Below are 71597 nucleotides of genomic sequence, written 5' to 3' on the forward strand. Positions count from 1 at the left end.
CGTAAAATTTAACAATTTGGTTTAATTTTACACTCTCAAGTATCTACAGTATATAAGGGGCCATTTGGTTATAGTACGAACTCTTCCATCATTTAGCTGGGGACCACCTGGAACCTTTATTTTTTTAAGCTGAGCATCCACAGACAAAAGAGGCAAAGCAGAGGAAGCTCAACTCACTCCATAGACAAATCACATTGTCAGAGTTAATGGAACCCTCAGGATTCCATAATGAATTGCATTTTTATAGCGCTTTTCCAAGTACTCAAAGCGCTGGTTCAATGGTTCATTCATTCATACATTGGGAGGTGAAGCGGCAAAGAGTCGACGCCAGCGTCCTCACCTTCCCACATTCACAGACCAATGGTGGCGAGCTCACACCGACCGACTCATTGGAGGCAATGTGGGGTTCAGTGTCTTGCCCAAGGACACTTCGACATGTGTCAAATATATAAATGCTACCAACTACCTGTTGACCTTCCTGACCAACCTGTACGACAGACAAGAAACAATACTACTATTGTAGAACAAGCTGTAAAAGGCTAGTCTGACTCCACACCGACCATTCATGGTGTGTTGGCAAATTGGCCAACCACTCATAAAATATGTAGTCACATCTGTAATTAATGGAACCCCCAGGATTACATATATAAACGCTACCAACTACCTGTTGACCTTCCTGACCAACCTGTACGACAGACAAGAAACAACACTATTGTAGAACAAACTGTAAAAGGCTAGTCTGACTCCACACCAACCATTCATGGTGTGTTGGCAAATTGGTCGAACCACATAAAATATGTATAGTCACATCTGTAATTAAAGTGTTCTACATGATGACAGCTTTGCAGGATAAGGAAAGCAACCATCAAACCGAATATAGACCATCTTCTTTCATTCCTCTTGCCTCACTATTCCTGAATTACTGCTGGCATTTCAGTATTTATCACACACACACACACACACACACACACACACACACACACACACACACACACACACACACACACACACACACACACACACACACACACACACACACACACACACACTTCAATTAAAATCTGATCAATTAGCTTCATCCACATAATAGACGCTTCCTCATTTTCTGTATGTACAGTATACAGGAAATGGAAATAAGGAGTGGTAGGACGCAGCAGGACTATGAGACATAAGAAGTGGGATGAGTATAGGAAATAGGAAGCATAGGAGGATAGAACATTTAGCAGCAGTCTTTAGCCCATTCTGGGCGGGAACCCCTTTTGGTGTTAGCATTATGTTATAATTTAGCTATTGAAAAATAGCAGATATGCACGCTACGAGCTTGTATAGGTCTGCTATTTTTGAAAAATCGAAGAACGACTGACATAGAAACATTTTCAGAAAACTGTCAGGATGTAGAAGACATTTTTAGAATCTGATCTCAGGTCAAAATGGGTTAACCCATTCTGACCGGGCACCCATTTTGGTGTTGGCATCATGTTATGCTTTAGCTATTGAAAAATAGCAGATCTACAAGCTCATATCGCGCCACCGAGTGGCGCGATACGAGCTTGTAGGTCTGCTATTTTTGAAAAATTCGAAGAACGACTGACATTTTTAGAATCTGATCTCAGGTCAGAATGGGTTAATCAGACCAGTGTGTGTCCCGTGGAAACCTCGTATGAATCTGATCTCAGGTCAGAATGGGTTAAGGAATATACTTTAGGAACTGGCAGGACTTTAGGAACTATAGGAAGTAGCAGGACTTTAGAAAAATAGGAAGTAGCCTACCTCGTCCCATTTGATGAAGTTGCTGCCGCTCTTCAGCGTGGAGGAGACATCAGGAGGCTGCAGCTTCAAGGCATGGACCCCTGGCTGCCCGCTGGCCATGGCTGCACACACACACACACACACACACACACACGCACACACACACACACACACACACACACACACACACACACAGGTGCTCAAACGCAAAGCGCAGCGGGCATGTGGATCATCGTCTCCGGTGAACACCACCAACTCCGCAGAAGTCCAGCAGGAACAGCAGAGACGTGGTTTTCAGGGTGGATCTGCAGCCTCTCACATCTTCCCACTTGTTGTCTGGAAATAGAAAAACTCATGTCTGCACTTTTTTTTTTTTAATTGTCTTCACTCTGTCCGTCGCCTCTGTCTTCTCTCTCTCTCTCCTTTTCTCTCTCTGTCTCTTGTCTCTCTCTTTTTCTTCTCTATCACCTTCTTATTCTTGTCTACTCTGCTCACCTCCGTTGGTGCTGCGTCTCGCAGGCAGGCTGAATAAGGATGGACATGCATGTGTGTGTGTGTGTGTGTGTGTGTGTGTGTGTGTGTGTGTGTGTGTGCGTGTGCGTGAGTGCATGTGTTTGCGTGCGCGTGTCTGTGTGAATGTGTGTGTGTGTGTGTGTGTGTGTGTGTGTGTGTGTGCGCACGCTCCTCCACAAATTGACTCATCGACGACATGCGCACAACGGGCACGGCAGCATCCCACAGATGGGGGGGATGGAAAGACGGAGAGGAGGAAGTACAGAGTAAAAAGAGAGAGATGGAGTGAGAGAGAGACAGAGAGACAGATCTGCCAATTAGAGCGTGGGAGGATGAATAATGTAAAGCCTGTCAGATTAAGGCTAAATGGATGCAGTTAAAGGTTTATGTCGGTGTCAAAACCTCAGAGCTGACATTTACCACGTTGTGTTTATTTTACCACTTAAAAAACGACCCGTGTGTCCGTGTTCTGACCCAGGAAAAACCTTGGCAGCTTAATTAACTGTATCATTTTTGACATAGCGTTGACACTGTGTCCTTTTTTACATCGCCAACATACAAGCCGGCAGCACGGCACAAATCAGTCTATGGCACAAATCAGTCCATGGCACAAATCAGTCTATGGCACAAATCAGTCTATGGCACAAATCAGTCCATGGCACAAATCAGTCCATGGCACAAATCAGTCTACGGCACAAATCAGTCCATGGCACAAATCAGTCCATGGCACAAATCAGTCTATGGCACAAATCAGTCTACGGCACAAATCAGTCCATGGCACAAATCAGTCCATGGCACAAATCAGTCTATGGCACAAATCAGTCCATGGCACAAATCAGTCTATGGCACAAATCAGTCCATGGCACAAATCAGTCTATGGCACGAATCAGTCCATGGCACAAATCAGTCTATGGCACAAATCAGTCTATGGCACAAATCAGTCCATGGCACAAATCAGTCTACGGCACAAAACACTTTCAGGTGGGGGTCTCTGTCGACATATATCTGGGCCCTTGGCACGAAGAAAGTTTGAGAACTACTGATTTAGAAGGCATTTGTACAATTGTACAATTGGTTGTATTTTGTCATCCTGCTATTCAATTAGGACATTTAGATTGTGTCAAAGCCAAGGTCATGCCTCACCTAGACAAAGGAGGATCTCACAAGGATTTTGACCTGATGATGATCACTTCATCCCCCGAGCAAGCAGGCAAGGCTCTATTCGCTCAATGGTGAAAAAAACCTTCCGTCCGTGCAAATTGATAAGAGGCTTTTAAAGCTAGCTCACCCCATTTAAATATTGTCTAATGTTGACCGTTAAGACCCTGATGAGAGCTCTTTGAGCAGAAAAGCGTTGGCGCCTGTGCTTATTATTTCTTCTATTTTTTTTTCCAGACACGCTCGCCTGCAAATCTCCACAGCGAATAAAGAGAGGAACTTTAAAATCTGTATGCCCTTTGATAACCCTCTCTGCAAAGAGCATCTGTTCTCGGCTGGCTATAATTATTGGACCCACGCAACCGCTCCTACAATACCTCTTTTATGTTATTTTCGACTAGCTTGAAAGTATATTTTCACAGGTTTTTCTCATATCTGGGTTGTCTGCAAATAATGCTGCAGCTTTGATTGCATGGCTTCATAATATTATATTTGTTTGACAGCGCTGTGTAAATTATTATCATAATCTTTTTAATGTCTCAAATTCTCTCTTTTAACAACACAAATTGTCGTTATACTAGTTTGTGAGTCCGTGGCAGCACCACATTAATTTGGGGGTCCTTGACAAGCTCCTAGGCGTGGTGTGAGTAGGTACTGTAGTTTATACTGCATAATGAATACCTTGCACACAGAGGAGAATAAAGAGCATGGCACGTTTGTATAAGATGTACTTAACGGTTCCCCCCTGCCCACACAACTGTCTTTATATAGCTACTTTATTATCGGAAACAAGAACACACTCTCACTGACTGAAACACATTTACACACACACACACACACACACACACACACACGTGCATACACGCTTAATTGGACATGAACAAACACATGCGCGCACAAAGACACACAAGTACACACAGGAAGATAGTTCATGCACACTTCCTCACTGTCCAGCCTAGCGATCCTCCTCCTGCACACACACACACACACACACACACACACACACACAATATTGTAATTGTAAATAAAAGCACATTCAATATTACAATATTGGTGATAATGGAAGTCTTAATGGTGTACTATGACAAATAATTAAAGGGTAATTTATTGTTGAGATAAATCTGTTGAGAATTAACCTAGAGACCTTTTTGGGTAATGAGCCAACATGAAGCATGAAACATGAAGCATATCTTATCTTTGCTGTCAGGCAGACACCTCGTATCTCCATAGTTAACCTGTCATATTCTGTACTTGGCTATACTCACAAATAGCAGATCTACAAGCTCAGAGCGAGTTATTTCGTGCCACTCTGGGCTGGTAGAATCGGCTAATGGGTTAAGCTTTTTATGTGTTTTTTTTCCTTCCTCCTGTAAATTAAGGCCCAATTTCAGTGTTGCACAAAGGTAGTTAAAATAGCAGATCTACAGAAGCGACGAATTGTGAGCTTGTGTAGATCAACTATTTCCACGTTTTTAAAAAGGGAACAGTTTAGCTGAGCACATACAAGGTTTCCACCCCGCAGTGATGACATGATGCTCATTACCCAGAAGGTCTCTAGGTTAATATTACTGCTAAGGAGTTCTCCTTTCATTTTTTTTAAGATCATTTTTTGGGGCCGTTCTATTTAGACTGTAGTGAGACGGAGGACGAGAGAGAGAGTGAAAGAGAGGGGAGATATGCAAGACATAATGGCAGTCAGATTGAAACTCACAAACAGCATGTACAATAATACACAATGTACGCGCACGGCACGCACGCACGCACAGACATAAGAAAGACTCTTACTGCCGGCACATGAGCATATGCTTACACACACGCACGCACACACACACACACACACACACACACACACCGTGCTGGGGAGCTTACATAAGGCAGAGTGGGAGGCTGCTACTATTTCAAGACTTTTTTTATGTAGGCCTCTATGGGATCCATAAGGACACTTACTCAGTGTGTTTCATAACCACACGGAGGTCTGAAGTCTCCAAGTTTTTACACTGCATGATGGGCCAGTCGTGCAGTAAAAGTATCAATATTGCAAAGTAGAAATAGCTGAATTGCTTAATGTACAGTATGCTTTGTAATAATAATCATCTACAAATCTACAAAGTATCTACAGTAGTAACTAAAGTGTTCAAATAAATGTAGTGGAGTAAAAGTACAATATTTGGATCCGAGATGTAGTGGAGCAGGAATTGTATTGGAATGGAAATTGTAAATACTCAAGTAATATACAAATACGGTACCTCCAAATTGTCCGTTGCGCTCCCCTTGTCCCCCATATAATATGGGGACTAGGTTGGTGGAGGGTGTGTAAGACTGTAGAGCCCAGGATCACATTAGATAATTGACACAGGGGTGAAAAATGGGTTACAAAATCGTGGGATAAAAAATATTAATCAGACCAGTGTGTGTCCAGTGGAAACCTCGTATGAATCTGATCTCAGGTCAGAATGGGTTAAAGTGAATGTACTTTCTACCACTGCATGGTGGTTGGGTTGGTTTGCCTCCAGCGTGACTCGGGGAATCGATCGAGAGTGGGAACAGATCTCTCTTTTTCTCGCATTTTAGTTTTTTGCATTACCAACTCCTACAGGTTTTGTTCAGGGGGTTGGATGAGTGTTCCTCCCCACGCGTTGCTTACTGTATGTCCTCCTGGTGCTGAGACCCGAGACCAGAAAACCTACGTTTCTATGTCAGTGCTTCTCAAACTACTTCATGTCACGGTCCCCCAAGATGATGTTATTGGCCGCCGACCACCATCTGAAAATGTTGTTCCAGGGACCCCCAGAAGCAAAATTTGAGTTAAAAACGTTTGCTGTGAAATAATATATATATACAAAGATTGGCAAACATTTTCACGAGAAAAAACAGCATGCTATTTTTCCAACAGATACGTTTAAAATAATAGTTAATCTTTCACTCAATGGGGCAAACTCCTGTCGCAAGTTAACTATGTCCTTTTAAATGCTTTACTGCGCTTTACTGTACAGTAAATGTGCATTACATTGGGATCCGCTCGTAATAATTAGTCCGACAACATGGCTTCCCATGCGGTTTGCTCCATAGTCTGGTGGAACGACTATTGATGCATATGTAACCATAGTTACGAACTAGTAATAGAGAACAGGTAGGGGTGATCAACAGAGTGTTTGTCTATACCTGGACTAGCATCAGAAGCACTCTAAGTTTTTAAGAGCCAGTGCAATGCACATCAATAATGACACAGACAAGTAATTGAATTTGTTATGTGGCCACTTGTTATTATTGCCAATTATGCACATAGGAAATATTACAACTGCATTATATGAAAAAGAATAAACAAAAATAAAAGCTGGCAAAATACCCTATATAGTTCCCAAAGTTTTTGCTTGGTTTGTTCGTTGGGGCCCTCTACTCTGTATTGATAGTGTTCTGATTGGTCCTACCACACGATCAGTGAGGGAGGGGAGAACACCACCAGCATCCAGACTCGGATCTGTAGCTCGCCACCCAGTATGCACTGGGAATCTGGGGAATGGTTGCTGTTGGAGACTATGGAGTCTCACATGCACCTGGGTCCATAAGTGAAGGGGAAGGGATGCATTGTCCTCTTCTCCACGTGACACTCCAGGGGATGAGGATGGGAATATGAATCACCCAATCTATAAAAACCTGACCTATAGTAGATCAGACAAGATCCGATGGCATGTGTTAGTGTTATTCACACACACTGTGTAAACCATGTTTTTATATTCCCATGAATTAGTATACATTAATCACTTTTTTAACTTGCATTAATTAACTTAATCATGTTCTCATCTCTTTCATTTTCATGCATGTCAAATACATTGAAAACATTCAAAATGTTCAAAGCGCTTATTTTCTTTTACAGTTTCAATTATTCAATGAACCGTTTTCTTTCTTTACAACAAATCTTCGGGTGTACTGATCCATAGTTTCCTTTCATGGCTGTTTACATTCGAGGGTCGCCGGTCCTCTCGAACGGAACAGTTTAACGTCATGCCCAGGACTAGAAGATTACAACAAATAAAAATACATGAAATGCTCCTTTAATCATCACAAATGAAATGAGGTTGTGCAATTTACCTCATGCACTCTCAGTAACCTACAGGGTGTTTTGTGCTGTAACTTGGGAGGTATGTATGGCTCAAACGTGCTTAATATCTCTCCCTGGCTATAGCAACAGGTGAGAAAAAATGTACCTTCAATTACTATAACACAAAATACTCATGTACACAAATTATATATCCTTCAGTAACAACAAAATAAATATCAGATTGTTTCAACATGTAACATGTACACACAATGACTAGTTGGCACCTTGTGGCTAAACTAACCATCCACTGTTATACATTCTCACTCACCGCTGATCAATGAATGATCTGGCTCAGACTGCAATCACCTGGCTGGTCGGTGATTGGCAACATTCGGTCAATACTGCTCTACAAAAGTTAAAATGACACAATATACAGATCAAGAGCTGTCCAACAACATTTAGAATGTTGGTTTGGAAGATTATTTTGTAATCTTACCAAGCGGATTGCAAATGATTCTCTCTCTGTGTTTGTGTACTACAGCATAGGAAGAACCACCATGTTTCATTGAACAGGAAAAGGAAGTTTTCCTGATTAAGTACAGGAAGTAGCATCACTGGTAGGCTGGACATAAACTCTTACATGCTCACTGATTGGCCAACTAGGGTGGCAGTCACAGAGAATTTTAACCTTTTGGTGAAATATGCTAGACACCCTGGTTTGTATGTTTTGTCCTTTCATGTATATACGTAGCTTGTTTTACATTTTAAACAGACTTGCAGAGCAACATTTTAGATGTAATTGTATAACTTAAATGTGTGTTATTTCAAAGCATTTTAGATTGTTTCTAACACTTTTAAATCAACTGAAAATGAACTTATTTATTCATCCATCCCATTCATTATTTTAAATACAGGCTGCTGATTTCAAGCCTGGGTTACACATAGGTGTTGCTTTCACACGACTGTAGTTCCTTTTGTCTTCCCTTTCTCTTTTTATGGAAACAACAAAAACGATGGGAGCTTGCACAAAAACACACCAGTGTTAATTAAGTCTTTTGAACAACACACCATTTCGTTTTAGTCCAAGTGCAGTCATCTGATATTGTTTAGACTTGAGTCCAAACCACACTACCATAATTTCCGGGCTATAAGGCGCTACTTTTTTCCAGTGCTTTGAATCATGCGGCCTATACAATGGTGCGGCTAATCTATGGATTGTTACAGCTAACGGCCACTAGGGGACCTTCTAAATCTATCTCTACGGCTGGTCCACACAACACCTGCAGTTTATAGTCCAGTGCGGCTTGTGTATATGTACACATTTGTTTTTTTCCCTAAATTTAGCGGGTGCAGCTTATATTCAGGTGTGCTTTATAGTCCGGAAATTACGGTAGTTGCCGTTTTAAGGTCAATCACACCAATGGAACTCCTTGAATTGCAAGGAGTTGCATTGGTGTGGTTGACCTTCAAGCCTCGTCTTAGTCGACTAAATATCCCAATCTTAGTCTTTAGTGACTTATTTGACAAGCAAATTCTGGTTTAGTCTCTTGTACACCTGTAAAAGCAGCTCACCTGTCAGATGGTGCAGTGCAGGGTCGTCCTCACCACCCTCTAGATCGCTGGACGGTCAAGATGGCCGCCACCACCACCCTCTGCATCATTGTACAGTCAAGATGGCCATCCTACCCACTCTCTGCACGGCTGTACGGCGAGGAGCGTGCACGTGCAGTGTGCAGTCCACACCACCCTGTTCAGCCTCACACTCAGCTGGTGACGCAGCTCATTGGGATGCAGTTGCAACCTATGAGGAATAGAGGATGCATGTTTCTTCAGCCACCTGACTCCACCCAACACTTTTAAGATGAACACTAGCTGTGTCAACAAAGCTCTCAATATCAGCAATGATCACAGGCCCCTCCCGCAAACTTTGTAAGCCAATAATAGACAGAATATTCGCACTGATACGTTTATCGCATTAATACAGAGATTATGTGTACTGAATGGATGTGGGTGAAATTTGGACAAAGTATGCAGGAGTTATAGCAAAAGGTATTTTTTTAATGGCATAATAATATGGAGAATTGCGTTTTTATGACGCAAGGAATCATGGGGAAATAATGTTTTGATTGTACAAAATGGTTCAAGTTATATGCCAAAATGCAGCCGTGTAACGGCGGTAGAGGACGACAATGAGGCCGATTTGAAAACACTGGTGTGGAGTGTCATATCCTTGGCCTATTGTCATAAGATGTACAGTTTCACATCGAATGGTCTAGCGGTGAATACACACACTCACACATGGGGACAAGGGAGAAATATAGCATTCGCCTCTCGACCCAGCAAAGACAATTACAATTTAACTCACCCAGAGCGATTCCCACGGGCCCCTGTTCCACCTGGATTGAACCTGTTCCACCTGGATTAAACCGCTTCCGTTAGTTTTTTGCTCCCCAGGCAGATTCTCTGACCATTCAGCTATGCTGTCCCTAATTACAATGGACCTGCTTAAACCCATTTTGACCTGAGATCATATTCTAAAAATGTCTTCTACATCCTGACAGTTTTCTGAAAAAGTGGTTCTTCGATTTTTCAAAAATAACAGACCTACAACTGTTAATGACATAGTAAAATGTTGAAAATGAGTGGTATTCCCCTTTAACGTTGTTTAATGCAATCAGATGGGACTTTAACCTGTTTGGATGTATGGGCTGAAAGTATTTTTTTGCCACTCAGTAGGCGTATAACTTGCGGGTATGATGATGTCACGCACAAAACCTCTAACTTTTAGTTGTTTGTTTTTCCGTAAAATTAACTCCCTACACCTACAGCTTCACACAAAAACATTAGATGTAGCAGATCTCTACAAGCTCTAAATGCTCTGATGCTTTTGAGCTTGTAGATCTGCTACTTTTGCTATTTTTTAATTTCCACCCGACAGAGAGGCTATGGTATTTTATTTCTGAACGTGCCCAACAGTAAGTGGATCTCAGCCCTGTGGTATTTTGCTCATCAACAGCAACCGGCTCATTTGCATGTAGCCAAAAATCACACCTGTGTGAAGTAAGTGGTGCAACTCTGGTGGTCCCCGGAACATCCAGACCTCCAGGAACGTGCCCAGGGGGCCGGGCTTGTTTCCGCCCGCGTCCGAAACGGTTGAGAAATGACAGAGTTACCGTGTGGGGGTCCCCAGGGGGTCCCTCTACTGTACTGATACACCTGAAATCATCATATATACAGTTAATAAGTGTATGTGTGTGTTAGGCTGCACAACATAAGACACTTGGTTTTGAAAACCAACCAAATGCTATTTCCGTGCTCAGACACGGCCAGCTAGCCAGTCAGCCAGCCAGGCACACACAAAGCTACTTAATGAAGTGGTTGCACCACTTTAAATAAAATGTGCATAATACTTAAAAGGTAGTCAGGGGCAGCCATGAGCACTCTGCCTCCATCCTTACTGGAAACCACAGACCTACAGATCTATTCAGAACCACAGATGTATTCTCTGAACCTCCGCCTCATCTCCTCCTCAACCCGTTTGAAGCGAGCTGTTCAAAAATAAATCTCCCTCGCTTAATACGTGGGCGGGGGCAGCCCACTCCTCTTTTGAACATGTTTTTTTTTTCTTCCTTTGTGACATACGGTATATAGGAAAGCAGAGAGGGAGACCGCGTGGGGGGGGGAGACAAGAGGAAAGGCGGTCTGGTGGGACTGGATTCTAGGCCAGTCATGTAGCGCGCAGTCCTGAACGGATGTGCAGGTGAGCAACAACACACTTTAATAGGCGTGAATAGGAAGCTTGGGTTCATGGAGCAAACTAAATCTTAAAGCAGCACTATGTAACTTTTTTTTTAAAGAATAACTAAATAATAAAATGGGTAAGTAAAGACAATATAATAACAACATATACAATTGGGGTGGTTATCTTTTGTCTCCTCTTCTATTAACATATTTGGATACTGTCAAAGGTCATGTCTCACCTAGACACAGGATCTGACACAAATTCAATCTATCCCTGCCTAAGCAAGCAGGCAGGCTCTATTAGCTCGATGGTGAAACATGTCAGCACATGCGCCCGAAACCAGGTTCAAATCCGGGGTGGAAGAGGAAAGTCACAGAGTGCAGCTTTAACCACTTAACCCGTATGCACTTTGTCGTAGGAAGAATAGTGCAGACAGCGTGTCACAGCCTATTTGCATATATTGCAATATATGCTTATTTGCGCGGCATCATCGTCTTCATTTATGCTGGGGGGAAAAGGGATTATGGAGACTGACTGACTGTTTGCTAGAGAAAAGAAAGAAAGAAAGAAAACTAACTTTGACAACGAGGCATTGCCGTAAAAACCTCTCTCTCTCCCCCCCATGTTAGATAATAAATGTTTGGAAACCTCTCAAAAGTTTGCTTGCCAGGGGTGTAATCTCTGGTGTTTAAATATCAGTTCTCAGGTCGAATATTGATATGCGATTAAAATGTGATTAATTTAGATTAATGAATTACAAAGCCTCTGATTAATTCGACATTTTTAACCAAGCCCTATTTTTCATCTGGGAGCATTTTGACTAAATCAGTGTATCAGAAGAAACATGAAGACAAACAATTTGTTTGGCTTAATTGTATTTCTATTACAATAGGAATAGAGTTATTAATTTCACAATTTGAGTGGTGCTTTTTTGTACCTTTTCTTCCCGGGACGGTATACATTCACTTTGGGACGGTTCAAATTGTGTTTTGGGACGGTTCTGGGACGTTGGTGAAAAAGGTTAGTCTGGAGCCCTGGTCACAGGTTCCAATCCCGATGACCTTTGCTGCGTGTCACTCCCCATCTCTCTCTCCCGACTTCCTGTCAGTCTACAGTCCTATCAAATAAAGGCATGAAAAGCCTCAAAATATAAAACAATATATAATTAAAAACTGAATAATAAAACAATCTGTGGCATGTTGTTGTTTTTCGTTTCGTATTCGTTTCATAACTACTAGGTCATAAAACAGCGTCACAGCGAAAGTATCAAAAGTTCCAGATACAGTATGCGACACGCTTTGAGCTTGTAGATCTGCAAATTCCTGAAAATTAACAGTTTGGGACATAATGAGGTTTCCACCAAACCTCATTGAGTGGATATATAGCATACGCACATTGGCCCTCATTTATCAATCGAGTGCAAAATCTGCCCCAAATTCGAGTGTAGGTTTTGTAGTACACTCACATCGCCACGGCATTTATAAAGTGATCGCAAACAGCTGATCCTACCTTCATTTCCTTCCTAGCGGTGATAAATGTGACGGCTGAAATCAATCTGGCACGCCCTATGAAATCAAGCCTCGCCCTCATTTTTGCGACATGCACAACTGCAATACGACCACACAACGTATGGAAACCATAGTTACACGATGGAAAAAGACAATAGCCTACAATTGCAAATAAGCAAGTTGTATGCTTGTCATTGTCACTTGGAAATAAAGGCGTGCAGTCCATTTATAATATCACAGTGATTATATAGGCATCTGATGTCACGCTTATGCACTCCCAAGTGCGCTCGCATATATATGTTTAACAAGGCCAGTAAAGCACTGTTTGATTAAGCACAAACTACCGTAGTACATTGTAAACATGTTATATCGTTTTTAATTGCGCCATTTTAAGTGTTTGTAAAGTTGGAAATCTCTTTTTCAAAAAAATTTGCGGAAATGGTAAATGCCTATATATATATAATATATTATATATATAAAATATAAACTAGGGCCAATGACTATAGCAGCTCCACAGCGGTATAGTGACTAACCGCTACCTACCACAATAACAGCGAGTCCCTGCGTGGGCCACTGTCTCCTTGATGTCTTTCCACTGGGTAATTAGCAGCAGTGCCACAAGGAGTTTCAAATGCGATTAAAAATAAATCTCATCCCTTTGTTTTTACCCTTTACACGTACACATTTGACACATACAATCCTATGTACAAAAACACATATTTACCTCTTGAACTTGGTGTATAACTCCCCTCCTGGGGAGGTGCAAACCTCACATCTCCAAAAATTTTACTTTTCAGGATTCAAATTCAAAACAGCTAAATTTGCAGATTGGATGGAGATAAGAGGTTTCTGCCTGCAAAGACGATAAGAAATCCAACACAACAACTGGAAAACGTCTCTGTACAAGCTGTAGGAAAAGCTTTTGTTGGGGTTTGGTTGAAACTTTTGGGATAATTTTAGTTCGGTGTGACATCACAGTACCATAATACATTATTGAAGGTGGAATCCATTCAATAATATGTTTGTGCTGGTTCCTGCTCATGCTAAAAATGCATGTCCATTACCATGTTGACTTAACGCTGCTGAAAAACCCAGTTTCAACCCTATCCATGTGAGTCAGAGTCACACACACACACACACACACACACACACACACACACACACACACACACACACACACACACACACACACACACACACACACACACACACACACACACACACACACACACACACACACACACACACACACACACACACACACACACACACACAGAACATTTTTGTTTTTTACTTTTAATCATCGCTTTACAAAACCGTTAATCACATGACAATGATTTTGCTTGGCATGATAACCACGGTAAACTCTGGGTTTAAAAACAAAACAAAACTCCAGCCAGAGGACTTATAGGTATGCGTGTGTGTGTGTGTGTGTGTGTGTGTGTGTGTGCGTGCGTGCGTGCGCGTGCGTGTGTGCACTGTGCATATCCACACAGCTTTAACTGTGGCTATGTCTCTTAAGTCCACAGCCAGTCGAGTCATTAGTCCCCTGCCATCGTTGATAGCGTGCACGTCACTGTCATGGATTCTCAGCGTACGGGTGACAGTTACATTTCCGCTTCTGTTCCGACTTATTCCAACCTACTGTTCTGGTCGTTTTTGGGCGTTTAGCACCTCGACCGTCTTGCGCCCGTAGTGCCAGTAGCTGTAGCCCGACGCAGCCGTGGTCACCGCTGTGATGTACCTACAATACAAGACACTGTAGTCAGTCACCACTGTGAGGTATACCTACAATACAAGACACTGTAGTCAGTCACCACTGTGAGGTATACCTACAATACAAGACACTGTAGTCAGTCACCACTGTGAGGTATACCTACAATACAAGACACTGTAGTCAGTCACCACTGTGATGTACCTACAATACAAGACACTGTAGTCAGTCACCACTGTGATGTACCTACAATACAAGACACTGTAGTCAGTCACCACTGTGATGTACCTACAATACAAGACACTGTAGTCAGTCACCACTGTGATGTACCTACAATACAAGACACTGTAGTAAGTCACCACTGTGATGTACCTACAATACAAGATACTGTAGTCAGTCACCGTTGAAAAGTTAACCGGCCACAGGCGATCAACGGACGTGTTTCGGCTTCATGGCCAGTGTATGAACTCTAGCGTTGACTACCATTGTAACAATGGAATGCGGAAGTGCTCAATCTATCTCAATAGGATAGTTCCAGCCATAGGACCAATGTTTGGAACTATAGCCCATAGGCACCCGCTTTGCGGGGAGATCAAAGCATGTTGCTACTCTCCTACTCTGATAGCAGGACACTGCCAAAGACACCAAGAGTCACGAGTACGTCCCACATTAACATACTGTACGTGGATGTACTCGCAGGAGCGCAAAGCACCAACGAGTTGGCCAGATGTGTGGAGAACCGGGATGACTGGAAGCGACGATGGAGGGGCTTGTCTGACCATCAGCTAATGATAGGAGATTAGCTGATGAAGGCGATGGAGCCGAAACGCTTCCTGATGGTTGCCTCTTCACTTTCCAAGTAAATTAAAATAAAATAAGTATCGGTTTTAGATCGGCTATTTCAGCTTTTCTTTTATGTATGTTGGTTTTCCAACATGGAGACAAATATGACAATGAACCGTCTGGCCACCAGGATTATCTATCGCGCATTGCCAAGGTTTCATCACGCGCAACCCTTATTTTGAAGAGCCAAACATCCGTAACTGGATGTTACAATGACAAAATGCTGTGTGGTGTCTTCACCGGTTGTTGTTCTCTCGGTCGGTGGTGGAAAAACCCAGCCGTGAGTATCACAGCGCCTGCTGTCGGCCGTTGAAAAACCTTGTTTTCACCAGAAACGACATTCATTGTGCCGATTTGGAGATACAGGCCATTGAAAGCAGCACATAAGAGTGCAAGTGGATGCTCGCGCATCTTCAAAATGGCCGCGGCCACTGTCCCACTTTGACTGCTATGCTAACGAGCGGCAGCTAACAATTCGATCGGATGAAAACATGGATTAAAGAACGAACTGATCTACGGTTCTGGCAGGCTAGACGATTAATTTAATCCTATGGTTACTACGGTTCTGGTGGGCTCCGTGTTAAAACGAAATAACTACGATTATCTCAAATAATTGCGATTATCTCAAATAATTGCGAATAGACGAGTATGTAATAATTGTGACAGGCCTACACAACGTGTCTAATGACTGCTTACAGTATAAGGAACCTTTCGAGTGTGAAAAAAAAGGAAAGAACTCCAACGTTGAGACTAAAAGCATGGTATGTAATGTATGTGTTGTTAGTTACCATAGCGACTGCAGCAGCATACTGTCTGTGTAGTGGAAGACCGGAGAGGCCAGCGACGCTGCCACCAGGAGGAGCTGGATGGCTGTGTTCACCTGCGCGCACACACACACACACACACACACACACACACACACACACGTCATGTTTATTATTTATTCACCCCAGAAGAACTAAAGCCAAAAAATAGCAGATCAACAGCTCTGCGACACGTTGTGAACTTGTAGATGAGCTATTTTTAGTGCACAACACCAGCACAAATATTCAGCCATAACCCTCGCGCTAACCCCCAACACCTACAACTAACCTCTAAGTGACTAATCCTAGCCTCTACACAACACAATCCTAATCCCAGCCAGAATGTTTTCCTAATTGTAAGCCTAACCCTAAAACGTTTTTAAATCATAAAACCCAACCATTCCATTGTGAATACCAGGTCTATTTCTCAAGTTCTACCATACTTGAAGGAGATTTGGTCCTCACAAGTATAGTGACAAAAGTAAGCACATGTATGCATGTGCACACAGTTAACACAACGGTGCCACCTAGTGGCAGAATACAATCTAAATCAAAGCTTGGTTGTTGATATTTCTATTTTTTATCACTCTCTGCCTGTCATACTAATCTAAAGTAGAGACTTCAGTCTAAACTAGCTCAGACTAACTTTTACTAACAGCAGTAATCAATAGTGTCCTGTTCTGTTCTGTCTATCTGACTTGTTGCTACATGTTCACTTCTGTTCTGTTACGAGTTGCAGTGTCCAGTGGAAACCTCATGTGTCCAAAACTGTTACTTTTAATGCTTTTGTGTGACGCAATGCTTTTGTATGATCATATATAGTGTTGATTTACGAATTAACACACACTCTGTGTGTGTGTGTGAGTGAGTGTGAGTGTGAGTGTGAGTGTGTGTGTGTGTGTGTGTGTGTGTGTGTGTGTGTGTGTGTGCGTGTGTGCCTCACCTTGCTAAACAACGTGGGTTTGAGCTGGGCTGTGGCATAGCAGGGATTAAAAAACTTGCTCAAGGTCACCTAGAGAAAGAGAGGTCAAATAACAGTACTTAAAAGTGTATATTTAACAGAGAGGTGAAATAACAGTACTTAAAAGTGTATATTTAACAGAGAAGGAAAGACATTTATACCATCGAGCTGTGTGTGTGTGTGTGTGTGTGTGTGTGTGTGTGTGTGTGTGTGTGTGTGTGTGTGTGTGTGTGTGTGTGTGTGCATCATGTGTAAAAGACGTGTCCATAATTGTATTTTGTACCACTAAATAATTTGAATTATAAATACAGTATGTTTTACCGGTGCGGGTACAGTCTTGTATCGGACCCAGAACACTGCAGCTATCAAACCAACGTCTCTGAAGATCACCAGTGCTGTCAGAGGAGCTGGGAGACGTACAAAGATTATTATTGTTTTCTATTTCTATTTATTTATTTAGTTAGTCAGGACAATGAACATTTCAGTTTTCACATCCATGTAAATGTGCCACAAGAGCTCATTTTCTATCTGTAGTCCTGAGCAGGCTGTTAAAAATAGTGAAAATACGTAAAGCGAAAAACACCACCACAAAACACAAGTACAAAAGATAAAACAGTACAGTAACAGTATAATGTCAACTTATAAGAAACACGACAACAATGAAAATTGAGGTGATGATAATTATCGTGCATGTGCACACACACGTACACACAGGTCATACCTGGTATAAGCTGAGCGTAGGTGAGGCTGACATATAAAAAGCTGATGAGGATCTTGTCAGCCAGCGGGTCCAGAGCACTGCCCATAGCCGATTTCTGACTGGGCCACGTCCTGGCGATGTAGCCATCTAACTGTGAGACACAGAGAACCAACAAGAGATGTAGCCTAGGGATATCACGATTACACATTTAAGTTAATTGTCACACAAATAATTGCGATTAACGATTTAATTGTGTTTACAATTTGTATTTCTGTTTCTGCCTTTTAGGCTTCATAATCAAATTGCACAGGGCAGATATGACAAATAACTTACGGTAAATATACAAAGAAAACACTGACATACAATACATTCCAAAAAAACAATAGTGGAAGTGGAAATAGTTGATCTACAAGCTTACATGTCACAACGTGACGTGTTGTAAGCTTGTAGATCTGATATTTTGTTGAAATGTGTGAAAATGTATGGACATTCCTCTCTACTACTGCACAAGATCACAAGCTCACAGTGTGATGCATTGTGATATTGTGCAGTAGATATTGTAGATCTCTCTACTTTTTGGTATATTGGAACCCTTTGGCGTTTGGCCCCAACCTACCTGAAAGACGGTTGGCTATTTCCACTATTACAAAGATATAGGGTTAAAGTGATTTTCTCTTGTTCAAATCGTTACAATAGCTCTATTGTGATAGTAATCATAATCATTGCTGAATATAATAGTATAGAGTGTTTGTTCAGTAACAGTAATGAGTTTGGCGTTTTGTTTTAACCAATAAATATCTCTTACTCTACCTTTAAGTGGTAAAATAATTTTGTTGATTCAGGCATTTACAGGTTGTGTGAGGTAACATATCTACACTGTCCTTTAAAAAGGAATTAGACACCGCCTTTTTATAACACGCCCCAAAATAGGGTTAAATCAAATGAGTGAAATGTGTGCTCACAGTCACACACATCTTTACTAGAGTAGTAAACACTAGTGTGTGTGTGTGTGTGTGTGTGTGTGTGTGTGTGTGTGTGTGTTTGTTTGAGGTGAGATATTTACCAGGTCCGTAGCTCCAGCCAACGTGAACAGAACAAGGCTCAAATGAAAGTGCTGTTCGATTATCAGGTAGCCCAGGTACGGCGCCAAAACGATCCGACACACACACAACAGGTTTGGGATTGTCCAGGGATTCTCATACTGCAGAAACACAATGCGTTCACGTCAAGAATAAATGGATACAGATGAATAGGTATTCATTCACATATTAAATATTCAGAGACTAGTCTATACTAGAGGCCAATTCTACAAATGTCTCGATTGAAAATGTTTTGATTTTGCAAGTGTGTGTCGCTGGAACAGAGAAAGGTCGGACTCGATGACGTTTATTTTCTCCTGTTTGTCACCCTGAAAAATGCCATTATAGGGTCAGAATTTTGGGAAGATTGTGGGGCTTGTGACGATCAGGTCGGTTCCTAAGTGTACGCTCTCACAGCCTACTACTGGTCTTCTAAAGAGGCAAGAGCCACCTATGTGATGTCATATGGATATGGGAAGTAAAAGCGAGACCGGCTGTCCTTTTCTTTTGTCCTAGTTTTCCAGAAGGTGGTATAGATAGTAAGATACCCATTTCTTGTTCCAGTTCATTTTGGGACGTCATATGACGTGATATGTCAAGAACCAAATGGACCCTAATGTAAATTATTGATCTGCAACTCTGTGTACAAATTGAACCAAATGGAGCCTTACAGGTCTATAACTCTGACAGTGCAGAAATGGAACCAAACAGACGTTTGCATGTTATTTGTAGCCTATCTACCCAGCGTAGTAGCTGAGCACAAGTGCTCATTTTCAGCAACGCCCTGCGCACACACAAAGCCTGGGAGCTGACCACCAGTACAACCAGTCTTATACTGTTGGCCACTGGAGCAGTTCGGGGTTCATTGTCTGGCTCAATGGCACTTCGGTCTTCGGCTGTGTTGGGGGAGCGTCTGACATCTGACTCCAACAGTGTAACAATTGAACCAAAAACTGGCCCGTGGATCTTATGATGCATAACAAACTGGAGACAGTTCATTCCTGTATCATGGAGTGTACAATATTGTTCTATTCTATGTGATTGTGAACTTTTCTTTAATGGCATTCTATTTTTCTAGATCATGCACACGTTTTGTAAGTTGTGTAGGTGAACTACAAGTCTATCTGTTGTACGTAAACGTAAAGTAAAGTTTGAGAACCACCAATGGGACATATCACATAATGTCCTTCCCTCCCAGTCAGTCATACCACTTTTACGTACAAGTTGATTAAATTTGAACAGGCCTTGTCCCGCGTCTGTTGTTGTTGTTGTTGTGGTGGTGGTGGAATCCTCCCGGGGCTCGTGGGGTTGTTTACCACCGGGGGCCTGGCTGCACAGACCCCGTGTTGTTGTCACCTGAGACCGGCGTAGGCCACCATGATGACCTCCTCCCAGTCCTCCCCCTCCTTCCCAGTAGAGCTGCCAATGGTGGAGCGACCACCGGTGTCCAGCAGCGCGCTGCAAGGACGACCTCCACGGGTCCGACGCGTGGAAGTTGTCCGTGCGCGCTGGTGGAAACGCCGTGGGAGTCGAACCACCGCAGTGGCTCCGTCTGGTGACCGTGACGGGTGCGCGTCGTGCGGCCTCCTCCTCCAGCAGACAGCGGACTCCTCGCCTGCATAGCAGCACGCTGCCGTGACTCCTTCGAGCGCACAAGAACAACACCTCGAGCCCCATTGTTTACTTGTTTGTTTGTTTGTTTTAGCGAGCGGACGACTGAGGTCTCTCGCTGTCCGTCGATGTTGTTAATGTCTTCATGTTTATATATTTTTATTTTATTTTATTAAACACAAAACTTTGTTTCCTGGCCGTTCTTCTTCACGAGCGAACGGACGACGCCATGTTGTTGCCGTATGTATGACGGAGATGTGTTTTACTTTACGGAAGCGTCGTGAAGCTGTCATCATGACGGTGGAACTTTATTCATCCAGTTTTTTTGCACTGGCTCCATTAACAGCCCTTACATCTACATAAACGTTCAGAATTTCAAATGTAAAATGCTCATATTAGGGCCACGGATGTTACAATTCTCATCGGCGGGTATAAGTTCCGTAATGTTGAATAAAAATCTTTTTTTCTCCGATCGGTGGCGATTTCCTCAAAAAGTTATAATGTATCAGCGTGCAACACACCTCCCAACCGATAGTTGAAAGCATAGTGAAAACTCAGAATCTGATGTAAATGCCTGTGTGTGTGTGTGTGTGTGTGTGTGTGTGTGTGTGTGTGTGTGTGTGTGTGTGAGAGACTGTCTGCATGTCAGACTTTATTGTCAATTTATCAGGTCAACTGAACTGTGTGTGTGTGTGTGTGTGTGAGACTGAGACACATGTGACATCATCAGGGATGGAGATGTGGAGACCCTGATGTCATAAATGTGACCTGCTGTCGCAGTTAACTCCATATATGGAGATCGCTGATGTCATCAATATTGACCATGCAGCAACTCTACATCTGACCTCAAACCTCAAACCCTTAGATCTCCTTATGGATATTGTCAGAACCTGTTCTGACATTCCATAATGTTGATCCTTCCCCATCCATCCTTCCTCTTCAATGTCTCCCTTTTGTCCATTCAAATTCCAAACTCTTGATGGGCCTGTCCCAAATGTATTAGTGCAGCCACGCCCGGCAGCTGGCGAAAACGTATAGAGTTAACTATGAAACCACTACATCAGTCTTTATAGACCTTTGTAAGTGTGGGAGTTGAACCCAACCCTCCCTGCAAGACAAAAGCATTTTTGGTGCGATCGAAGAAGGCCTGGTGTGACCTTATCCGACGAGGAACAAGAACTCAATAATTTCGGATCAGTATATAATGCAAATAATAATGAAATGATGTTTGTGAAACTTGGCTATGTTTAATTTAGTAATGCTTTATGATCCATCGCATGATGTGAAGAGGCATTCGGCGCATTGTGAGCTTGTAGATCATCTATTTGGGACGCGTGACTCGCCGTAGCCTATATGAATAAGCATAAATTGAGCATGAAGTGGATGCAGAGCTGTAAACTCTCGTTCTACACATGATGTTATGAAAGTTATGCACCACGTTGAACCAGGTGGGTGTAAACGGTAGATAAGTTGGAGTTGAATCATCATTCCAGGGGAATCATTTGGACATCAGGGGATAGTGTTCACATTTAACCTTAAATTCAGTTATTTTATGCCCTCCAATCGATTTGCCATTTTGATAAGCATTTTATTGTATGCAACCATTCATTTATTAACCACTTTCAACGTGGCATCCCTATCTTGGGAAGGTGATTATATAGGCAAATATTTTCTCTTTTCGGCCCCAAACAAATAAAAATAGTTGATACTACAAGCTCTCAACGCACATATATCCTCTATTTAAGAAATTATATGGTAACTTATTTTTTGCCACCCCGTATTTCTTTCTGAAATTATGCCAGGCTCTGCAACATTCACCAGGGTTTGTCCACAATTTGAAACATGGAGGAAACCACACTGAGCGAAGGAGGAAGGGGTGCACGGCCTCGCCCTGAGTTCTTTCACATTGAGCCAGCCGTGTGGTTACGAACAGTGACAGGTCTCAGAGTATGTGCAGTCAAATTTGTCGAGTTATAAGCTGTTTCTGTAAATAAATACACCTATGTTAAACTACAGTGAGAAGCAAGAAGAGGCGCACAAATGATTATATGTGCTAACACAAGAACAAACAAATAACTAATTGTACTATTTGGTTAGATTTGAACAAAAAGGTACAATTGATCATTTAGGCATTTGGCAGAGGCTCTTTATCCAGATTGATTTACAGTAAGCAAGGTATAGTAAACACAAGGTAAAACATCGAATGCATAGAGACAGTGTAGTGCCTCGGTAATCTATAGGATCATATAGTTCATAGGTAAACCAAACTAAACCTTAATATTTTAAAATAATAATATGTACATTAAACTATAGGATGCCAGGTTAAGAAATGAACCTGCCATCTGTCTACATAACAACAAATAAGATAACATAACATTACAAATTACATCTTAACCGTTGTATAAGACTGCTGCCTGCATGGTTGACAAGGATAGGGAAGTTCTATGGCAAGTGCTAAAGTGGAGTCTGAAGAGGTGAGTCTTCAGATTACGGTTAAAGAAATTGGGAGTCTGCAGTTCTAGCTGCAAATGTACTTTTTACTTCGCTACATTTGTTTGCTTTAATTATACTTTGCAGATTTAGATAAATATTGTAATGCACATTATATATACCGGCGTACATGTAATTACATAGTAGGCTAATATAAAAGTATAAAATATATATTGGGTAATAATCAATAGGCCTACATTACAGTCCAATATAACATGATATACATATACAGTATTCTGCATAATGAATATTTACTTTTGCTACAATCAAAATGTACTTTAGTCTGTTTTGATGCCAGTACTTTTGTACTTTGACGTAACATTTTGAATACAGGACCTTGGCTTTACATCTATCAGATTATATCTACACTGCCACTGGTATTGTTACTTTTACTTTTGGTAGTTATTCCACCACTGCTCTGCAGAACATCTTCACTCTCTCTGTTCTTCAGAATCTTCCGGAAAGCAAAGGCGTAGAGAAATGGGTCGATGATGGCACTGAACACTGGCAACCCGTCGACCACTCTGGCGTCGCCTGTGAAGCGCAACAGTTTAGAGGCCACGTCGGGTTGTGATGTACGGAGTGAAGTCCCCACTAGCCCCACGATGCTGACGATGTGACTCGGAACCCAGAGAACGACGAAGGTTATGATGATTCTCGAGATCAGCTGGCTTGTTCTCTTGTTGCTGGACAGAGCTGTCTCTTTCACCTTCCGGTAAAGGCAGACGTAGAAAGACGACATGACAGAGAAGGGCACAATGAAACCCAACACTAGCTCAACTATGGTGGCGGTCAGATTTTGCCCTTCCAGCACGACTGGTCTGCTGCAGACCGGATGTCCATTCTTTATCCTGCCCATTGAAGCGACTGATGGCCATGTCACAAGGCAAGACATCACCCACAGTCCCACCAACAGAGCCCTCTCACCCTTTCTACCTATTCGTGCCCAGCTGCGATGATGAAGGACCTTCACAAAGCGATGTACGCTCATCAGAGTTACGGTGAAAATGTTGGCGTAGAGGCTGCAAAAAACCAAGAACGAGATGAACTTGCAGAGTCTATTGCTTATGTCCCACGGCCGTAGCAAGTCAACGATCTCCACAGGCACAGCAATCAGACACAGTAAGTCACAGCAAGCCAAGTTCACCATCAAGAGTTGAGTGAAGTTGTTTTTCTCCAGTCTGCGTAATAGAAGCACCAGCACAGCCACATTCCCAGGAATGCCCAAAGCACAACACAGGCCTAAAAGCACAGCTGTGGTCACATCTGCCGGGCTTCGGGTAAATTCCACTTGGGTTAGGTTGGTTGAAGAAGCCGGGAGACTTGAGTTGTAGAAGAGGGAAAGCTCTTCTATTTTGGTGGAGAACGGAAGGTGTTGATGTTGATGACTGACCAGTGTTTGGTCTTTGGGGTTTGTATAGGACAGCACAAACAGCAATTCTCTTATACCAGTTAAGAAATGGTTATACATGAAGGGGAAGTGGTTTTAAAATTGTCAGCATACAATGTCAAAAACAATATCCCTGAAAAGGATATTGATTGAGTCATTCTTGCTATTTCAGGTGACAATGACAAATATCTGGATAAACTTACCCCTATGTGAAAGACTATATTTCTTCTAATTATACTGTAGGCCTACACCCCTGATTGCTAAAATAAAGCAGGATTTATTTGACTATTGTGTGTTGTGTGTGTTATGTAGGATATTTTGTACGGTGTAGACATTGCATGAGTGAAGGTGGACAAATATCTTTGCACCTTGCAAGTATAGAGTTGAGAAATATTGGACTTACCCAATCTCTGCAGACAGGATGTTCAAAGAAAAACATGAAACGTTGTAATATGAAGAAGTTACGAAGATGTTTTCTCAGGACAGCAGCAATATATTGTGGCCGGAAACCTCTTATCTCATATAATAACCTTTTATTTTTTTTGCCCATAAGTCAGACATCCCATTAGTCAGACCTGCATGGCCGGTTAATTGTGCTGCGGGTTAAAAATCACCTGTGGCTCCCAACATGTGTGGCGGATTACAACTAATCTATGATGCGGGTTCAAAATAAAAAATTTGACAATCTGGTTAGCCGATTTGCCTGCGATGTAAATCTTCCCTTGATTGTCAAATCACATATATTCTGCTGTTCATGAGATGATGTATAATCATAAGAGCGCCCCTCACTTCACATGGGGGTGATTTTATATTTCTTTAAAAATATCCCTTTTGGGACAATACAGATGACAAAATCTGCTCTGTGATCTGTAAACCTTTTTATGTACGTATGTGAAATTGTGTACTGACCAACTGAACAATGTTAATGCATATGTACAGAATGTGCATGTGTAACTATGCACATTGACTAGAGCCAGCCACTATTACTAGCGCTATTAGCTAGCGTCCCTCAAAAAAGAAAGTACAATATTTCTTAATTGCTGGGGGAAATATGGGTTGTGCAATATTGGTGAGTAAACCCAATTACAGTGTTTCCTCATCCTTCCAAACAATGAATGTATTATAGTGAGAATTACTACAAGGCTGTCTAATCTATGTTGTATACTGTATAGGATATAGCAGTGGCATCCATTTTTCTCGTTCTACACATACTTAGAATCATTGATCTTCTGAAATAATGTGTGTGATAGATGACAGGTAAGGTTTTGAAATAATTGAGGTTACATTAATTCTATCAAGAAAGGAATTTGGAATGGCTGACCAATAGTCAAAAAAGTCCTGCTTTATCTTAGCAATCAGGTGTGTACAGTATAATTAGAAGAAATATAGTCTTTCAGATAGGGGTAAGGTTTATCTAGATATATGTCATTGTCATCTGAAAGAGCAAGAATGACTCAGTCAATATCCTTTTCAGGGGCAGGGCCTTTTTATTTCTATTTTGACATTGTACTGTATGCTGACAATTTTAAAACCACTTCCCCTTCCTGAATGACCATTTCTTAACTGTTCTTTCTTCCTCTTCATTGATTGACGTCATGTGATGCGGAGTGGTATAAGAGAATTGCTTTATGTGGCTTCCTATATAAACCCCAAAGACCAAACCACTCGTCAGTCATCAACATCAACACCTTCCGTTCTCCACCAAAATGGAAGAGCTTTCCCTCTTCTACAACTCAAGTCTCCCGGCTTCTTCAACCAACCTAACCCAAGTGGAACTTACCCGAAGCCCGGCAGAAGTGACCACAGCTGTGCTTTTAGGCCTGTGTTGTGCTTTGGGCATTCCTGGGAATGTGGCTGTGCTGGTGCTTCTATTACGCAGACTGGAGAAAAACAACTTCACTCAACTCTTGATGGTGAACTTGGCTTGCTGTGACTTACTGTGTCTGATGACTGTGCCTGCGGGGATCGTTGACTTGCTACGGCCGTGGGACATAAGCAATAGACTCTGCAAGTTCATCTCGTTCTTGGTTTTTTGCAGCCTCTACGCCAACATTTTCACCATAACTCTGATGAGCGTACAGCGCTTTGTGAAGGTCCTTCATCATCGCAGCTGGGCACGAATAGGTAGAAAGGGTGAGAGGGCTCTGTTGGTGGGACTGTGGGTGGTGTCTTGCCTTGTGACATGGCCATCAGTCGCTTCAATGGGCAGGATAAAGAATGGACATCCGGTCTGCAGCAGACCAGTCGAGCTGGAAGGGCAAAATCTGACCGCCACCGTAGTTGAACTAGTGTTGGGTTTCATTGTGCCCTTCTCTGTCATGTCGTCTTTCTACGTCTGCCTTTACCGGAAGGTGAAAGAGACAGCTCTGTCCAGCAACAAGAGAACAAGCCAGCTGATCTCGAGAATCATCATAACCTTCGTCGTTCTCTGGGTTCCGAGTCACATCGTCAGCATCGTGGGGCTAGTGGGGACTTCACTCCGTACATCACAACATGACGTGGCCTCTAAACTGTTGCGCTTCACAGACGACGCCAGAGTGGTCGACGGGTTGCCAGTGTTCAGTGCCATCATCGACCCATTTCTCTACGCCTTTTCTTTCCGGAAGATTTGGCCAAAGAACAGAGAGAGGGAAGATGTTCTGCAGAGCAGTGGTGGAAGAAGTACCCAAAGTAAAAGTAACAATACCAGTGTAGATATAATCTGATAGATGTAAAGGTCCTGTATTCAAAATGTTACGTCAAAGTACAAAAGTACTGGCATCAAAACAGACTAAAGTACATTTTGATGTATGTATTTATGATTGTAGCAAAAGTAAATATTCATTATGCAGAATACTGTATATGTATATCATGTTATATTGGACTGTAATGTATTGATTATTATCCACTTAATTTAATATATATTTTATACTTTTATATTGCTATGTAATATGTGTATATATAATGTGCAATATCCTCAATTTAACATTACAATATTTATCTAAAACTTTAATGTATAATTAAAGCTATCAAACAAATGTAGTGGAGTAAAAAGTACATTTGCAGTTAGAACTGCAGACTCACTCCCAATTTTTCACCGTAATCTGAAGACTCACCTCTTCAGACACTTTAGCACTTGCCGTAGCACTTTCCCTAGCCTTGACAACCATGCAGGCATCTTATACAACGGTTAAGATGTAATGTTATGTTATCCTATTTGTTATTTTTTATTTCATGTAGACAGATGGCAGGTTCGTTTGTTGACCTGGCATCCTATAGTTTTAATGTACATATTATTATTTTTTGATATTATTAATGTTTAGTTTGGTTTACCTATATGAACTGTGATCCTATAGATTACCGAGGCGCTACACTGTCTCTATGCATTCATTGTTTTACCTTGTGTTTACTGTACCTTGCTTACTGTAAATCCATCTGGATAAATGCCTAAATTATCAATTGTACCTTTTTGTTCAAATCTAACCAAATAGTACAATTAGTAATTGTTTGTTCTAGATGTTTGTGTGTTAGCACATATTATGGTGCCAATCAAAGAAAATTATACTATTGATTTTAAATGTATTTTCAATTAGTTTCTACATTTTTCCATTCATTATGCAGAAAACAAAGAATGATAGTTTAAATATAATTCAATAGATTCAAACTTTTTTGACTCAGGGCACTCACGGCACCCCTAAATTACATTGTTAATCTAATATAACTCTTATGTTATATTACGGTATGCATAAATATGCAAATATTTCCCCCTAAGATACACTATGTCATGGAGTAAAACTTGAGAGGATATCAGTTTCCATTATAGGATAGACTGAAAATAACTTTTATACTTGACGTTTAACCACTTGAAACCCAGCATCCCTATCCTGAGGGGAACGTTCACCAAAAATAGCTGATCTAGAAGCTCACAACGTGTGACGCAACAACTCCGGCAGAGAGCTCCAGACTTACCTTTCGAGGAGTTCAAAGGCCAGTTTGGAGATATAATCCTCCCATCTGGTCCTTGGTCTGCCTGGGGGTCTCCTTCCAGTGGGATGTGCAACAAGGTCGTCCCTAGGGAGACGCTCGAGAGGCATCCTTACTAGATGCCCGAACCAGAACAACAGAACAACATTCTATCAGCAGGGTAGTTTGTTAATGTTTTATGGCTGAGGAGACAAAATCCCTGCTGAAACAATTTTTCCCCAGGTTCTGTATCTTTGTCCAGATGGCATGAGTTTTAAGTTGCGATACAGGCGATGATCAGTGTAATTTGTTGTTTTAGGTGCTATTACTTCAAATTTTTCTTCAAAAAAGTTTCTTAATCATGTGGTGGCGTCAAATGGCATTGAAAACAGAACTAAAATCAACAAAAAGAATAGTGGCAAAATTGTCCTTGTTGTGAATCATTCATAAATGGCGGAATGGTGGAATAAAACAGATACCCGTTTCCTTTCAGTGTGAATCAGAATTCATTCTTCCAGTTTTAGAGAATATGTAGGATCTTGTGTACTGTGTAGAGTAGACATTGCATGAGTGAAGATGGACAAATATCTTTGCACTGTAACAGTAGGCTATACTGTACGTCACCTTGCAAGTATAGAGTTGAGAAATATTGGACTTACCCAATTGCAGCAGACAGGATGTTCAAAGAAAAACGTTGTAATATGAAGACGTTACGAAGACGTTTTCTCAGGAGGACAGCAGCAATATATTGTGGCCAGAAACAGTGTTTACAGACACTCTAAATTGAGAAAAGGCAATTTATTGAACAGAACATCACACAGCTTATATTAGTTAGAATATACTTTACAAAACAATAAGCACTTATTCAACCATAAGAGAACCACAGCTTTACAATAGTATACTTTACAAAACAATAAGTCCATATTCAACTTTAAGAACATTCAAATCATATCCACTATTACAATAGTGTTAAAATGGAAGAAAAAAAAGGGGTACTCGGCCAAATGTGTTAATACAGCATCACTATCATCACACTTTATCCATTTATATAGTAGCAGATCTTCAAGTTCACAGTGAGTCACTTTGTGACATGCAAGCTTGTACATCTGCTTGCTTGTACATCATTTTGCATTTTTTTTAACACAAATCTCCTATCCTGCACGACCTGCAGGTCCCTGGCACAAAATATTTTCAAATGAGGGTCCTCGACCAAAATACATGCTAGTGCCTGGTGGTCTTTGACAGGAAACGGTTTGAGAAAGACTGGCCTAATTCATGCTAAACTGGGGGTCCTCGTAATAAAAAGGTTTCGGTGCAGTGCTTCCAGAACGTTTCAGCTCGAGACCCAAAAGAGAAATGGGACGTCTTCCTGGGACTCTTAGGTAGACTAGTGAAAATAGCCGATCTATTTTTCCACTACTAAAAATAAAGAGGTATTCGCCCACGACCCACATATGGGTCCCTCCCGAAGCACTGTTTGGAAAACAGTGGTTTAGAGTGTCTGTGTGTGTGTGTGTCATGCTCAGACAGTCTGCAGCTGGTACAGCTTGGCTCCTCTCTTCAGCAGGAAGCCCTGCTCATTTAGAGAACACACCAGACCTTCAAAATCCAACACCTGAAATACACACAAGAACACTCAACAACAGAGTATGCACATGCAATTCTCCTTGTTCAGAGGCCTGCCTCCACGCGACGAGGGGCAGAGGTGCAGTGCACCCAATGGTCTGTGTCATGGCCGTTGTTTTGTGGTCCTCTCCCTATCCGCCACACAGGGAGACTTTCTGACTGTTTACAAAAATAATAAGTTATTACCTGTGTGAGCTTGTAGATCGGCTATTTTTTGTGAGCACAGTATGGACACCCAACCCACACAGTGCGCTGCGTTATTAGCCATAACGCATTGAATAAGCGTTCTTCTATTGGTTAATTTAATTCAAGTTTTGTGAATTAAATTAATTAATAGCAGAATGCTTATTCAAGACTAGCCTATTAGCTTATTGCTAAATCCGATTGCAATGTAGGCTATCATTTGATAATATATTGTATTAGCCTCACGTAGCGATACTATCATCACTGCGTGGATATTAGTCTCGTCCCTCTCAGTTTTGCAATGTCCCGCCCCATATTTTCATACTGGGCCCTGGTTGATTATAGCCTGGTTCCAGACGAATCAGGTTGGCTCGTCACCACTTCGGCCGTGAAGTCCTCCCACAATTGAGAGGGGCCAGACTCGATCTGCCTGGGTCAATATGCATAGCAAAAGCAGATTAAGGCTGGCTATGCAAGGCTATAATTCTGTTTAACTTTAGATTCCATGACTCCAAGAATACATGTAAACACACTAGAATTGGCTTGAGTTCTAAAATGCCATAATATTATACAAACATCAATACTGAGTTGACCGTTTTAGTATGTATGGGTGTGTGCGCGTGCATGTGTGTGTGCGCGTGCGTGTGTGTGTGTGTGCGTTTCTGTTTTAGTGATACCTGTATGTTCAGTTTCTCTGCCACTGATCGGAGTTGCTGCAAGTCAAACAGCTTCTGATTGGTCCTCTTGGCGAGTGAATGCAGTGCGTTGACCAATCGCTTCGCAACACTCCGCTGACTCATGCCCGCGCCCAGCTGAGAACGCTGGAAGTCCAGGCCTCCCATTCCGTCTGAGTAGGTATCAGCTAGACTACAACATGAAGAAACAACAATCTGACTAGGTATCAACTAGACTACCAAATGAAGAAACAACAATCAGAGTAGGTATCAACTAGACTAACATGAAGAAACACCATCTGAGTAGGTATCAGCTAGACTAACATGAAGAAAAAACAATCTGAGCTTATAAATAAATAAATAGCAGCCACTCATTGACTGCCAGTGAACTTCTGTGTTTTGGTAGATGACTATGATTGATGCACGACTCCCGTGCGACCCTCCCCACCCCTCCTCTGAACTGTCCCCACCCCTCCTCTGAACTGTCCACAGCCCTCCTCTGAACTGTCCACAGCCCTCCTCTGAACTGTCCACAGCCCTCCTCTGAACTGTCCACAGCCCTCCTCTGAACTGTCCACAGCCCTCCTCTGAACTGTCCACAGCCCTCCTCTGAACTGTCCACAGCCCTCCTCTGAACTGTCCACAGCCCTCCTCTGAACTGTCCACAGCCCTCCTCTGAGCGTAGACAGAAATTGTGAGGACCAACTATATGAACACAATGGGCAAGTTGTTTAAATCGGTGGCCAAGTACAGTACAAAGAAAAACATTTGGATGGATGGATGGAAATAACCTCTTACACACGGAAACAAACACACACACACACACACACACACACACACACACACACACACACACACACACACACACACACACACACACACACACACACACACACACACACACACACACACACACACACACACACACACACACACACACACACACACACACACACACACACACACACACACACACACACACACACACACGTTACACAGTCATTACCTGTGTTTCATGATCTCCACCACATCTTCTGCATCACTCTTGGAGGCGCTTTCTCTCAGTTCCAACCTGGCTCTGGCCTATATGTGCAGTTTTGTGTGCACGCACGCACGCACGGATGCACGCAGGTCATTGTCAGTCATTTCTTGTATTTAATCTTTTATCATATGTGCAACTTTTGTTTACAAAGCCTAAAAGCCACACAATTAATAATTAGTTAATTGCAATTATCTGTTCATTGTTAAGTAACATTTCATAATTGTGACAGCCCTATACCTCCTCAGTGTTAACAGTGTTTGACAGCAAATTCAGATGTAGTCTTAATCTTAGTCTTTTGAAAAACACACCATTTAGTTTTAGTCCTATTTTAGTCATCTGAAATAGTCTAGTCTTACACCGGGACTCCACCGGGCGCGTCAGTGTCTCCGTCACCGTCAGGGAATGTTCCCTTTTTAATCAATGAAGGGTGGCTCCACTGCCCGCGTTGCGTTGCGTTGCGTGACTGCATTAAAATTGCCCGGGTTAGTTTTTTGACGCACGCGACGGAGACACAACGCGCCCGCTGGAGCCCCACCGTTAGTCGACTAAATACCAAAATCTCCTCCTGTAATTATTACAAATCACCAGAGGTCTCTACATAATACTATAGTCAACAAACTTAGCACTGCACCTCAGTCAGTCTGACCAGTGACTCCAGCTGTCGAGTGGTGATGGGCGTGGCGTCTGCAGACTGGGCCTGGGAGCGCAGCGTGAGGTAGAACTCCTGAAGTGTCTGCGCTGCGTCCGCCGAGAGACGCGGATGCACGTACTGGCGAGCGTAGCTGACGTACTTCCGCAGCAGACACGCGGGAATCGGGTCCACGGCCTCGGCGGCAGAGATCTGTGAAATTAAGACCTGAGATCAGATTCTAAAAATGTCTTCAACATCCTGACAGTTTTATGAAAAAGCTATGTTTCTATGATTTTTCAAAAATAGCAGACCTACAAGCTCGTAGCGTGCCACTCGGTGGCGCGATATGAGCTTGTAGATCTGCTATTTTTCAATAGCTAAAGCATAACATAATGCTAACACCAAAAGGGGTTCCCGCCCAGAATGGGATAAACACGACAACTGAATGGGTCTAACTTCTTGGCAATTATCTTTTCCAATATGATAGGGCAGTGATTCTCGAACTCATCTGTGGTCCCCGAGACCCCAGTGGTCCTTGTGGAGTTATGGGACTGTAACTCTGAGAGAGTACAAATGGAACCATGTCCAGACATCCATTTTGGTTCCATTTGTACACTCTCAGAGTTAGGATTTCATAATATAGATTGCGGTCCCCGAGATAGAAAATGGTATCAAATGGGGGTCTGTGGCATGTATGCTACTTTATCATATTCATATAGGCATATAGGCTAGTGTATGTTTATATATTATAATATACAGTATGCTCCCAAACTTTTCACGGCGAGACCCAAAAGAGAGATTAGATTTTTGCCTGGGACCCAAACTAGTGAAAATAGCGGATCTACAAACGCGTTTCTTTGCGCCATGTTGCATGCTTTTAACTATTCAGAAATGTTTTTCAAAATAGTAAAAAAATAATTAAAAAAGGCAAATTGTTTAGGGGTAAGGGGTTTAGCACGGACCTAGATAGAGCCCTTGGGGCTACATCTTGCACCACCCCTTAACCCTTATTCCTAAACATTTCTTTTTACTATTAAAAAACCTTTTAAAATAATTCAAGTAGCCGATCTACAAGCTCACAATGTCTCGATGTAGATCGGCTAGTTGAGCCATTTTAAAATGTTTTTCAAAATAGTAAAAAATGGCAAATACGTTTAGGGATAAGGGAGGCGCAAGATGGAGCCCTTGGTCTCCATTCTCAAACACTGAGACATTTAGAGCCAGTGGTCAGGTGGGACACCTACTGGTTGAAAAGATGTACTGCATTTCCATCTTAGAAATATAAATTAGAAACCTTAGCAGTACATAATAATATAATGTCACAGATTGCAGCTTTGAGTACTTAACTCTAAGCCAACAATAGCCGATCTACAAGACCACAACACTGTGTGATGCGACACGTTGTGAGCATGTAGATGCTTTCCCCTATTGTCGCGTTTTAAGAATAGACGCAGTCGTGGAAAAAGTACTCACATTTTTTACTTAAGTAAAAGTATCAATACTACAATGTAGAAATACTCTGTTACAAGTAAAAGTCTGGAATTTAAAATGTACTTGAGTAAAAGTACAAAAGTATTGGTATCAAAATGCACTTAAAGTACCAAGTAGAAGAAGAAAGTTATGCAGAATGTCCCATTTCATTTCAAGTTTTCGAATGTCGGCTATTTTCAAATGGCCGAAATGTAATAACAATAATGCATGTTTGTAATAATAATCAAAATCTAAAAAGTAACTAGTAACTAAAGTTTTCAAATAATTGTAGTGGGAGTAAAAGTACAATATTTGCCTCTGAGATGTAGTGGAGGGAGAAGTAAACGTAGTGAAAATTAAAAACACTGAGTTACTGTACCCCACTGAATAGATAGGTGTGTATATGTACGGTACGGCGTTCCAACCTGCAGACGTTCAGAAAGGGGCGCGTCCGAGGCCTCCAGCAGCACAGAGCTCTCCGATTGGCTGACGTCGGCCCTGGTCACCACGGCGCTGCTGCAGGCTCCGCCCCTCCCCGTCCTGGTCGCCATGACGTGCTCCGACAGGCGGCGGTCATGTGACTCCTCCGGGACGTCCAATAGGAGGAAGACGATGTCGAAGCGTGAGAGGAGAGCCGAGCCCATTCTAAAGGGATAGTGCACAGAACAGGGTCACTGAAGGAGGGTCACAGAACAGGGTCACAGAACAGGGTCACTGAAGGAGAGGGTCACAGAACAGGGTCACTGAAGTAGGGTCACAGAACAGGGTCACTGAAGGAGGGTCACAGAACAGGGTCACTGAAGGTGGGTCACAGAACAGGGTCACTGAAGGATGGTCACAGAACAGGGTCACTGAAGGAGGGTCACAGAACAGGGTCACTGAAGGAGGGTCACAGAACAGGGTCACTGAAGGATGGTCACAGAACAGGGTCACTGAAGGAGGGTCACAGAACAGGGTCACTGAAGTAGGGTCACAGAACAGGGTCACTGAAGGAGGGTCACAGAACAGGGTCACTGAAGGAGGGTCACAGAACAGGGTCACTGAAGGAGGGTCACAGAACAGGGTCACTGAAGGAGGGTCACAGAACAGGGTCACTGAAGGAGGGTCACAGAACAGGGTCACTGAAGGTGGGTCACAGAACAGGGTCACTGAAGGTGGGTCACAGAACAGGGTTACTGAAGGAGGGCCACAGAACAGGGTCACTGAAGGTGGGTCACAGAACAGGGTTACTGAAGGAGGGTCACAGAACAGGGTCACAGAACAGGGTCACTGAAGGAGGGTCACAGAACAGGGTCACTGAAGGAGGGCCACAGAACAGGGTCACAGAACAGGGTTACTGAAGGAGGGTCACAGAACAGGGTCACTGAAGGAGGGTCACAGAACAGGGTTACTGAAGGAGGGTCACAGAACAGGGTCACAGAAGGAGGGCCACAGAACAGGGTCACAGAACAGGGTCACTGAAGGAGGGCCACAGAACAGGGTCACAGAACAGGGTCACAGAACAGGGTCACAGAACAGGGTCACTGAAGGAGGGTCACAGAACAGGGTCACTGAAGGAGGGCCACAGAACAGGGTCACAGAACAGGGTCACTGAAGGAGGGTCACAGAACAGGGCCACAGAACAGGGTCACAGAACAGGGTCACTGAAGGAGGGTCACAGAACAGGGTCACTGAAGGAGGGCCACAGAACAGGGTCACTGAAGGAGGGTCACAGAACAGGGTCACTGAAGGAGGGCCACAGAACAGGGTCACTGAAGGAGGGTCACAGAACAGGGTCACTGAAGGAGGGTCACAGAACAGGGTCACAGAACAGGGTCACTGAAGGAGGGTCACAGAACAGGGTCACTGAAGGAGGGTCACAGAACAGGGTCACTGAAGGATGGTCACAGAACAGGGTCACTGAAGGAGGGTCACAGAACAGGGTCACTGAAGGAGGGTCACTGAAGGAGGGTCACAGAACAGGGTCACTGAAGGAGGGTCACAGAACAGGGTCACAGAACAGGGTCACTGAAGGAGGGTCACAGAACAGGGTCACTGAAGGAGGGTCACAGAACAGGGTCACTGAAGGAGGGTCACAGAACAGGGTCACTGAAGGATGGTCACAGAACAGGGTCACTGAAGGAGGGTCACAGAACAGGGTCACTGAAGGAGGGTCACAGAACAGGGTCACTGAAGGATGGTCACAGAACAGGGTCACTGAAGGAGGGTCACAGAACAGGGTCACTGAAGGAGGGCCACAGAACAGGGTCACTGAAGGAGGGTCACAGAACAGGGTCACTGAAGGAGGGTCACAGAACAGGGTCACTGAAGGAGGGTCACAGAACAGGGTCACTGAAGGAGGGTCACAGAACAGGGTCACTGAAGGATGGTCACAGAACAGGGTCACTGAAGGAGGGTCACAGAACAGGGTCACTGAAGGAGGGTCACAGAACAGGGTCACTGAAGGAGGGTCACAGAACAGGGTCACTGAAGGAGGGTCACAGAACAGGGTCACTGAAGGAGGGTCACAGAACAGGGTCACTGAAGGAGGGTCACAGAACAGGGTCACTGAAGGAGGGTCACAGAACAGGGTCACAGAACAGGGTCACTGAAGGAGGGTCACAGAACAGGGTCACTGAAGGAGGGTCACAGAACAGGGTCACTGAAGGAGGGTCACAGAACAGGGTCACTGAAGGAGGGTCACAGAACAGGGTCACTGAAGGTGACGCCAGGCAAAAAAAAGGGCAAAAAAAACTATTTTTATTTCTTCTCCCTGCAGCTTGAACAAAAAAAAGCTAATTATTGTTAAACAGCAAAAAAAAACTCCAAGGCTATGTTGTTCACTCCACGCGCTTTTTCAGCCCCAGTGAATATCTCCACTCTAGATGGAACAAATACCTTGGTTTCTGTTTGGATAAACACCTACATTTTAAATGTCATTATTTATTCCTTGAGGAAAAAGCTTAAATTCACTTTGGGCTTCTTCTTCTTAGTTTTAGTCATCATAGATTTCGTTTTTATTTCGTCAGTGAAGAGGTAGTCAACGGACACATTTTGTCACAGTTCTGGTCGACGTAATCAATACTGGTTTCAGCCTGTCACAGCGATTGAGGGAGGGCTTTTGACAGACTTAACTAGACGTACTTCAGATTCTCTGAGACGGTCTTGGCCCTGTTGTAGTGCCCTCCGGTGGGGTTGGCGGCGGCTATCACCGAGGTCCTGGCGGGCAGAGACGACACGATGCCAGCCTTGGCCAGACTCACCGACTGCTGCTCCATGGCTTCCAGCAGGGCCGCCTGCTGCTGCCCCAGCTTGTCAAACTCATCGATGCAGCACAGACCTGCACACGCCAGAGAGAGAGGGAGAGGGGAGAGAGAGAGAGAGGGGGAGAGAGAGAGAGAGAGAGAGAGAGAGATGGGTTACAGATCAAGTACAGATGGAAACCTCACATGTCCAAAACTGTAGCATATTATCAAAATGCGGTGCAAATCTGCTGCTTTCGAATATTTTGTGTGACGCTGTACTGTAGTATATGACCAACAAGTAGGGTGTTCATTTATGAAACAACAAAAATCACACTCGTGTGAAATGAGGGGAGCCTGGTAATGTTTGTTTAAAGTGATCTAAACAAACAAGTCCACAGACTTGGCTGCCATAGGACGTGATTTCAAAAGTCAGACGTTGGAGGGGCTAGCACCGGCAGCAGTGCAGTGGCGGTATAGTCACAGAGCCGAATCCATGTATGTGGAGCACTACTGATGTCATGTTGTTTTGGTCTGCATCTGCAATCCCGATATGGATGCCAGCATGCCAGGATGCTGGCCTGCTATTTATGAAAAAGCCCACACAGGGGCAGTATTATGCTGGCTTTGTTTGCACTTTATACCACATGTATGCACTCCCCACTATGCACCAGGGTTTCTCAAAGTGGCTATGAGCCATAAGTCCAGGGGTCCCTCAGAATATACTGCTAATATATGGAATTCATCAATGTCACTTGCACAGCACTTTAGTTGGTGCGTTCTTTTTCAATCTACATTACACTATGGGCTATATCTTGCTCCACCCCTTACCCCTAAACGTATTACTATTTTGAAAAACCTTTTAAAATAGTTCAAATAGCTGATCTACAAGCTCACAACGTGTTGATGTAGATCCGCTAGTTGAACAAGTTTACAAATATTCTCTCCAGTTTTCCTCGTGATATACTGTATCTTTGGGGGAATGATTTACATATTTACCGTTTGAGTATGACAAAAGGTGCTATAATAAAGTAACAATGTAATTCAGGGAGGAAACCCTGAGGCGAAATGGACATAGAGGCCGAATTTGGTATTGCAGCGCTGGGCCAAACTCATGAACGCGCTGGTCTGTTGGCTATCATTGTGCACGTTCATGATGACACGTGAACGCTGTTTCATACATGAATGCCGCTGTTTCATACGTGAACGCGTGCAATGATAGTCAACGGCCAGCGCGTTCATGTATTTGGGGCAATACCAGAATGCACTCTGTTCCTGAGTAAAATCACCTCATGCGCTTTTGAGCAACTTAATGCAAGTGGATGGGAGGAGATATCCGGTGCCGTCTCTATTCATATATACTCTAAGTTGAGAACCACTGTCATGCACCACCATGCACATCTCATACTACTGAGTAATGTCATGCACCACCATGCACATCTCATACTGATGAGTAATGTCATGCACCACCATGCACATCTCATACTACTGAGTAATGTCATGCACCACCATGCACATCTCATACTAATGAGTAATGTCATGCACCACCATGCACATCTCATACTAATGAGTAATGTCATGCACCACCATGCACATATTATATTAATGACCGCAAATGAAACAAGCTGCGGTTATGCGGTGTCCATTCTTCCTACCTTGGTCGGCCAGGACCAAGGCTCCAGCCTCAAGAGCATAATCCCCCGACCCTGGGTCTCTGGATAAACTCACAGTAAGTCCTGCGCACGCACACGCGCACACACACACACACACACACAAAACACATCAAGTCCTACACACTCAATCAAAAATATATCTTGTGATTATTAAATGTTCAATATAGGCATTTAGCAGAATAGAGCACCTTTAAAACGTAGTGTTATAAAAAGCACTGATACAACATAAATGCATTTACCTGATGTGGTGGTGCTGTTTCCACACACATAGATTCCTCTGGGAGCCACATTGCATACTGCCTACACACGAGCACATGCACACACGTACGCACACAGACAGACAGACAGACAGAAAGACAGACAGATTGTTGTCTAATCAAATCATCAAGTCATATCGCCTAGCCCTAGGAACAGGCTACTATTTATATTTGTAGTGTGTCTTCATGCATCTTTATTTTCAATTCCAATCCATGATTTGTTTCCCCCCAACTGTGTGACTAATAAACAAAGTGCTTTCTAATGATCCATAATAAAAAAGTATTTATTTGTATTCCATTATATTTTATCTACAAACAAACAAAATCATTAAGCAGCTTTCCTTGAAAAACAATGAATTATGCACCAACATTCATTTGTGAATCGATCCCGAATCAATCTATGAATTGTCCACCATAAAAACAAAACACCTGTGGTCTCCGAGGCTACTCAGTGTGTTACCTGTAACATCTGGCTCTTTCCCAGTCCTGGGTCTCCCACCACCAGGATGTGTGGGTCCGCTCTGACGGAGATGCCACTCCTCTCCATCTGCTTCTGTCTGCCTCCAAACAAGGCCAAAGATAGGCCCGCTTTCACTAGCTGCACGCGCGCACGCACACACACACACACACACACACACACACACACACACACACACACACACACACACACACACACACACACACACACACACACACACACACACACACACACACACACACACACACACACACACACACACACACACACACACACACACACACACACACACACACACACACACACACACACACACACACACACACACACACACACACACACACACACACACACACACACACACAGATTGAAGCAAAAATAATATCCAACAACGAAACAACCTAGTCCTGTTATTATGTGAGAGCGCCCCACACTAGAGCTGGTAAATGGTGCATTTATATAGCGCCTTTATCCAAGGCGCTATACATAGATTGTGCATTACCCATTCACACACACATTCATAGACCAATGGCAGGCAGTAACCATGCAAGGCACAAACCAGCACATCAGGAACAATTAGGGGTTCAGTGTCTTGCTCAAGGACACTTTGACACCAACTCTGGAGGAGCCCGGGTTCGAACTGGCAACCTTGCGGTTACCATCCGGCCACTCTACCCCTGAGCCCCAGCTGCTGTTGATGATGTTTTAGTAATATTGTTACTGCTATTTTCACTAGTTTGACCACTTCAAGTAGGCTAAAAGAAAAGAAATACATTTAATCCAATTTACCAGATGTCCATAGATTGCAGGGCACAGAGAGCTGAAACAGAAAAGAAAGAAAGAAAGAAAGAAAGTGTTTAGCAATATTAACAAGTGCTAACACACTGTTGAACATAGTGGTTTTAGCATAATCATAAAGCTTTCCTTTCTAAAAAACAGTTATAAATAGTAGCATATAATCTTATCATTCAAAGCAGCAAAACGAATCAGTGTTATCGTCTGTCGGGTGGAAACCTCATATGTCCAAAGCTGTTACTTTTCAGGATCCAAATGCTAAAGCACCAGAAGTAGCCGATCTACAAGCTCAAAACGTGTCCATTCGCACCGCATTCCGAGCTTGCGGATCTGCTACTTTTGATGCTTTCGTGTAACGCTGTATGATCAAGTAGGGTGTTCATTTACGAACAAAAACACAAAATGGTGGTGCATACAGTAGCACCAGGAGTCTTACTGTACTACAAGCCTCAGCAGGTCAGGCTGGGACTGGATTTCCTGGATGGCGTACAGCTCCTTCAAACTGAACTCCTCCCCTCCGGAATGACCTCCAGATGACCCGGAAGCACTGTCCCCCGACTCCCCCCGACCTCCTCCTCCCGCTGCTGACCGCGGACCTGGAAATTAAAAAAAAACGACGACAACAACATCAACGCTTTTGACACGGGATATTAAGCCAACCACACAATCCTCACGACTGTTAAAAATTATAGCTTAGCACACAATTAAAAGCAAACTTTGCCAAGCTTGAACATGATTCTCATTGTTATGAGGCGATCTTACATAATTTCACCTAGATGTGTACCGATACCAGTTTTTAATTCCTGATACCGATTCTGATACACATAGACTTGCGTATCGGCCGATACAGAGTACCGATCCGATACCAGTGTGCCATTTAATCTAGGACAGTGGTTCTCAAAGTGGGTTCCAGGGACACTCCGTGTTCCTTGACGGGATTCCAAATGGACCCTCTCAAGAGCTATGGTGGTCCTTGATGTTTAATAGTTTGAGAGTCACAGATCTAGGAATACATCTACAAAGCTACAAGTTATTAAACAAATCATGGAAATAGTACAGTAAGAGTATAAACCAGTTGTGCATTACTGTACACGAAATATCATGTTTCATCCACTGTAGAAATGTGATGTGACAATTCTGATGGAATTCTTAGAGACAGACACACATATGGATATGGGTATTTTGGGGCGTGGCCAAATCAGCCGTTCATTCCTGGGGTAAAACAACAGCGCTTTCACCACTGGAATGGCATCACGCAGCGTACTGTACAAGTTACATTTATGGGTCAATTAGTCGTTCTGCAGTAGAGTTCTCAACGGGCCTGGAAATTCGGTCGGGTAGGGTCGAGTTCGGGCAGAATTTGAGAACTCTATTTTGCGGGCGCAGTTTCCCTTCAATGTCCAACATCATAAGAAATTCTAAGCAATCAGAAAAAGGTCGAAAATATTGAAGGTTGAGAGTTTATTGACAGACAGGTGACGACAAAGGGAATAGGAGACGATGAGAGGAAAGCAACACACACACCTTTACTGTTGCTGACTGAGTTGGCTTCAATATAGAGGAGGAACATACACTGGTCCTTCTTGCCCTTGGAGCTGCCTGCCCACAGAACACACACAGCGTTAGTGTTAAATCACAGTATATATTTAGCCACAGACCCCCATCACACACCTCCGCACTTTGTAGATTTTCTACATTTTCTTATGTGAAATACGAGTATTTGGACAATGTTTGACCATTTTTATAGTACTAGAACAGTTGGGCACCGGCCTACTCGTGAATAATTGCAAATGCATGGCACACCCAGTTATGCAATGATTTTTCTATGCAGAATTATGTCTGTATGTCCTTTTCTGGCCTTATATATGGCCAGGGGTCGGCAACCTTTCTGACATGAAGTGGCAATTAAGGACGAGGTTGCCCACATTGTGATGTCAGAGAACAGGCCAGCACCATATATGGAGATCTAGGGGTGATCAGGTGCGATCAATTGGCAATTTGGGCCCTGTCCAGAGCCTGGGCAGAGGCTTTTGTGCTGGTTCTGGACAACCGGCTATCCGACGGACTCGAAATTCAACAGACTCAAATTTGAAGTTGATCGGGCGAACGTTTTTTTGAGTTACATGGATTACAGAAGTACGTATATAGTACATGCATACAGAAAATCTTTAAAGGTATTATATAGGTTGTAAAAGTCCTTAAATTGTCACTTTAGAAATGTGCGGATACCCGCAAAAAAACCAACATAGAGTATACCGCACATCAATGGTGTACATGTATACAACTGTATGTTGCTCTGTTTACTGAATTACAGAACAATGTTGTTGTGCACAGTCTGAAGAGGTGATGACATATAGAAACATGTACCGTCGTTGGTGACTCTGACTATCCCCGTCACCGTCACCGTGTCGCCGGGGACGCAGCTGTCACACAGGTCGGAGGTCAGGTGACACTCTACGGTGCGCGGGATTCGTCCGGCCTCCCTCCGCTCCCCACCAATCAGCTCCTGCACCCTGTGTCGACATGGAAGGTACAATCAATGTACGCTGAAATACGCGTTTCTTCATTACCAAGCAAAATATGTGAAATGATGATTATGTTTTGGTAGCCATACGGTCAGGCAGCCAGTTGAAGAAATTGCAGCATTGATCATTACTTTTATGAAATATCCGAGATCAATAGGATTTTCTGGATGATTGGACATGTATTCTATCGCTAGTTTGACCACTTTGACCACTAATTAATGAGAATAAGGAATTAGTAATTGGACAACAAGCTTTGTAGATTGCCTATTTCGGTGACACAAACTCATGCTGACTATTATGGAATCCAAATAAGTGAAATCAATTGTGGCGAATGAGAACTTTATCTGTGTGTGTGTGTGTGTGTGTGTGTGTGTGTGTGTGTGTGTGTGTGTGTGTGTGTGTGTGTGTGTGTGTGTGTGTGCACCTACTTGATGGTCTGCCAGTCGACAGTTTGTGTGAGGGGAGAACTTCTATTGGGAATGAAAGACCGGCTGCGACACTCATGCCCGAGACACTAAAAGCACACACGCACACACGCATGCACGCGCATGCACACACACACACACGCATTCACACACACACACACACACACACACACACACACACACACACACACACACACACACACACACACACACACACACACACACACACACACACACACAGAACATAGTGAAAATAAATCACTACTAGTACATGGCATGCATTCAATCCTCTATCAACTACACTGCATGCAGTAGTGTAAGTTAATAGTTCTGAGCTTGCACAGTAGATCTACTATTTGTGTAGAGTGAAATAAGAGTGTACCAAGTGCGCTGTTTATAAGTTTGTTTTATCAATTAAACACGGGGTGGCAGTGGCTCAGTGGCTGCTTGGGAACCACAAGGTTCCCAGTTCGATCCCGGGCTCCCCCAGAGTTAGTGTTGAAGTGTCCTTGAGAAATATCGTAAATTATCGTCCCATCTGTGTGTTGTGTGTGTGTGTGTATATCTTGGTGGGCAGTGTGTATCTGCCATGGGCCAGCGTCACAGCCTGTGTGTGTGCATGCGTGCGACCGTGCGTGCACCTTGGTGGGCAGCGTGTATCGGCCGTGCGGCAGCGTCACAGCCTGTGTGTGAGAGCACCCCTGGCACCGGAAGGCCAGACGGGCACACAGGGGTCTGATGTTGCTGACTCGGACCACGGTGCCTCTCACGCACACAAAGCGACCGAACACGCTGGCGCGCAGCGTCCGCAGGGCCGTCAGCGGCTCGTAGTTATACAGCCTGGAGAGACAGGAGGGACAGACTGGGAGAGCTAGCAACCATTTTCACGTCAAGGTCAATCATTTATTCAGCATTTGAGTCACGGATGAGATTGATGAGATTTAGCATCTCAGACACAAGACTTAGAATATTTTGTTATTGTTGGATATGATTTTTTTGTTTGTTCACAATTCCATAAACGTTGATCAAAATAACAATTCTTCTACATTCTCTAGTTGTGTACATAATTATGCATTACTTAATTTACAAGACGTCTACACTGTTCTTGTAAATTAAGTAATGCAGGTGTCATGTTTAACAATAATTGAACTCTTAGAAAGCGCTTCGCACTACGTTTCGCGCTTGCAGATCTACTACTTTTGCGTGTAGTATGATCAAGTAGGTCAGACAATAATTTATCAAAGCACAAAAAGTTTGAATATGGAAATGAGAGGTTTCTCCCCAACAACAACGCTATAATAACACGGTAAAAATAGGGAGGCCAGGAAGGGGTTAATCTGTGGGGTAAATGGGTAGGTTTGGGTTTCACCTGGCACTGATGTGAGGTATGTTGATGATGGGCGTGGCTCCAGGTAGCTCCTCCCCCTGCAGCTCTGCAGCTTGTTTCTCAAGGTCTGAGGTTAACACCTGAAAACACACGCACGCACAGACACACACACACACACACACACACACACACACACACACACACACACACACACAGAGAGAGATTAATTTATGCAGTCAGAGCAATTTAGTCAGGAGAGCAATTTTGTGTATTGTATGTATGTATGTGTATGTAGAGTAACTGATTTATCAGCTTCATTTTTATAGTGTTCAAGTTCCAATTTTGCCTGCTCATTTCGCTGTGTCATCACTTCCAATGTCATGTGTTTAATCTGTATCTTGACTGAATGAATATGTGGGGCATTTGGAATAACCTGCAATGTATTGCGGTGTGTGTGTGTGTGTGTTTGTGTGTGTGTGTGCACACCTGGTTAACAGCCAGCCCTAGACAGTTGAGGATGTTGTCTGGCTGCTCATTCAGCTGGTTGGACAGATCTGGCAGCGCGTCACGCACCAACATGTTCCCTGTCAGGTCCTGGAAATCCACCAGCACACTGCCCTGACGCTCTATCTCATCCTGTCACACGTGCACACATATGCATAAATTCAAATGTCTTGTTTTCTTTTCTCATTTTAACATCACAGTGATTGACAGAACTACATGATCATGGCGGCTAGCAGATCAAGCAGTTAGTCATACAGATAGGCAGACAGACGCACCTTGTCATAAAGGTGAATCTTGGAGGTGAAATACTTTTCAAAGACTTTGATCTTCTCCACACATGGTGCGCTCTCAATGAAGCCTGCACAGAAACAAAACACACACACACACACACACACACACACACACACACACCATCATGAGCACCACCACCACCATCAAAAGACGTATTCACACCACAAAACCAGTACTCCTGTGGGAAATATCCATTGAAATGGTCGAGAGACTCGAAACCAATATTCTAGTATAGTCACTGTTGGACAGAACCTTGCATCTCCATAATAATTTCAACTTCTCGTGGTTTTTTTTTTGTAAATAATGCCCAACGATATCACACAAAAGAAGCTAAAATAGCCCATATAGAATCTGAGAAAGTGTTCCGGTGACAGCTAAATGACCAAATTAGGGACGCCAGGTTGGAAGTTGTTAAGTGCGTGGATGACGTGGAAATAATGGCAATATGCAATCAACTATCAGTCTATTGTATAATAATAATTGTGACAGGCCAATGAAGGCTAGTGTACAACTCATTCGGCTATGCCAAATGCAAAAGTATCTCTACTATAACATGCATGCACATTACTAATATCTTTGCAGTCGAGCAGAAACCACCTAAAAAGCATCAAAAGTAGCTGATCTACAAGCTCAAACCATCTGTTACATATTATATTTTAGAATTTGAATCCTGAAAAGTAACACTTTTGGACATCCACCCGACAGAGACAATATGCAATCGTGTCCACTTTTTACTCTATGACACTTGTGGATGTGCCAATAAATTGTACTCAAGGGACATTCTTTTATATGTATCACTTTTCCACTTTTCATTGTCAGACCTATCTGCAAATCAATGATGTAAAGAATCTATCGTTTTGCATTCAATTATTCAACATAATAATGTGTAGTCTTTTAATATCTACAGTACCTTCCGTAAAGTAGAGGGCCCATCCTTTATAGGGACACAGCCGGTCTAGAGTGGACTGGCACGCACCTACTGTAGAAGAACAGGGTGACAGCAAAATGTTTTACTTGTGACAGTCGTGTAATATCATGTAATATCATAAACGTCAATGGAATTTGAAAATGCAGACTACAAGTTCACACTAGATCATCTATTTCGAAAATAATTATGTTGAAAGTGAACTGTGCAATTTCACTATCCTGCATATCCTGGATGAATTTTCGGTACAATTTGTTTCCGGATCCATAAATGTACTAGGAGAATATAGAGCTATTCAACACTTCAATATCACTTCAATATCACTTCAATATTTTCACTTCAATTCACTTAAAACCAGGATAAGACAGCACTTATCACAACATAATCACAGCTTATGCCCAGACAATAGACAATATCTAGTCTCTTATCACAATACTGATATTATAGATATATTTCCCAGCCCTAGCAACTGTGGGAAGACTGAACTCACCTCGCTGACTGCTGAGGTATTGGCCACCTCCTCTCCCTCCTCCTCCTCCTCCTCCTCTCCACGGCCTACTCCCCCTTCCTCTCCACTCACTTCCTCTCCCCCCTCCTCCTCCTCCTCCTCCTCCTCTCCATCCTCCTCCAGACCCTCCCCTCCACCCTCCTCTTCCTCCCCCATTCCTCCATGCTCCGCTCGAGCCCCTCCACGTCGTCGAGCCTCTCCCGGAATGCTCTCCGCTCATCTTTAGCCTGAGAGTAGACAGGATGAGGAGAAGTATTTCATTAAAGAGACTGCAGAAAGATGGAGAATGACTGTTAACAGTTTGAAGGGAGACCTCACTCATAGAAGCGATGCGTAGTGAGTTTGTAGATCTTTTATTTTAGAACAATATCTGAAATCTTGTTGAAAATGTTCAAGTTCAACTATAACGACGTATCCAAAATAGGGATGCTCGATGGTTATAATTGGTTATAATACCAGTACAGTGAACAAATGGCAGGGTGATGGTCATGTTATGTACATAGAAAATAATGTAGTGCTTCACAGAAACTAGAATACTAGTTTCTGTGTTACTGTATTATACAGTAACAGTATGATAAGCAACAGCAGCAGATCAAGTAATTAAACCCACCCCCAACTTGACCAGCAACATTAAAGTGACTGATGTTAGTGATAGTTACAAATTTACAATTCAATATTGTGAAATTGTGTGCAGGGTACATACATACGAGTAAAATGTATTTGTTCTGGTTTCCATATTACATTGTAGTAACAAAACTAGCCTTTAACAGAGAATGTCTACAGTACGTGTGGTGTATATTGCTATACATATTATTATTATTTAAATGGAATACAACAAGACAACTATAACCAATATAAGTGATGGAAATCACAAGTATTACAAGTACAATTTGGTGGTGTTTGCACTTTACTTGAAGTTTCAAAAGATTATTATACATTTGAAACTTGAGTTGTAATGGGGCATTCATTCATTCAGAGAAGATTTTGATAACATTATACATATGCTAGCCATGGTTCATGACTCTCGTATTAATCATCATGGCAGTCATGTTTCAGGGCTATACATATGCATACTTTTGTACTTTTACTCAGATAAAAGTAGCCTATATTTTGAATACTTGTATTTCTGCATTGCAGTAGCTGGGCTATCGATTTTTTTGTTTTACATGTGTACTTTTCCCACAGTGCCACCATAGTGCCAACTATCACCATCACTATTAAAGTCTATACAACTATCACTTGACTTTACTGTAACTACTAACTGTACACGTGCAACATATATTGTACAGCCTGCCAGACTCACCCAATGACAGCAGAAACACACGCTGTTGTTTGTTTATGTGTGTGTAGTCCTGTGTACTGTGTTCGTAAATAAATAGTAGTATATACATTGATGAACTCATTGCGCTATTTTGACTTATTGTAAACAAACTTCCCTCCAACGTCGCAGGGATATGACGTAACCGCGTACCATTGGTTACGCAAGCACGTCGCGGGGCTGGCAAATAATATTCAACAAGCGGTATTGCCATGTCCGCTTGTTATAAGCTACTTTGGGATTGTTTTTCTGTGAAGTTACTTTTAAATATTGGTGGTTGATTGATTGACTGATTGAAATATTTATTAAAAGTTTGCAGAATTACAGTACATTTCAACTGTTAAATCAATCAATCAATCAAATGTGTGGAGTGGCCGGCGGCCGCTTAGCCTCGGTGACCGCAATGCGTTTAGTTTTCATAGACCTGATTCAATTGCTTATTGCTGTCGCACATTCTGGCAACGCTGTCCACACCACCACATTCTGGCCTTGTTTCTGTCAGAAGCCTTTGACGGGTGATTTCTCTATTATTCTGTCCTCAGTCCTGCATGTCTGTTCTGCTGCTCCATTACACAGTTATTTACGTTACACATACATACAAGCTTTATTCATTGGTAAGTACATGTTTGGAGAAATGCTAGCTCTGGTCCATAGCTCTAATGTCTTTGCATTAGAAGCATTAGAGCTATGAGAAATGCTACATTTAATATAAACATTATTGGTCCCTTAGTTTAACTGCTAACTAGTTAGTATAAGTGCGTGCACTACTAACTTAGTTAAGTTAGTAGTGCACGCACTTAAACTTAATTGAACTGTAGGCCTGTTAATTGTCTGTAGGCCTACCCATTCTGCAATCTGCTAATAGAATATTCAATCAATCAAGCAGTTGAAGGCAAATTTAGTACTGTAACATTTCGACCATGTTCTCTTATAATAAAATGCTACTACTAATTATCTTTCTGTAGTATTTTTGCTAGTGATGTTAGGAATGTATCACTTTGTGTTAGCCCCTTAACAGTTTAGGGTAAATTGTGTGGACAGTGGGTTTGGGGGAACCCAAGTCATAGTAAAATATCCATAGACATGACATCACAGGGACACGTACAATGCAAGGGCACACACAAAGCCAGGCATTGGAAATGTTGTATAGTTTCGATGTACTGAATATATGGTGGAAGTCTTTCCTTTATTGTAAGAGAGCTTGTCTCGTCTGTTCTGTTTTTTGGGTCTCGTTTGGGAACCACTGCTGTATAGTGTATAGTTGTATACCACCACGATTGTAGTTTGAATGAGCTTATATGTTTTGTCAAATGCTTTATTTCTCTTAATCACACACACCACATTCTATTGTACCGTTGTGATGAATCACCTACAATTCCTTATTAGTGTTATGGTTGTTAACTCGTTATAATAATTATCTGACTACTTAATACTTATTTTCTTTTTGTATTTCAGTGAAATGGAGTCTCTCTGGCAGCAGAAGATCGACCGCTCCCTGAGGAAAGACAGAAACCTCGGTGTCAAAAGGACGGTACACGTCATGCCCAAGAACCAGACTCGAGACGAGTTCATGGACGGACACCTGACTCAGTTAAAAGACGAAGGTGTCGGGAAATTCTCGGCCTTGTGCAAGAAGGGAGTGGACCGGATCCACTGGCGCTGCGAGAGATCCAACAAGTGCAGAGGGAAGTCGACTGGGGATCCCGCGACCACCAAGGCCAACGGCTGCAGAGCCTACGTGTCATTTTCGTTCGCCAACAAGGACACGTTCAACAGCTGCGTCGTGCGCCTAATGGACACGCACTCTGGACACCCCCAGGAGCGTTGTTCGGATTGGATCGTCAGTGATGTGATTGCTGCTCATCAGCTGGGAGATTCTAATGAAGATGCCGTCGCTTCTCATCATCTGGGAGATTCCAATGAAGATGCCGTGCCTGCTCAACAGCTGGGAGATTCAAATGAAGATGCCATGGCTGCTCATCAGCTGGGAGATTACAAAGAAGAAATCTCCACACAGCACACTCCCTCGACTACTGCTACTACTACCACCAGTACCGTCAATGAAGAAATCTACACAGTTGTTGTCGGTGGCAACAGTACCGACAACACCACTGCCACCACCTTCACCACCACCACCACCTCACAAACAACAACAACAGCGCTCGCCATCCCCGATCCCTCCACACATCATCATCACACTGCTGCTCCTAACACCTCCACCCCTACCGTTTTTAAAGAAATCGCTATGGTTCTTCCTTGTTTATCCGCTGGTAAAAAGAGAAGGTATGGTTTCGCCTAACTGTGTTTTGATAACCAGTTTTCCTACTACTACAAGTTAGTAAAATAATGTAAATACGGTAGTACAGTAAGAGTATAAAACAGTATGGTATATGAATAGCCCCAGAATGTCTGTGAACTTATAAAGTATTCCAAATACACAGCCATAGGTCGGTCCCATTCCTGCATCCCTGTTAGCAGACTAAATGGCCCATGGTGGCATTTATATAGTGCTTTTTATCCAAAGTGCTTTACATAGATTTTGCATTACATTCACCCATTCACACACACATTCATACACCGATGGCGGAAGAAACCATGAAAGGCACCAACCTGCACATCAGGAGCATTTTGGGGTTCAGAGATAGTAGGACTCTTCGGCACTAACTCTGGGGGAGCCCGGGATTGAACTGGGAACCTAGAAGTTCCCATCGAGCCGCTCTACCGGCCACTCCCCCCTAATTAGCCCCACAGCCCCAGACTAACGTGCACGGCATAAATCTGCTCCGCACGGCGTGTATACTCGCCCAATAATTAATTCCTACGACTTGGAGTCAGATATTATCCTCTCTAGATTAATTGAAATCTCTGACAGAAAACATGTGTTTAGTAAAATATCTCCACTTTTCCTCGGTCTGCACACGGTAGGTACTCTATGTGCCCCATCGGCTGTTCCCAAAGGAAGTTTTCATATGTTAAGTTCTGCACTCGGGTCCGGGTCCGGCCTCGTCGCTTACAGATAACGTTATCCGTGCGAAAAAGTGGAGATATTTGACTAAACACACGTTTTCTGACAGGGTTAGTACACACTGTACGTAGCGGAGTGTTTCCAATGAGCCAACATGCACGATAGCAGCACCCTGACTCTGTTTGACCAGAATGGAACAGAGCCTTCATTAGTATAACGTAGTAATTAGTATAACATTAGGTAACGGTATAACACCTAGGGATCGCCTGGAAGTTACTGAGTTCCTATGTACTGTGCCTATTGTACTGTTTTTCATGTAACGCAATGTGATACGCAGATGCAACATCACAGTGGAGGAGTTGGGCCGGCGGGTTGGTCCTCCAGAACACATGTCTCTTGCAACCCTCGTGGGGTACCTCAGGACCGACAACAACAAGAGGAAGGAGCTCAAGGAACAGCTGCTGGCAGCCGGCATAAAGCCCAGCTCGCACACAACCGAAACGTCCATGTTTTCTCAGCTCTGTGAAGGCAAGTCTATTGACAGACAGCACATTTTGATTTATTTAGTTTAGTGTCGACCCGTTGTGAGCTTGTAGATATGCCATTTACAGAGCGCAACACCTCAGAGCACAACCACACAGAAAATTACCTTTCTTTTAGTTCTACTGGATCTCTTCTCCATTACACTATACTAGTCCCTCCCTAACATTTTTGCCTAGTTTTTATTTGTTGACTAAATTGTAAATATACGTATTTAGTTTTAGTCATCATAGCTTAGTTTTTATTTCGTTTTTCCGTCATAGTTTTCCGTCATAGTTCTAGTCGACGAAATCAACACTAAGGGCTGATTCATTCATACATATTTTAGAGCCGAATAAAAGTCGGTTCGGCTCTGTAGAGCCTACAATGTGACGTCATTTAAGGGGAGGGGGGGGTTTCGGCACTACAGTGCCAAAACAGCTGTCGTTTATCTCTTTTTTACCCCATAATCTTCATAATCTTCCCACATAACTAATTTAATTTCATTTATTTCTTCTTCCTCTTTTCAGAAGAGGTAGATGCTTTATGCCAAAGCCTGGCTGGCCTGGTGCAAAGCCATCTTCCTTTTGAAGAGCTCAATGTCATTCCTGAGGCCGAGGATGTGGAGCTGACTCTGGGGAGCCTGTTGGTGTTCAAGTATGTTTGACGCTCAGTTGTTCACGATTAAAAAAATAATAATAGCTGACCTACAAGCTCGTAGCGCGCCACCTGTAGATCTGCTATTTTTCAATAGCTAAATTATAACATAATGTTTAAAACACGAAAAGGGGTTCCCGCCCAAAATGGATCTCGTCTCGGTCTCGCCCACAGAGGCCAATATTTGGATCTAAAATGCAGTGGAGTAGGAGTAAAAGTATTGGAAGTTGGAAATACTCAAGTACAAATACCACAAATTTGTACTTAAGTACAGTACTTGAGTAATTGTACTTAGTTACTTTCCACCACTGATGTACTGTATGTATTCTATTCACTACAGGTCCCACCTGAGGAGAGCCATAGAAGCCATTAAAGACAAGGTGCAAGTTGTGGACCTGTTCTCTCATGGATTTATGTCCAAAATGTTGGACATAACACTGTCCATATTTGACACATGTATAGAAAACCAAATCAGCAGTTTAAAACAAAATTAAGTAAATTGGGTAACTCAAGTCATGGGGCATTCAACTGCTTTTTTATTTTACTTGTATTTTTTACAGTCCAGAGAGCTTTGCGTTTCGTTTGTTTCCGAAGCACACAGCCATTTCTTCCTATATCTCTAGGGCAGTGATTCTCAACCTATGGGCCTATGGGTGAGAATACTTCAGGTGGGACTCCAAACAATTGGCAAAACTTTAAGGTTTTAATGATTTCATTGTGATACCGATAAATAGGAACTTAAAGTATACTACGTTTAGTCTCACTGGTCAAACATGGAACACAATCGATTGATTATTGAAATAAACATGCTCTGAAAATGCATGCGGCCCAAGATGTTCAAGTGGGCTCTGGTCCAGAAAATGGTAAATAAATGGTGCATTTATACAGTATAGCGCTTTACATGGATTGTGCATTACATTCACACACACATTCATACACCAATGGCGGAGGAAAAACCATGCAAGGCGAACCTGCACATCGGGAGCAAGTAGGGGTGCAGAGTCTTGCTCAAGGACTACCTCTGGGGAGCTCTGTTTCAAACTGGGAACCTCGGCTCGAGGTTCTCTTCCGGCCACTCTACCCATGAGCCACTGCCGCTCCAAGAAAAGCTTGAGAACTGTAGTAAATTACAACCTTTGATTATCAAAAACACCTCAATGAACTCCGGAAAAGTTCCGAAACTCCCACCTATCAGCTGTCCGGAAATCCTTTTCTGAGCAACGGTTTTTGCTGTTTGTGTTTACGTCATGCCATGTGCATATATAGCAATGTCCGGTTGGGTGTGCACACAAATTTTACGTTAGTTAGTTTAAATGTAGTTTATTCCTCCATTTTAAAATACAGTGCACCCTTACATTTGCACCTCAGACCTCATGCCCAGTGCACCACCCCATGGCTTAGGGGCTGTGGACTGGGTCTCAGACCTCATGCCCAGTGCACCACCACATGGCTTAGGGGCTGTGGACTGGGTCAATGCTGCCGAGTTCGTGCCAGGGCAGCCCTACACCAGACGGGCCGACCCTGTGAACGCCGAGAGTCCCGTCCCTATCGACAAAAAGGAACCGAGGACCCGGCTGTGTCCTTACGCTGCTGAATTTGTACCCGGGCAGCCCTACTGTGGACGGGCTGAGGGCCCAAAGAACCAGTTCTGTCCATGCGCTGCGCTGGGCGAGTGCCGCCTCGGCCTCAGCTGTGCGTACCTCCACAGCGACATCTGTGACATGTGTGGCCTGCGAGTGCTCCACCCCACCGACGTTGCCCGGCGCTCGGAGCACACCAAGGCTTGCATCGAGGCCCACGAAAAGGACATGGAGATCTCCTTCGCCATCCAGCGCAGCAAGGACATGACGTGTGGCGTGTGCATGGAGGTGGTGTACGAGAGGCCCAATGCCAGCGAGCGCCGCTTCGGGATCCTCTCCAACTGCAGCCACTGCTACTGTCTGCGGTGCATCCGCAGGTGGAGGAGCGACAAGCAGTTCAAGAGGAAGATCATCAAGTCTTGCCCCGAGTGTCGAATCACGTCCAACTTTATCATCCCGAGCGAGTACTGGGTCAAAGACAAGGACGACAAGGAGAAGCTCATCCAGAAGTACAAGGACAGCACGGGGAGGAAACCATGTCGGTATTTTGCAGAGGGCCGGGGATCCTGCCCCTTCAGCCCAAACTGTTTCTACAGGCACGCCTTCCCCGACGGTCGCCTGGAGGAAGAACAACCCAGGTGGAAGCATTCAGGATCCAACAGGCGGAGGCAGAACTCGAGGCGAACGGCGATGTGGGCCAACGAGATGGTGACGTTGGATGAGATGCTTCTCATGCTGCTGGCCGTGGGCATCGATGACGACATGCATACCGAGTACGAATGGTTCCACGAGGAGATCTGGACCATACCCTACTAACCACAGTCAACCCCATCCGCACCTAACCGATTCTAACCTAAGTCTGGTATGTGTTTATTTGTTTGTCATTTGTGACAAATTAAGTTAGGCCTTCCAGAAGCAAGTTGATTAATTTGTACATGGCGCTGAGGTAACAGTAAAGCAGCATTTAGCAAAACAAAGTTGTTAACTATGTGAATCGGAGGATGCACATGGTACTAACCGTAGTCTACACCTCCCCAGGCCATGGAGGATGCACGGTACTAATCGTAGTCTACAGGCCAACAATGGGGATTTGCAAATCATAAATACATGAATTGTATTTATTTATTTTTACAAAACAAAACATTACCCCCAACAATATTGTTTTTCAAAATCCAAACCTATGTCCCTGACGTGAGAGTTGGAACCGCGGGTAACCCTGACTAACAGGGCTCTAGTAAATATAGACCAATTAATACTCACCTATGTAGTGGATAACGTTTAGATTATTAAACATTGCATGAATTAATGTCGACGCCATTGTGAACCTGGGATCTACAAAGCCTATAACTTATACAAGATTCAATACTTTATTGCCATGTCAACAGAGTTGATTGGAATTTGTTTTTAGTCATATTTCTATGATATTACTTTTTTCATTTGTGCTTTTCATAAATTATGCTACTGTGATAATTGATCACAGACTATTATTATTATTATTATTATTATTATTTGTATTATATAAAAAGGTAGGCAAAATAAGCTTTATGCTTCAGCCCATACCTTTTCGGTTAGAATAGTCACTGTGTTGACTAAGAAATGTAAATTAAGCAATGTAAATTGCTTAAACAACCATTTTGTTTATTTGTTTTTTTAAAATGACCGAAATAAAGATTCAAACTCAAACTCATTCCAGGTTGAAATGCATTATTCATGCCCCTATTTGACATGACTTTGATTTCTGGGACCTCTATCTACACTAATTTGAACTCTGAGAGTACTCTCAGAGTTACGTAACTTAAGGGTTTATTTTGTTCATTTTGTTCCTAACTATAAATCAATTTGACCCCCGTAAACCCCCTCAAGAACCCGCATGGGTCACTGACTGTTTCTCAGCATGTTTTTGTGTTGAGAAACGGTGCCAAACAGAGAACAGAATGGTTTCACCCTGCAGTGGCCATCAATATTATATGGCCGTGGCAATTTATTTATTTGATTTTCTGTTTTACACACCATTATAATGTTCTTATTATGATCCAAATAGCCTACTGAATGTCAAGTCTCCAGGTTTTCTTCAGAACATGTATGATTGGCACATGAGTCCACTAGCACTAGTCTAGTGGTTCTCAAACATTTTATTTGGAAAGATCACCTCTGAAATCAACTCTGAAAGGATCACCTCTGAAATCAACTCTGAAAGTATAAAAATGGTACAAAAGTTACAGACCTGTTATGGTCATTCAAGGACTATATATATGTGTTTCTGGTAATATTTGTCTACTCATTTTACTCATTTATTTTGTATGTCTTTGGCAAAAATGGAATTTGGACAAAAATGTCCACGACAAGCCAACATGGTGACCCTTCACTACTGAACAGCATGACCTGTCCAACCACAGGTTTCAGTCCAAAGAGCTCGGCTCATTATACCTTCTCATCTCTGCTGTGTTTGCTGCCCTCTCACTACCAAGGAGCGTTCCCGATCGATTCCTACATCCTCGCTGCATCCTCCACGCCTCCTTCATTCCTCGTTTAGAGTTGGGGCTGTGGTCTGTAAAGGTATTGAGACAAACACTGCCATGGTACCTCTGTCCCTCCCAATTCACCTAATTCCTCCCATCAACCCATTATCATAATTTTATTTATTTATTAGATCCCCAATCCCATTAGCTTCCTGTGCATCCCAGCAGCTACTCTTCCTGGGGACTATCAAGTCTTCTGTTGTACTTGTAGGCTATTGAGTATAGAGCGGTTGTAAACGCAAAGTTACAACTTGTAACAATTTGCCTTTTTTGCGTTTTTAAAATATTTTTTGACACAATCAAATGTTTTATGGATTCACCAGGAGCCTGAATGCCTTGGTTCCAGGCTTAAAATAATTTATACAAATGTTTAGAAATCTCCATGGACTGACTGAATGGGTTTCTACTTAGCCACTGCTATGCTCTTTATGTTTACTGGGTGTATGTTCTTTCAATGTGTACTTTTTAGTTTACTGTCCAAGTAAAGTCTAGTCTACCTTTAATTCTTGTCTTGAGTTTGGGTTTTGAGTTGTTTTTATGCATTTGAGTTTTCCTTATAGTTGAGTTTCTGACACACACACGTGACGCACGCACACTTGCTCGCTTACCTGCTCACTCACAAAGATAATGAGGGAGTGTTCATATTGGTGGCATCAGGTATCTACATCTGACACAGATCTGTGGATTAACAGAACCGTTCATCTGACTGACTGTAGCTTAACCACTTCCGTCATTGTAGAGTCAATGTAGACAAAAAAAACGGTGCCTTTATCATGATGATGTCAACAACATGATGTCGCGGGGGAGTCGGGGGACACATACACATGTTTATTTTGCCATTGACTTGAATACCACATGATGTCACGGGGGAGGGGGCATACACACAAAGCCTTATGTTGGAGCGGTTAGCACCACTCAAAAAGAGTAAAACGTTTGTTAATACCAGTATCACATTGAAGATTTTAAGACTTCTGCGGCAGGTGTTTTCTTGCATGCAGGACAAAGTCTGCATGCTCACAAGTCCATGTTTGGGCAACGGTTTGTGTCACATTATGATGTCACCGAGCATCATAATGTGACACCACGCCCAAGGCATATAGGGAAGGTATATATATGTATCAATACCATCGACAATGTGACATTCACGCCATTATTGGTAGATGTTAAGATGACCGAGCGAAGGCACAACGGAACGACAGTCGACCAGCAACAGGAGCAGAACGAACCCGCGGACAACACCCCCAATGTTCTGAACAAGGCCCTGTCTGGACTCACCCCACGATGGCGGGACTGGTGGGTGCGAGGAATTGTGGCCTGGGGTCTCATGTTAATCTTCTTCCTGACAACCTACCTGGGCCCCATTGCGTTCATGCTGGCCGTGCTGGTTGTGCAGATCACGTGCTTCCACGAAATCATCACCATCGGATACAGCGTGTACCACTCCTACCACCTGCCCTGGTTCCGAACACTCAGCTGGTACTTCCTGCTGTGCGTCAACTACTTCTTCTACGGCGAGACGCTGACCGATTACTTCTTCACCTGGGTGCAGCGGGAGGAGCCGCTGCGCATCCTCAGCCAGTACCACCGCTTCATCTCCTTCGCCCTCTACCTCGCCGGCTTCTGCATGTTTGTGCTGAGTCTGAAGAAGAAGCACTATCGTCTGCAGTTCTACATGTTCGGCTGGACCCACGTGACTCTGCTCATCATCGTGACCCAGTCTCACCTGATCATCCACAACCTGTTCGAGGGCATGATCTGGTTCATCGTGCCCATATCCTGCGTGATGTGCAATGACGTCATGGCCTACATGTTTGGCTTCTTCTTCGGACGCACGCCGCTCATCAAGCTGTCGCCCAAGAAGACGTGGGAGGGCTTCATCGGCGGCTTCTTCTCCACCATCGTGTTTGGGCTCTTGATATCCTACGGGATGTCGGGCTTCCGCTACTTTGTGTGCCCGGTGGAGTTCAACAACGACTCCAATAGTTTCCAGGTGGACTGTGAGCCCTCGGAGCTCTTCCAGCTGAAGGACTACTCTCTGCCCGGAGTAGTGGCGTCTGTGACCGGATGGAGCACGGTGCGCCTGTACCCCTTTCAGATCCACAGCATCGCCCTCTCCACCTTCGCCTCCATCTTGGGACCCTTTGGCGGCTTCTTCGCCAGTGGTTTCAAGAGGGCCTTCAAGATCAAGGACTTTGCCAACACCATCCCCGGTCACGGTGGGATCGTGGATCGCTTTGACTGCCAGTACCTCATGGCCACCTTTGTCAATGTGTACATCGCCAGTTTCATCCGGGGTCCCAACCCTGCTAAAGTGCTGTCCCTCATCTGGACCCTCCGTCCAGATCAGCAGCTCTCCGTCTTCAACTCCCTCAAGGAACATCTGACTCAGAAAGGCCTGCTGCCAATGCTGGAGGCTTCCTAGGGCCCCCCCGACCCCATACACTGACAGCCGTCAGCGAGAACAAGTCTACGAAAACCGAGAGACTACGTTATCATCATTGAGTTAGTGAATTACTAACTCTGTATATCTACACAATGATGCCACTGTTGCTGTCGAACTAAATGTTTGTCAGGTGTACCTAACTCGATTATAATCTAAACCCACTTAATGGTTCATTATTCACAGAATCTGTTCGGTATCAGAAGGTAGCAAAGCCTGAATCATTTTTATTACTACTCAGGAATGATGCAAGTTGTGAATGCATGCCCACCCTGTTACCCCTCGTCAGAGTACTTGTTGTACACATTGCCATGCACCGGTGCACGTACACCTTACCAGTACTTAGAGGCTAGTCTATGACATCAATACTATGATGATATTAGGGATCTCCATATGTGGGTAGACACTGTTATCTTGCTCGCATCGCTCTCGTCTCCCATTGATTGGTGACTGGTGCTTTCATGCACTGCCCGAGTAACACAAATAATTTGATTGTACATGCCACTTATTGGTTAAAGCTTGGCTAGGGAAGCAGATGCCCACAGACAGACAAACATTTTTTGTCAGGCTGAATTTTGTGAATTTAGATAGAAGATGCAATATAATGGGATTTTTTTGAGGGGCGCTAGCCCCTCCTATGCCCATCTTTGTGTGTCTGTGTGTACCACGGAAATGATTGGATTGGCTGAGCACGGAATATGATGTATGACGATAAGAGCGCCCCTCACTTTACACAAGTGTGATTTTTTACTTCTTTTTTTTGTGCCTTATACTGAATCTTATCTGACTTTACAGCCTGGTGAATGTATTGTACTGCTTAATCCATTAAAAAAAACACAAGAAAGAGGAAGTCGTGTGAACGCCATGTGAATCTTGGACTTCCTGTAGCCAGTATAACATCAGCACTTATTCTGCAGTCACAAGCGATAGACGGCAACCAGACTTCATTTTAGTGGACAGGAGCAGGACGGTACATCAATGTTAAAATCAGTGCTGATTTCGTCGACTAAAACTAGGATGGAAAATGTTCGTCGACTACCTTTTTTCACTGACGAAAACTAAATGGAATCTAAATGAAAACTAAGCCATGATGACAGACTAAAAATACTGTACATTTCGTCAACAAATAAAAACTAGACTAAAATGTTAGGAAGGGACTAGTGGACAAGAGATTCAGTAGGCATATAAGTAATTTTATACTTGGTTGCATGCTGAAAATAGCCAATTTACAAGCTCGCGCTGCGATGCGTTGTGAGCTTGTAGATCGGCTATTTTCAGCAAGTGTAAAATCAGCCATTATGACGGCATCAAGGCCCGTCAAAATACATTAAAAGTCGACTAAATCAACTGTAGATTTAGACGACAAAATTCTTATGATATTTAATCGACTAGAACTAGACTAACACAAAATCATTCCGGGTGACTAAATGTGACTAAAACTAAATTTAAACTATTCAAGAGACAATTTGCTGCCAAAAACAACACAAAATGGATTCCATTCACATGGAATCAGGCAAGCGGTAGGTAGAAGGCAAACCGGAACTCATTTATGTGGACGGGAGCAGGACGGTAAACGGAACAGGACAGCCCGGCAGCCAGAACTGTTTTTAGATTACTTTTAATAACAGTGAGGGGGCCAGCTTAATAGGGCAGGGGGGTCATTCCAGAGCTTAGGGGCAACAACAGAGCAGGTTCGATACACCCTATGCTTAAGCTTTCCCCTGATGACAACAAGCAGCACCTTGCCTGCCATCTCAATGACCTTGAGGTGACACATTTTAAGGGGGTCAGAAATAGAAAATTAAAAACAAACAATAAAATATCTAAATAAATCCTAATGTGTACAAGCTGGAGCCAATGAAGGGAAGCCAGCATGGGAAGTTCAATCAATAAATTAAATCAATCAACCAATAAATCAATTGATCAATCAATAAATCAATCTATATAAAACACCAAATCCTTAGTCACTGCAAGACTCATCAAATGAATTATACAGCAGCTACAGTCAATCAGTGTTCAGGGTCGTATTGTAACAGCAGCTGGTAAGCCCTAGTTTGGTGGCCAAAGAAGCTTTTCAACATTTATGAAGGCCGAAAATGCATTACATTTTAATGATTTCATACAACAGCCTTAGACTCAATGCACCAACAATGGCAGATCTACGAGCTCACACAAAAGTATCACACCACAATACACCTATATAAGTCTGGTGTGTAGAGTAGTGTACATTGCTGTGTGGATTATGTAGGCCTTTTTTTTAATTAGGAAAGTTCAATGACAAACCCCCGACATCTCCCTTTTATATGATATTGCAAGAAGAAAAACAAAGGGGAGCTCCATTTTGCACTCAAATCTGTGCAAAATAAATGTATTTGCAGGTCTATACTGACCAATCAATCTAGCAGCTTAGGTACAGTAATGATACACAAGTGTGAGTGTGTGTGTGTGTGTGTGTGTGTGTGTGTGTGTGTGTGTGTGTGTGTGTGTGTGTGTGTGTGTGTGTGTGTGTGTGTGTGTGTGTGTGTGTGTGTGCGTGTTGCGTGTTTTCACATAAGATGCACCTCTGACATTGTCCTCTATTCTTCTCAGATCAGTGGAGAGAATGAAGAAATATTATTATTATTATTTTTATTGTGTGATACTTTCCTTTAGCTGAACATCTCAAGGCACATTTCATTCAGACACATCACACCAGAAAAACCCTTCTACAATTATTTAAAATAACAGCTGATTACATTAAATATTTTCGCACCCACTCTCTTCAGAGCCAGGACATTCAGCCTTGCAGCTCTTATCGTGTACCACATGTCGGAGCTCCCAGGGGGTGTTACGTTAACGTCCTCTCTCAGAGGACTCACACAGCGAATGTGGGATAGCGAACAAGCAACACTTATTTTTCAAATTGTAACCTTTGACTGGTGACACAAACGTGAGTGGCACAAGGAATTAACAATCACATCATGCGTATTACAGGACAATTTGAATGACATAAATCTGAGAGAAAGATGGGGGAAGGTAGACAATGAATGTATGACAGTGGAGATGATGTACAACATGCTGCACTACTTTCATATAATATAAGTGTAGTCAAGTTTTTAGTTGAGTTGGCAACACTTTCTATTAGAGATGCACGATATTGAAATATCAATATCCAATCTATGATTATTTGCAGGGTCATCGTTCTGATACCGATATATTAAATTATTAAAGTATATTATATTTATATTGAACTAATTGCTGAATTGTTTTATTTAGATCTTTTTGTTTTGCTGGTGAAAGATGTTAAGCTCCATTCCAACTAACAGCTGACTGATGCTCTTTAAAAGACAGAGACAAGGGAGACTGACTGCTCTGTGCGTACAAAGCCATTGACGGTCACATTATTATTGTGTCATCAATATTGGTGAAAATAAACAGGATTATTTTGAGACCGATTCAGCTTTTTTATGGCCGATTTCGATACGCTACCAATTATATCGTGCATCTCTACTTTCTATGAAGCCCATAATGTAGTACTATAAAGACACTTATAATGTGAGTGAGTGGGTATAGAGGCTGTCTGACAATCAGAAGATCACCAGTCCCCCTTCCCCACCACCCTCCTACACACACACACACACACACACACACACACACACACACACACACACACACACACACACACACACACACACACACACACACACACACACACACACACACACACACACACACAGACACAGTGTTTCTTTTTGGTTGATCATTAACCTCCAGTTAAGGCATATACAGTAATCTCTGCCTACCCAGAGTGTGTAGGCCTATTGACCACTCTACTGGCTATAAGTAGAATGTTTTGATGAACTGAAAATGATGGGCCCTATTGTAAACAAGTGTAATGCTTTATGGTGTCGTCCACTCACAGTTAAAAGTTTTTTTGTATTGAATTTGAGTTGTACTTGTAATTCTGCAAACTGTTAATAAATCAATCAATCAATCAATCAATCAATCAATCAATCAATCAATTATCTGAAAAACACTCGAAACACAGTAAGGTACACCACACCAGAAAAAACACATCCCTATTGCATTTTCTTTTTCAATAACAACAGCTGATTAAATTACATAGGCCTATAGCCTATTCACACTCACTCAGTCCAGAGACGTCAACATTCAACCTTGCCAGTTTTTTATCATGTAGCCTACTGTACCACATGTTTGAGCTCTCAGATGGTCCTTGACTTTTTTTGTCTAGCTTGTCACTTGGGTCACGGGGTACAACGACGTGTCCAGTGTTTGCAAGTAAGATCGGTGGGTATATAAGGACATGCATTTGCCCAATATCTGCAGTCACTCTGTTTCAGAATGAAGGGTTGTCGTGGGGCTTTGCTTGTCTTGCTGTTCTGCCTGTCTCAGGCTGGGGCTCAGGGAGAGAATGGGTGGGTCAAGGAGAGGGAGAACAAGGCTGACCCAGGTACCCCTTCACCACTTGACCTCTGGGTTGAGCTGAAAGCGCTTAGAGACATGGTGAATGGTATAGGAGCCACCATGATAGACATGAAAGCAGAGACGAGAGAGAAGCTGAGGAGCATGGAGGCCAGGATGGCAGCCAGCGAGGCAGAAGCCAAGGAGCAGAGGAACTTGGTGACCGATCTTCGGGTGGAGCTGAGCGTTGGCAAAAAAGAGATGGAAGGAATGGCAAAAGAACGTGCAGGTTGGGATGATCAAGAGGCTACATGCTTGTTGTTGTGCAAAACATTATTCGCACATTGTTTAACATGTTTCTCTGTGATATCTTTCAGAAATGGCTGTCAAATTGCGTGCCAGTGAAGTCCAAGTGCAAGACCTAAAAACCAGACTGGGTGCTAGTGAGACCGAGCTGCAGAACCATAAGACCAGACTGGGTGCTAGTGAGGCCGAGCTGCAGAACCATAAGACCAGACTGGGTGCTAGTGAGAGCCAGCTTTTGGACTTGAAGAAAGAAAGTGAAGGTAATTTGATGTTCAGTGGGTGCAGGTACTGTGGCAGAGGGGAAAATGTTCAAAAAATTATATTATGTGTGACTTACTGTCTCTAATACTAACGTTTTATTGATTTCAGCCCGCTTTGCTCAGCTGTCCACTGTGGAAACAACACTGAGTGCTACTGGGAACGAAGTAGAGGAACTGAAGAGGCAGAATGCAGGTAATTATTAGCAGACATGTTCTAAAATTGAACACTGATGCTATTAAAACTTTTGATTTAATGAACACACACACACACACACACACACACACACACACACACGGACAGACAGACAGACAGACAGACAGACAGACAGACAGACAGACAGACAGACAGACAGACAGACAGACAGACAGACAGACAGACAGACAGACAGACAGACAGACAGACAGACAGACAGACAGACAGACGGACGGACAGACAGACCCAACACACACACCGCACACACCACACACACAGCTATTCATGATGTTAAAATCTTACAAACTATTTGATAATTATTGTTTTGGTCTGTCTGCTACTCTGCTTCTGTCCACTATGTCCAGACAAACCAAAGGTGGCCTTCTATGCTGGTTTGACTAATTCTGGCACATTTGGACCATATGATGCAGAAACCACTCTGGTCTACACCAAAGCCATCACTAACATCGGCAAGGCGTACAATCCAGCTACAGGTATATGTCAAAGAACTTTACAGAATCAATTAGCTCTCATCAATTTCAGAACTTACATATCTATCAGGCTATCAAACATTACAAAATTATTCAACTGTTTCCCATTTAAATCATGAGAGAACTTGTTGTCTTTGGTTTTAATGTATTATAATAGTACAACTTTCTCTCGCTCAGGTGTCTTTTCATCAACGGTCAAAGGCGTCTATCACTTCAGATTCACTGCATGCCATACATCATCATCACAGCATATACATGTCATGATGTATAAGAACGAGGAGAGACTGTTTTATAACCGAGCATACAATGCTGGGGGTTATGAATCCGTATCTAATGGAATCAACATTGAGCTGGAGGTGGGAGACATAGTTTACATGCGTATACCTGGTGGAAGCAAGCTCTATGATAATACAGACAACCTCAACACATTCAGTGGCTTTCTGCTCTATCCCATGTAACTGATGGTAAATGGTACCCGGGTACCAGTATCAGACTGGTACCATACATTAAAGAGATGTTTGTTGGCCCACATGATGTTCAAATTCATCCTGTCAATAAACACATATTCAAAAGTAGGCTACTGCTGTCTGTATTATTGATTATTTGAAAGATTATCTTGAAAAGATTTTGTTTTTGTGACATCCATTTGTATTGTAAGAAGACCATTATTATAGAAATAGACACTCATTGAAAGATCTAAGAACTTTAACAAGATGCTGTTCTTTACCTTGTCTGACATTCTTTGTGCTTTATTTTATCAGTGTATACAATAAATGCAGGATTTGACACCTGTATGTAGAAGACAGAGAAAATGTACATGGACAGAAAACATTTGTGTTTTATGTTTATTGAAAAAGTCTATTTTCAATCATATATTTTATCTGAACATCTAAAGACACTAAATCTATCTACCAGTCTGTTTTCAATCATTTTTTGAGGCTATTTTTGTTGTTATTAAAAGTTTTTGCCTGACATGCAGAAAATCGGGATGCCAGGTTGAAACAGGTTAATTTTCATTACAATTTCACCAGCTATGAGATAATCTGATGACGTAGGCCTATTAGTCCAGCAGCCGACAGGCTTCTTTTGTTTAAAGCGGGAAATTTGGTATATAGTCTTTTTTATTGGCCTAAAATATTTGATAGGGGTTTCCTGTGACCCTACCATTAACATCCTATGGCTGGCAAAAATGTCAAATTTTCCTTTTGCTTTAAGTAGCATGTGATATGTATACTAGGGGTTATTCATGATTCTGAATCCATTCCAAGCATTAGTTTTGCACAAAATACATTGATTCCTTGGGCTAAAAGCAGCCATAGCCACTTGCCCAAATGTGCCCAAAATGTGCTGACCTCATCACATTTGTCATGATGTCTATGGCCGTTTTTAGAAACTCCTATAAAAGAAGCCCAATACTTTCAGCCGGTCAGCAAGTGGATTCATGAATATACGTATAGACAATATTTTAGGCCAATAAAAAAGACTATATACCACCTGTCCACCTCGGCTGCTGGACTATATGTCACAATGTACTGTATAAGAATGACACGGTCTCACTGAGTCTCACCTGGACATGTCTATCAATTATATACTAATGTAATACATGAAAATATGTTTGAGAACCTATAACCTAGAAATAGAAAATGCACGTTTGAGGACGTTTCTGTCCCGTCCTATAGTGGGACTCCTAATATGCCATGTGTGGGTCTATTATCAAAATAAGAACATTATAATGGTGTGTAAAACAGAAAATCAAAAATTTACCACGGACAAGGCCTAGTCTTTGCGTGTTGACACCCCTGACTGGGGGCCTCCCCACCCTGGCAAGCAATTGTAGGAGTTACATTTACGGTAGTTCAATCTGGGAACCCTTCAGCAAAGAAAGGAGAACAGCACCCTCTGCTGTTTATTGCATCTCAGAATCTCTTCTTGAGATATTACAGTACTTAGTGACCAGTTAAATGTGAAAATCTATAATCTCACAACGCCTTTTGATGCAGTAATGGTCTCTTTAATCTTTAGAGATAAGGCAGGGACTCTATACCCTTATACGGTATCGGTATGTTTACCGTTGCGTGATAAAACAATGTGGCACACAATAAATCATGGTGACCAACATTTTGGAACCCCAACCCACAGCTTAAGAATCACAGTCCGGTCTACCCGACACTTTAGTACACAATAGATGTGGATATACTATGAACTGTAGCAATCTACTACACTGCATTAGTTTGAAGCCGTTTTAACAGACCTCGTGGCGATCTTGGTTAGCTGAAGAAAGGCTTTTGCTATCATCAAATGAAATCGAACCCAACGAGGCTGGGGCCTCCCCTGCAATGATTTGGCCAATGCTCAAAACAAAAGCCGACTGATAGATACCATGTCAGCAAACAGAAATGTCCTTTCCAAATTATGAATTTAGCTGAAGTGAAGAACCCTAAATCCAAGAAACTGAAATAAAAAAAAAAGTTATTAGTCAACAGACCGTTACAGACGGGCAGAAACCTTTTCTACAATTTTTTTACTTTGTGATTTCATAAAATTGCCCTACTTTATCATACTCAGGGCTTAAAGCCAAAAAAGATACCAAGACTGAAAATGTTTTTTTGCAAATCAGCACTGATCTAATCAAATGACGCCTCTGAAAATTTCAGGTCTGAAATCCGTCCCCATGGACTGAGAACTTTAAGCCCTGATCATACTACAGCATCACAAAAGTAGCAGATCTGGGTGCAGGCTTTAGTTCTGACATACTATTGATCCGAAACCTCAATCCTAACCCAACCCTAACAGCAAGCACGGGAGCAGCGTATGTCGGACCATCGCATGTCCCCCCGCTTCGGATCTTCGGTGTGTCGGAAAAACGTGCGCACCGCGCAGATCTTCTACTTTAGCATTTTACTCCTGCAAATCAGTTTGACAATACGGAGACAATATGCTTAAGTATAACTCATTATCCATAATCTATACATAACACCACCTGACTGATATTATATACACTCAAGTATACACCCAATTATGGAGACAATACAAGGCCTTTTTGTCAAACATTTTTTTATTAACAGTTTAACACCATTCAGACCATGCCATGTGGTTTACTTGTCCTCGGGCTTGTTGAAGCAGTAAGTGAGGCAGCATTTTCCACAGTAGTGCCTGTCGAAGTGGCTGGCCATGAACACACCAGCGCCGCACTCGTCAGCTGGACACTCACGCCTCAGGCGGTGGATTTTGCCATTCTCGTCAACCTGGAGAGATGAGACATGGGTTAACCCATTTTGACCTAAGATCAGATTCTAAAATGGTCTTCTAAATCCAGACAGACACAAAAATGGGTTAAATCTCACGACTGAAATGTCTGGTCAAGTACTATTGTGCGATTTATGAAACAGTGAAAGGAGACCCCCACACTAGTGCCTTTTCCTAAACACCACAAGATGAAAAAGTATGTTTTAGTAACATCGTTCCTGCTGTTCTACCTACTGCCAGTGCCAACCAAGTGAAGAAATCAGACAGGCTTAAACCTTTGCTTTTACAAAATATCTAAGACCACTCTTCAAGTGATATGGAAAATGCTTTGAAACTATTTAGTTTGACCACTTCAAATGCTCCAATCAAAAAAAGAAAAAATAAGCAAATCTACAAGTTCTCAATGCATCGTAGATGTGTGCTCAAATTCAAGTTGTAATTCTGTACAATAAACATTACATGGCTCATCTGTGATATCTATCCAAGCATGATCTAGCAGTGTTTCAGACCCATGAAACTGCACCCACCACTTTAACCCTGGCACCCCCAAAACTCAGGACAATACAGTGAGAGCTTGTAGGTTGAACATTTTCAAATAGCTGAAGAATAAAATAGACAACTTGTGACTGACGGCAGGGCCTAAAGTATCAGTGGTATCTTTATTCTAGGTAGTTACAGATCACATTTTACCTTGTAGTACTTCAGCACAGCGAGCTTGACCTTCTTCCTCTTGTGCTTGTTCTTCTTGGGGGTGGTGTAAGACTTCTTCTTCCTCTTCTTAGCACCACCACGCAGTCTCAGCACCAAGTGGAGAGTGGACTCCTACAGCACAACAGAGGTTTGACTTAGTAATACTACAAAATGTAATGACTCCTTTGATTTGACCTGTGTGCATCTCAATAATAGATCAAATCACTTTATTTTCTAAGATTGAATAATTTTGTCAAATGTAAACAGCACCACGTAGTACAGTAAGACAATACAGCTAAAAGGATAAAACAAAAAAGTTCTGCTTAAGTGCGTCTTGCAAAGTCTGGGGTGTCCCTGAGGCTTGGCAATTAACCGTCACCCAGGGTCTGTATTAAATGCACTTCTCCACTGCTTTTAATAAGTTAAATGCAGAGGACACATTTAATAGTATGTGCAAAAACATACTAAATTATTTAGACTGAGCAACTGTTCCTCACCTTCTGGATGTTGTAGTCAGACAGAGTGCGTCCATCCTCCAGCTGCTTGCCAGCGAAGATCAACCTCTGCTGATCAGGAGGGATACCTGCACACAGATGAGCAGAATCATTAAAAAAATGGTTAATGTTTGATCAGACAAGCTCTCAAGAACAATGCCAAATTCTGCTTTTTAAAGTTTTTAACCAAACAAGTTAACAATTTTTACCATTTGAAGATCTACTAGTAAACTCAACATTTAGTTGACATATTTATAAATGGGGCTTTGTGATATACATTGCCAGAAGCTGCTTAATGCTTCGTTAATATTTTATGAGCCATCATTGTGCATACAAGGCATTACATAGTTTGACTCAGTTCCAGTTAAATGTGAATAGAAGACAAGCTACACTCTCACACTGAAGGTGTGAGCTTGCAGACCAGCCATGTTGGCCTCTTTTAAATATTGACGATTTGATATTAAACGGTCTTTCATTAAGTTGTCACTTTAGAAATGTGCAGAGCTATGAAGTGTCTTTCAAATAATTTGGCACCATATAAACAAAATTATGACTTCCTGGAATTGCAAATTTCAATCATTTAACTTCTAGCTGAACATCCCTTTATTCCCTTAAAAGTAACTTACCCTCTTTGTCTTGGATTTTGGCCTTGACATTTTCGATGGTATCTGAAGGCTCAACCTGTGCAAGAGATGGAAAGGTAAAAACATTACTATCCTAGCCATCAAACTAATTTCATCTTCACTGACAAACTGACTTGACATGTTGGTCAACGATGTGGCCAAATTCAAACGTTTATCGTGTCATCTTTGAATAATTTATAGTGAGAAATGTAAACAACACGAGGTACAATCAGACCTTTAGGCTAAAGGTATAAGACAAAAAAGTATTGAGGTCTTGTTTTCATTGTAGTCTTACGCATATCCTATTGCAATTTACACAGTAAAATAATCAGTTAATTGTAAAACTCAGTGCCATTACTCTTTTTTTATCGATTGTTAATGTATACACTTCGAACTCTTCAGTAAAGTTAAATTGACTTAAAATGATTTCACAGTATTATAACATTTTATAGTAGCGAAAACATCTACAGTGTAGCCGGCCACACGTGCATGTTTCTCTCAGCTAGCCGGTAGCTGATTAGCTTCACATTCACATAGTCAACGTGTTTACTGTAGACACGTTATGGTCAGTCGACGACATATTGTTATTATTCATGTTTGGTAAATAAGATGTTTAAAACAACGTGTTATCTGTCGTCTCCCAGCATGAAGGTACGGGAAGTCCCGTTAGCACAATGCTAACATGGCTAACGCCGTCTCACCCACCTCGAGGGTTATAGTCTTCCCCGTTAGGGTTTTCACAAAAATCTGCATCTTGGCGTTCAACGCACCTGCGTACAGATATGATAGAGACAGGTTTTAGTGTTCAGAAATGCATTAAATGTTGTTATTTGAGTGAATAAATGTGTGAAATCAGAGAGCACGACATTACCACTGGTATGATCCTAATGGCGGATCATGAGAAGAGGGCTTTCTGAGCGTCGCACGGGGTTTTCTGCCCCAGTTTGCACGGAGTGGATAGGTGGCCGTGGCGCATGCCTGATCATCCAAAAGACGAATTAATGTGTGTGTGAAACTGTGAATGGAACAAGAAACCACAAACGAATGAATAATAGTAATAATAATAAGTATTATTATTATTATTAATAATAATAATAATAATAATAATAATAATAATAATAATAATAATAATGAACTAGAAGTAATTTTTTGCCGATGGGTTCCCAGATTGTTTTTTCTTATTACAATAAGTAAAGTAAATACTATATTAATTTAACTTGACGGACTGTGTATGAATTATAAATATGACAAACGTCAAGGACTACAGTCTTCTGAGTCTTGGCCATGATGACAAAACTACATTTTCCAGGCGCCCCAGATGTTTCGAGCGCCATAGAAACCCCTCCAGCAAAATTGTGGTTTGTTTGTGTACATTTTTTTGTCTGTGTCAGTACGTGTTACAAAAGGGACGTTCATTTGCGAGGAAAGTTAAATAAAAAGTAACGCTCGATATTACATATAAAAATGTCTGAGACGAGAAAGTCCAGATATGAAGATGAGACTGAACGTGATGACGCTGACGACGGTGATGTCTGTGAAAGTGACAGGAGGTTTTTAGAGTCTATTTCTGAAAACATTAAACGTGATAAAGATCATCTCCAATGTCCAGACCAAGGACCTGATGTGCATCGATACATTATTTACAGTAATGCATTTGACGAGGTAGATGCTGCTGCTGATGCAGGTCAACTAATCATTGCATGCAATGTTGTAGCCCTAGAATGGCTCTTGTTGTTACAAGAATGGCTCTTGTTGTTACATACTGTACAGTGTACAGTATGTAACAACAAGAGCCATTCTAGGGCTAGCAATGTTGGTCTGTTACACTATATCTAACTCTGTAAAGTTGCACTTTAATGCAAATGTCATGTTCACAGTTTAAAAATGTAATAATTTGCAGTTCAAATATTTTCTGAAATGTAGGTTTTGTGAACCAGCTAGGTTGGCCCACATTTTCATGTCAAGGACTCCCACATTGATCCAGTATGGGGACATCAACCCCAATTTAAAAATACTTTGTACCAGGAACCCCTATAACAGAATATTTTAGCTATTAGATTTAGTACAGAATTCTACTACTTTATATACGTATGTAGCC

The 71597-nt window shown here is 42.6% G+C and overlaps 9 protein-coding genes across 9 annotated transcripts in view; 4 read left to right on the forward strand and 5 right to left on the reverse strand.

Annotated features, from left to right (window-relative positions):
• The window catches only part of LOC308328672 (1-phosphatidylinositol 4,5-bisphosphate phosphodiesterase beta-1-like), a gene marked incomplete at its 5' end in the record, with an annotated part of 37134 nt that extends 35265 nt beyond the window's left edge, over positions 1-1869 (reverse strand). Inside the window, one exon of the mRNA XM_080782697.1 lies at positions 1771-1869. Within this exon, the coding sequence (XP_080638823.1) occupies positions 1771-1869 (99 nt within the window). The remainder of the gene's footprint in view (positions 1-1770) is intronic.
• A 12120-nt stretch (positions 1870-13989) lies between these two features.
• On the reverse strand, positions 13990-20658 carry crls1 (cardiolipin synthase 1). Its single transcript, XM_080782703.1, has 7 exons — positions 20031-20658; positions 18794-18931; positions 17752-17881; positions 17352-17437; positions 17013-17081; positions 16055-16146; positions 13990-14453 (listed from the first exon to the last, which is right to left on the reverse strand). Exons 1-7 carry the CDS (start codon positions 20484-20486, stop codon positions 14351-14353), a joined length of 1074 nt encoding a protein of 357 aa, XP_080638829.1. The 5' UTR covers positions 20487-20658; the 3' UTR covers positions 13990-14350.
• Positions 20659-23262: 2604 nt separating this feature from the next.
• Positions 23263-24060, reverse strand: LOC308328358 (G-protein coupled receptor 182-like; the record flags this gene model as incomplete). The annotated part of the gene is made up of 1 exon (XM_080782134.1): positions 23263-24060. The coding sequence occupies one exon, from the start codon at positions 24058-24060 to the stop codon at positions 23263-23265; it is 798 nt and encodes a 265-aa protein (XP_080638260.1).
• A 1866-nt stretch (positions 24061-25926) lies between these two features.
• On the forward strand, positions 25927-27602 carry LOC308328680 (leukotriene B4 receptor 1-like). The gene has a single exon (XM_080782707.1). It carries the CDS (start codon positions 26007-26009, stop codon positions 27003-27005), a length of 999 nt encoding a protein of 332 aa, XP_080638833.1. The 5' UTR covers positions 25927-26006; the 3' UTR covers positions 27006-27602.
• A 1423-nt stretch (positions 27603-29025) lies between these two features.
• mcm8 (minichromosome maintenance 8 homologous recombination repair factor) lies at positions 29026-47991 on the reverse strand (the record flags this gene model as incomplete). Its single annotated transcript, XM_080782135.1, has 21 exons — positions 29026-29857; positions 30729-30918; positions 31732-31808; positions 32399-32608; positions 34294-34513; positions 36992-37187; positions 38745-38825; positions 39002-39062; positions 39480-39617; positions 40287-40317; positions 40729-40888; positions 41817-41891; positions 42660-42805; positions 43246-43331; positions 43884-44082; positions 44612-44709; positions 45056-45205; positions 45349-45431; positions 46275-46343; positions 46780-47024; positions 47972-47991. 21 exons carry the CDS (start codon positions 47989-47991, stop codon positions 29765-29767), a joined length of 2628 nt encoding a protein of 875 aa, XP_080638261.1. The 3' UTR covers positions 29026-29764.
• Positions 47992-48638: 647 nt separating this feature from the next.
• LOC308327934 (uncharacterized protein) lies at positions 48639-53027 on the forward strand. Its single transcript, XM_080781580.1, has 5 exons — positions 48639-48729; positions 49571-50398; positions 51418-51608; positions 52130-52256; positions 52597-53027. The coding sequence occupies exons 2-5, from the start codon at positions 49575-49577 to the stop codon at positions 52748-52750; spliced, it is 1296 nt and encodes a 431-aa protein (XP_080637706.1). The 5' UTR covers positions 48639-48729; positions 49571-49574; the 3' UTR covers positions 52751-53027.
• A 602-nt stretch (positions 53028-53629) lies between these two features.
• LOC308328360 (putative E3 ubiquitin-protein ligase makorin-1) lies at positions 53630-54652 on the forward strand (the record flags this gene model as incomplete). The annotated part of the gene is made up of 1 exon (XM_080782136.1): positions 53630-54652. The coding sequence occupies one exon, from the start codon at positions 53630-53632 to the stop codon at positions 54650-54652; it is 1023 nt and encodes a 340-aa protein (XP_080638262.1).
• A 2871-nt stretch (positions 54653-57523) lies between these two features.
• On the forward strand, positions 57524-58777 carry LOC308328361 (phosphatidate cytidylyltransferase 2-like; the record flags this gene model as incomplete). Its single annotated transcript, XM_080782137.1, has 1 exon — positions 57524-58777. The coding sequence occupies one exon, from the start codon at positions 57524-57526 to the stop codon at positions 58775-58777; it is 1254 nt and encodes a 417-aa protein (XP_080638263.1).
• An 8706-nt stretch (positions 58778-67483) lies between these two features.
• rps27a (ribosomal protein S27a) lies at positions 67484-70413 on the reverse strand. Its single transcript, XM_080782393.1, has 6 exons — positions 70371-70413; positions 70205-70269; positions 69503-69557; positions 68880-68965; positions 68383-68514; positions 67484-67691 (listed from the first exon to the last, which is right to left on the reverse strand). Exons 2-6 carry the CDS (start codon positions 70250-70252, stop codon positions 67542-67544), a joined length of 471 nt encoding a protein of 156 aa, XP_080638519.1. The 5' UTR covers positions 70253-70269; positions 70371-70413; the 3' UTR covers positions 67484-67541.
• Positions 70414-71597: the final 1184 nt, after the last annotated feature.

This window comes from Protomyctophum bolini (assembly GCF_963924005.1).
Source record: "Protomyctophum bolini genome assembly, chromosome: 14".
In the NCBI taxonomy this organism is placed as follows: Eukaryota; Metazoa; Chordata; class Actinopteri; order Myctophiformes; family Myctophidae; genus Protomyctophum; species Protomyctophum bolini.

Excerpts from the sequence above, each read along its gene's own strand:
- crls1 (XM_080782703.1), bottom strand. The coding sequence starts at position 20,486 with ATGGGGCTCGAGGTGTTGTTCTTGTGCGCTCGAAGGAGTCACGGCAGC. Across the intron at positions 18,932-20,030 it reads TGTTCAAATTTAATCAACTT|TATGAGAATCCCTGGACAAT; the intron begins GTACGTAAAAGT and ends GTGTTTCTGCAG. Across the intron at positions 17,082-17,351 it reads ACAAGACTGTACCCGCACCG|GTGACCTTGAGCAAGTTTTT; the intron begins GTAAAACATACT and ends CTCTTTCTCTAG.
- LOC308328680 (XM_080782707.1), top strand. The coding sequence starts at position 26,007 with ATGGAAGAGCTTTCCCTCTTCTACAACTCAAGTCTCCCGGCTTCTTCA.
- LOC308327934 (XM_080781580.1), top strand. The coding sequence starts at position 49,575 with ATGGAGTCTCTCTGGCAGCAGAAGATCGACCGCTCCCTGAGGAAAGAC. Across the intron at positions 51,609-52,129 it reads GTTTTCTCAGCTCTGTGAAG|AAGAGGTAGATGCTTTATGC; the intron begins GCAAGTCTATTG and ends TCCTCTTTTCAG. Across the intron at positions 52,257-52,596 it reads GGGAGCCTGTTGGTGTTCAA|GTCCCACCTGAGGAGAGCCA; the intron begins GTATGTTTGACG and ends TATTCACTACAG.
- rps27a (XM_080782393.1), bottom strand. The coding sequence starts at position 70,252 with ATGCAGATTTTTGTGAAAACCCTAACGGGGAAGACTATAACCCTCGAG. Across the intron at positions 68,515-68,879 it reads CTGACTACAACATCCAGAAG|GAGTCCACTCTCCACTTGGT; the intron begins GTGAGGAACAGT and ends GTTGTGCTGTAG. Across the intron at positions 67,692-68,382 it reads CTGTGCTGAAGTACTACAAG|GTTGACGAGAATGGCAAAAT; the intron begins GTAAAATGTGAT and ends TCATCTCTCCAG.